Genomic DNA, 60,948 nt, shown 5'->3' on the forward strand with positions numbered 1-60,948 from the left:
TGATTCAACTTAGTGATAATGTATTCCATTTTCCCTTCCTTTCCAAAACCCTGTACAGTAAGTACTAAACTTTACGTAGAGCAAAAGAAACTATAATTACTTTTGTATTCGCGTGAATTGTACACCTCTTGAGATATTTTGTATTTTCTCCAACTAAACAATTGTGGTCGATTTGAAAAGCTACAAGTGGTAATGGCATTTTCATTTCATCATGTGTCCTAGTAATCTTGAAACACAAAATTTAAAGTCCATTTTCGTGTATTGAGGCTTCATATGGTTTATGTTATCGGGTCAAAACAATATTTGTAGAGTAGGCAAATTTGACTTATTTTATTTGAACTCATATAACATTAAAGAATGTCTAAGAATCTAGGTTGAGCATTAAATTGCAAACATTAATGTGGATTAAAATTGTGAACTGAGTGTGTACATACATGTTGGGGATTCCTACATGTAGCCTTAAAAGGAAAAAGAAGTTCTATTACATGATGTGGCCATTCTAACCTCTCACTTTTTTCGCGAACTTTGAGGTCATCACTTATCGATTCCATCAAGTTGTTTTAATTATTTCAATGAAAAGTGTCGAGAAGATGAACGTGATGCCCATTTTACGCACCATCATCTCAATCCTTCAAATATTTCTCTTTTCAAAATTGAAACAATATTGTCAAAAAACCATAAGACATACATACACCACACCTTATCTACAAAGGCTTAAGTTGTTCGCCTTGTCTTTTATTAGGCAACAACATCGTTGTCATCCCTTGGGTCGTGGAAAGTGAATGTAGAAAGCGGTTTTTTCAGGAGACAAAAGTGTTAGTTAATTATTGTGGTGCAATGATGTGAAAGTAAAAACTAGGAATTTTAGCATTAAAAAGAAATTCCCTATGGTAAAACTAAAATATTTCAATTTGAACCCACAACCTCAACTCAAGGCTATAAAACTCAAGAGTTACCAACAGACTAAGGATTATGACAATCTACACATTTTAACAATGAATAAAGAACATCTTATTTTGGACTACCTATATTCGATTTTCAGCCACCAAGTGTGAAACATGTTTATTCTCTCTAGGTTTGGTGGACTGACAAGTCTAAACTAGTATGCTAATTTTCTTAGTTTATACGGCCAAACAATCTTGAATAAGTGTTGGTTCTCTAGATATTAAACAAGCACCACGTGTGATGATGTGTATCAATTCTCTCTTTGCATTGGATGTGGCCAACACATGTGGAAACTAACTACTCTCTTTAAAAGCGAAAAATTGAGCAAGAGGTTGTTCTCTCGATATCATAGAAGCATCACAAGTGGCAATGGTGTGTCTTAAGTCATAAAATGAACAGAACCCAAGTATGATTCTCTCGCCATGGGGTACACTTGCCTCATAGATCACAATCATCCTCCATGGACATTAAAAAGCGTGCAAGCACTTGCGCGCACACACAGGGCCAATTTTGGCCTTAGAAGATGTTAATATATCTTTCTTTCTTTCTCTCTCTCTCTCTCTTGGTGAAAACACACAATTATATTAATAAATGTATGTAAAAAACATTACTTATAATGGGTGGCACAATGAAGTATGGTCACCAACTAACTACATAGGTTGTGGAACATGTTGAATTGGCAATAGGCAAGACGAACACTCTGCAAGGTCTCTCTCTCTCTCTCTCTCTCTCTCTCTCTCTCTCTCTCTCTCTCTCATATGTATATGTATATATCATATGTGACCATCAAGTGCGAAAAAGAACAATGTTTTCCCTTGTCCATCAGGCGAGCAAGTGTGAAGCCAAAGCATAGGCCAAGAACTCTTTGACTCCTAATATGAAGGATGTTAAAAATGAAGGGCTTTCAATTTAACACCTTGGGGGAGGCCTTGTATGATGGTTTTCGACTTCCCAAGTCAGAATTTCAAAGAAAGGAAAGAAAAAGGGGAGGCCCATCATGTTGGAGTACAAAAGATTGAACTATGTACATTGTAAACTAATACCAATGTAAACTACTACTATTACTACTACTACTACTACTACTACTAAACATATACCTATACATATAAATATCTATCAACACTTTTTTAAGTTGTAACATATCTCCTACTACCACCACTAACCTACCTTCACTTCACCACTAATCACACACTAATCACACACTAATCACCTCCACTTTAACCACTACACTACACTACTCCGGCTCGCCCACTAATTCCACCTCCATTTCACCCACTAATTGCACGCTAATCCGGGCTGCATTTCATTTCACCCGCTAATCGCGCACTAATCCGGCTGCATTTCAACCACTTATCACAACCTTATCCACCTCTACTTCCGACAACTAATCACACACTAAAATCCTATGAACCCCACTCTAATCCACCTCAAATTCATCACCAATCCATCTCTATGTCATCATTAATCCCAACCTAATCCACTTCCATTCCATCATCAGTCTACTAATCCCACTCTGATTTTCATTATTGATCTACTAATCCCACTCTTCATCAATCCATAGCATTCTTTTGAGCAAACCATGAGGTGCATGGAAGGAGCAGAGCAAGATGTGGCTTCTTCCTCTTTTTCTTCCTCTTCCTCTTCCTCTTCTTCTTCCCCATCTCTGAAATTAGACAACTCTCTCAAATCTCTCTTGTCTACCAAACAATCTAACAATACTTCATCATCTCCTCCTCCTCATAAACTAGTAAACAGAAAATTGGGTTTAAGTTTAGGGTTAGGGTTGGGATTAGGGTTAGGGCTAGGATTAGGGTGCGAAAGCAGAGCTACGGATGTTCAGAGAAAATCCCTAAAACATGGAAATCTTATAAGTCTAACACAAATCAGAAGCATTTCTTCTTCTTCTTCTTCTTCTACGACTTCTTCATTTTCGTCCTCTGCTTCGGCTTCTGCTTCTGCTTCTTCTTCCACCTCCTCCTCTTCTTCTTCTTCACTCTTTCCTTTACCCCTGCCTCCTGGGTATAAACCCATCCAAAACCCTAACCCTAATTGCAGATCTAGACTGATCCCTAACCATACCACTAATTCTGGAAGCTCCGAGAGACCACCCATTGTTTCCTCATCTTTCCCAGATTTATGCTTCTCCACGTCTTCATCGTCCTCAGCATCATCTTATAACTCCGACATATCTGTAATATCTTCATCTCATTCAGGAGCAGGAGGAGAGCAGGACATGGTCAATAAGATCAACATGCTGAGTATGGGATCTTCTTCCTCAGCGCCCATGGAATTCTCTCCCCATTTCCTGGCACAAGCATGTGGGAATTTCAGAGCCTCCCACAGGCTGAGGAATGGGGCCATGGGGCCTCTCTACAGGGGCTCCTTCCCCACCACCACAACACCTTCTTCTTCTTCTTCTTCAGCTCTCAACACAACAGTTGTGGTGAGGGTGGTCATTGAAAGGATAGAGATCACCATGGTTAGTTCCTCTTCTCTCATACATACATACATTCATTACATACATTCATTCATTCATTCATTACATACATACATACATTCATTCATTACATACATACATTCATTCATTCATTACATACATACAATACATACAATTTGCAAACAAAGCTTTGGAATGCCCATCCCACTCCTCCACATCTTGCCAACCAACAACATCCAAGAGTGAGAGTGTCTGTCGTCGGATGCGATGCATCTCGCACTCGCTCTCGTGATTGCTTGGCTTGGCATTGGGTTTCGGATTGCCATCACACCTCACACATTGGCCTACCAACATCCGTCCTGTTGGATCCCGATGCATCCCCACTCGGCCTCGTGATCGCCTGCATGGGCTTTGTCCCAAGCTTGGCAACCCCTCCTTCGGCACCCAGTGTTAGTCTCATTGTTCTTGTTCTTGTATGCAACATAACACTCTAGCTTGGAACTTTACACCCACAAAGGTGTGATGGGGAAGTATGTGGGTTATTAGCAGCACATGATACAATCCCTTGCCCCTCTGAGGTAGGTATGCACGTTCCATTATAGAATTGCATTGGATAAAGTGGAAGTGCTCGTCACTCCATGCTCCATGTGAAATGAGAATTCTCGTGTTATTGTGACACCAATAGGTGTGGTGCACGAGAGTAATTATGACATGGTGGAAAAATCACTATAAATGCAAAGAGAGATGCCTTCAACTTGGGAATGGCCATAAGCACTCTAGAGACAATCCAGATTGTGTCTTTTTAATCTTATAGGTGGCAAGGACCTAATAATACTAGGTAAGATAATATTGGTAGCATTCTTCTAAATGTCAGTTAATGATTTATTTGCAAATCCTAACTATGTGTTCGGTTTGTTTGTTTACTAACGTCAAACTCTATTGCATATGTTGTTGGCTATTGGATATAGCCTTTATCATCAAGCTACTTTTTCATTTCACTACTCAACGTTTTTCATCATTTCGATACTCTTGTTTCATGTTTTAAATCAAGCTTGTTTATTATCTTGTTTGGGCAATTTCAGATTCGCAAGCGATGGAAGGCTCAAATGCTATCTCTAGCAAGTATGACTCATACTAACTTGTGCAAAATAATAGGTTTCTCTTATGAGAGAGAGACAAAGGAGAAAGGAGAGTGTCTTCAACAATGCAAAGGCATTGGCTTCATAGTTTGGGACGATCCCCAAAATGGAAACCTCTACGAATTGTTGCACAATGGCATTTATCCCCATATAGATTGGCCCACAAGACTCAAGATTGCCATTGGCATCGCAGAGGGCGTCTCATTCTTGCTTGAAAATATGCCAAATCAGGTATTATATCCTATGCTTGTTTAACATAGTCTAGAGGAAGGGTTTGATCATAGTGAAACAAAAAAAAGTAACCCTTGCATTTAGCGTTAACTGTGATTGAAAAGGTTGACCCGATTATGTTTCCATCCTTTCACATGCATGCATTTTATCACATAAAGATTCCATGTGACTACCATTACCTTCTGTTTGTATCATATTTGGTATTCGTACACCAAATTGTCACGAGAATCTTGCTTGATCATTGTTGAACAATGTTAGTACAAAGATATTGATATTTGTAAAATCTAACTTTCGTGGGAATTCCAAAGGCTTGACACATTACTTTTGTAGTTTGTTATGTGCTGAATACATTGGTAAAAACAAAGTGTAATTTAAAGTAACATTGATTCTTATTTAGATTACTCAAATTTAATTTATGGAAAGCCGACATTTTTAACGTATAGATCCAAATATATATAAACAAATTATCTTCACGTGTCAATGCGATCACGTAAACTATATTATGAATATTTTAGTTTTGCGTGTACAACACCAAAGGAAGAAAATGAGACAAACCATTATAATAAAATTGAGACTCAACAATGTCTTCTTGAAAATTGAGGGGGCAGCAATATAAGACTAGACAAAAGTTACCATAGGTCCAACAACAAACATTATGGAATGCTAAATAGGCATGTTTGATGGACCCACTCAGCTTTAAGAAACAACATAAGTTTCATAGTATGCATGTATAGTTTGAATGGCTAAATGATAAATTTCATGTTATATTTACAAAATCCTACATACAGTAGTTTTTTTCAATCTTATAATGGGCCATGTCACATAGAATAGGAACAATTTGTATGCATAATGAAAATGTCATGTATAGTGTGAAGGTGACATAATTTACCTTGGTGAATAGATTTTGGTGAAATTGAAGATGAGAAACATAAAGCTAGATGCGTCTTTCAACCCAAAGATATTCGACTTTGTAAGTTTGATTGGTACCACTTCGACAATAAAGGTAAGTGGAGATTTTTATCCCAAGCAATTCTATAAAGATAGATAAATAGATACAAGCAACACATGCTTTGTTTAACCCATCTCAATTGGAAATGCTTGAAATGCATGCGTTACTCCATGTGTTTGACTTAAAGCATAATCTCATAACATTGGTTAACAATATCCAAACAATGTTCACCACAATTGCTTGAACTCAATCTACATCCAACTCAAGTGAGTCAACCTTTGCAAATTTTAAAAGGCAATATCACAATGCTAGTTTTTCTAAATGATTATCAATTATGAAACAATGTCTAGATTAGCATGCTATTGAATTTAGTGAATCTAACTAAACTTTGCCACCAATATTGAGTATTGTTGTAATTAATGTCAGAGATAATGTCATTGTCAAGTCCATAACATTAAATAAAAGTAACAACAAAACAAAATTAGATTAGATTCAAATCAATTACATCTAAAATTCGAGCCATTTTGTGACAACAGGGTGGTGATATGGTACGAGACTTCGGGATTATGTTGCTTGAATTGTTTAATTTTAGTTGCTATCCACAAGTAGAGGTGCCACATTCGGAGGAAAGAACACAAATAAGCATAGATTCCAAGGTAAATGATGCTAAGGTGGTGATAGATTTGGCTGCGAGTTGTTTGCTTCCTCATCCATCTCTAAGGCCTTCCATGCAATACGTGGCTCATGCTCTTCGTAGCCTCTATCAGCCGCGACGACTGTTTAGCCTTCCCACCTCCAAATTACAAATCTCTTCTAAATCTACCTCTATCATGAAACAACGGTGTCATAGCTTTGGCTAACCTCATTTCATCTTAGCTATATTTAGTGTCATTGCCTCTCAAAATGCCTTTTAATATGCTCTTAAGCTAATAACATGATGCCTCAAAATATCTATAGTTGAGAATGTTTAAAGTAGTTAGAGTTGCATTTGAAGTGCTTCCAATATTTTATAGACAAACCAATGGTCGGTTATGAAACAACTATATAAGGCACTGTTGCATACCTCTCCGGAATGATTTCACTCATGCTTTTTATACATGTGTTTGAAAATATCTCCTTCTATAGTATATACACATATTGCCTGTAGATCACTACACTTCCATGGGCGTTGCCTATCCATTAAAAGGATTACATTTGTGCTTCCAAATCTCATAAATTAGGTGCAAATTTGAACACCTCAATAGTGTTATTTAACACTTCTTATTGTTACCCCTAAAACCTACAACTGGTAGCTATAATGCCTAGCTACAAAAACTACTTTTGTACTTGAAATCTTGGCTACAAAGCTACATGTGTATATGAAATAGCATTATGTTTTGTACCTTATTAAAATGATAAGCTCCTGATGACAGGGGCAAAGCTATTAGTGTGGGGATATACATATTGTTGAAAAGACAAGCTAAAGTATTGAAATTGTTTGAAAGTGATTGTAAGTTTTCTCATGTTCATTTTGCTTTTGAGCATTAAATTTGTAACATTTTGTGATTATGAGTTGTTTGGACAAACTTTGAATAAAGATAATGTATCACTCCATCGTGATGGGTCCACAATGAGATAATAATGTAACTAACTTATGGGGCCATAAAAATTTGTCATTCTAGTTATCGAATCTACATTGATTAATTGTTTCTTTCAATTTATCTTATTTCCTTCTCATGCAAATTTAAGGTCTCCGAAGGTCCTTTGTACAAATTTAAAGAATTAATTGAAACAAGGACAATTCGTTGAAGTTAAATTAAAGTTCTGCACTCACAACTTCCATTATGTTTTGGGGGAATTTATTGAAGAGCTACCAATGGATGTATTGAAACCTTACAATAATAACCCTACGAAACTCATGCTGCATCCCCAAGAAATTAGGTGGATGTTATTCATGAAATATTGGAGCTACTGAGTTACTAGCCTTCCTCAAGTTTGTTCTATTCATGATGCGTCACCAAGAAAATAGATTGAATGTTTTTCATTAGACATTGGGCCTACCCTATATATTTATTTGAGAAAATGCTTTGGTTACTAGCCTTCTCAAGTTTTATTATTATTATGATGTGTCACTTAGAAATTAGATTGGATGTTATTCATGAAACGTTGGTTTTGTAGATTTGGTCAAGAAAATGTTTAGCTACTCACACTCCTCAAGTTTGTTTTGTGGATATTGTTAATACAAGAACATAAGGTGTCGATATCATCTATTGTGAAACACAAACATGAAAGAATGATGCCTCACAGAATCTAGTGGAAGTATCAATTATTTTCATTATTGCAATGGATTCCAATATTTTGATTATTCTCTTAAAGATTCTAGGAGTCATGATGCTAATTTTATTTATTGACTTATGACGAGAGATTTTCTATCAAGACATCCATAAGTTGCAAGTTAGGACGATGTTGTCAAAGTGATTGCTTCAAGTACTTATTTGTCTTCTTAGTCCATTCTCAAGATTCATCAATGATCTTGCATGGAGATAATTGTGTAACTGTTCTTCTTTATTTGGTTTTTGATTAAGTGTTACAATTTTGTGATGTCACTTAACAATGAGGTTTGTTTTCAACTTTGTAAAACTTTATTATATTAGAATAACAATTAAAATATTCAACTTGATTTTCTAGATCAAGAGTGTTTATATAATTTTGTTTCTAAATATAATTACAAATATCTAGGCAAATGATAGGCTTGACATTATTTGCTATTGCGACACATCCTTTGTTAGCAATGTTATCCACTCTTGTTATTGTGGAATTGCATCTTCCTTCTAGTGGAAAATTACTGGCACAAACCTTAGTTGAAGATTCTTTACGTTACTACATGTCTTAAAAGAAAATCTTGAAAGGAGTATGCAAGTTCAACATCGATTTGCCTTGGCTTCAGTGTTGCATATAGATTGGAGGAGGTCTTGCCTTATTTCTTGTACAGAGAGTGATTTGGAATGTTTGGGATAGCAAGGGTAAATGATTATGTGAGGATCAATATATCAACATTCGGGGTATCTGTTGGGTGTTGATGTTGCAAATATTCAATTGATTGACTGGATTGGTGTTACGTGCATAACCATAATTGATCATGAGATAGTTTTTCCTAAACTTATGATGAGTACGTGTGAGTTAGTTTTGAAAGGAACAACAGTATGAATTGTAATATTCAATTCTACAATGTGGGATAACTATTAAGTGTGTTATCACTTGACCACTTCAAATAAAGTAGTTAAGTGTAAACACACTAGGGCCTATGGTTTCTACCTATATAAGGAGGCCAACTACCTTATTATCAAGGGAGGCGTCACTTATGTTAAGACTATGATAGTGTGGCTATGGCTCTTGTTAGCTAAGCACATGTGATCCTCATAGGGCCCAAGGATCCAAGGTACGACTCACATCAACCCTTGATGATATGGGACATCGAGGAGGTTTAGGTTTATCTCACGTCGTTTCCGAGGGGTGGTCGGGTGGTTTGGCACCCCTCTTTCCTTTCTTTGGTCTATAATTATTTACGTTTTGCTTAATTAATTAGTTAGACTCCAATAATTGGTAGTAAATTAAAGGACAAGTTTATGCATTGGAAGTCTCAATTATGGGCATTTAATGTGCAACTCAAAGTGATGCAATGTATCATGAATCATGATACCCATGTAATCATATTTTTTACTATTGCTCCCTTGGACTTATAACACATTACAAACATTGTTGCAACCTTTTCTATTCATGTTATGGTGAAGGGGAGAAAATATGGGATTGACATGGACTAAATGGGATCATTTGGCTACTTGTAAACGTTTAGGTGGTGTCACAATATTGAATATGGAAATGCCTTCAATGGATTGGAGATTTGCATTATCACAAGATATGTATCAAGTAGATCAATCATGGATATATGATGCAATTTTTATTGAGTATATAGAATTGGTGCATAGGAAATGGTGCATGGGAAACTAACACTCAAACATCGTGGTGGCCATTGCTTAATGGATGTATTCCTCTAAAGATTCAACATTTTGTATGTGCTCAACAATTGGTAAGGTCTTGGAAAGATGCCTTATCTTTCTTGGAGTGGGCACCACGAAGCAACTTAAAGCTTTGTACTTCATTTCTTCTCTATTGTTGCATTGGCATGGAAAAGAGATGTTGGCATCTTAGTTCAATCATTTATTTTGATTGAGGGTTGTGGAATTGGGGGATGTGGTTAATATTGAATCTCAAAGGTTTTCAAATGTTGAAAATGTTGAATGATGGTTATGTATTCCCCCAAATATGGATTTATTTGGGAGAAATTACATATATACACCAAATTTGCCCCATGAGACAATTGATTGCAATAATGGGATGTGTGCCCAATCATTGAAAATAAAATGAAATAAAAATTAGAAGATAAATAAAAGAGTTTTAGTGTGTTACAAAATTGTATGCGATATAACATGTTCTATAAATAAATGACTATCTAAGATAGAATCATATCTTGAAATGCATATTTAGAGGAAGGGGAGAGATCTAATTTATTACACTTAAGATTCCTCTCTCTTCATATATTCAACACTTGGTTGTTTCATGGCATGACGCGGTGTGATGTCGTGTGAGAAGATTCTTCCTACCGGCTTGTGGATCTCATTGTGTACATTCCCTTTATATATAAATGGTGCACAAAGATCAAGGCAAGAGAATGCTTGAGGAGGCAAATGCTCGAAGGAGGCAAACGTTCCTGGGAGGCAAACACTCAAAGGGGGCAAACACTCAAAGGAGCAAATGCTCAACTTCCATCACTTCCCTTCTCTCTTAAATGAATATTTAGGATCGATTAGAACATGGGTTTAGGCTTAATACACTTGATTAATACAAGTACATGATATGAAGACTAAAATGACCTCATGTTAAGACCTAAATGATAAATTACACACAAAAAATATTTTATAAAGTAGGGTGTACAAAATCATCAAACTGATTACAAAGGTTAATAACGAGAAGTTGTTACAATGAATGATTACAAGAGAAATAGGCAAGGTAAGTTAGTTGCAAGGACCCAAACTATGTGGTCTTCAACGAGGCCCTACTTGTCACGGATACACCAAGCACGGACTAGGACGAAGCGCAGATGATGGGGCTATGAGCTACGGATGAACTTGGAGCTAGATGTGACAATGCTAGGAACTCTAGATGTTGTGAACGACACGAGGGCATGAAGATAGAAATAAAGATCAAGGAGATAAAGATGAGGCGAAACGAGAATACTAGATTGATGTGTCAATGACTGGTGTTGAATCCTTTGAAAGGGAAGAAGGAGGTTACAAGTATTTATACATGTTCCGAGATTGAATATCTCTAGAATATACTCGAGAAATATCTCTAAAATATACTCGTCGAGAATATGCCGTACAATATTTCTAGAATATACTATTGACTAGAATATTCTGATTTTGAAATGTATTATATGTTAGACTATAGAATACTAAACCATTATATACAAATGCATGCTCATATCAAAATGGTTGAGCATGACATATTGTAGTTGTGAGGTTGCAGGTTCAATCCTCACTAACTACATATTTAATAGATTCGTTGTGTCGTGACATTAGCCTCCCCTTTAGGATCGCCTTTTCGAAAGCGTGGTGTAGGGGTGGACGGGAATTGGAACATGAACAACAACATGCATGAGCGACCATGTCGGTCCTCGCCAGGATTCGGAACACGAACAATAGCTGGAGTGAGCGAGTATGTGCGGTCCTCGCCGGAGATTGGAACACGAATACCAACGGGCGTGAGTGATCATGTGTGGTCCTCACAGAGAACACGAACACCAACGAGCATGAGAGACCATGTTGGTCCTCGCCGATAGTTGGAACACAAACACCAACGAGCGTGAACGACCATGCGGCCCTCATTGAGAACTGGAATACGAACGGACGTGAGCGACCATGTGCGGTCCTCATCGAAAACACGAAAGGACATGAGCGACCATGCGGCCCTCACCCAGAACTGAACACGAACGGGCGTGAGAGATCATGAGGCCCTCACCGAGAACTGGAACACGAACGGACGTGAGTGACCATGCGACCCTCCCGAGAACTAGAACAACAACGGGCGTAGGAGCACAACTAAAGGGGTCGACTTGACTTCTTCTATTATGAGAGGGTAAATAGTCAAGGTTGACCCAAGACACGACACAAACCGTAGTGCTAGTGAGAAACCCACACGATCCCCACTAGGAAAGTGAGTAATTGTGATCCCCACCGAAACTAGAAGGTGAGCGATTGAAATCGGTCCTCACCAATAGAAAGTGGCGCGAGACTTGAACTATAACAAAAATGCAGTACAAGTGAGCAATGATCCGATCCCCACCAGGAAAGTGATGATGGGAACACACACTCCCGATGAACAACGCTCGGCCACAACCGAGCCTAGGATAAAACACAGAAAACGGATAATGAACGCATGACACAGTGAAGAGAAGGGTACACAGGATGTTAACGTGGAAAACCCAAACTAGGGAAAAAACCACGGCAGCCCACAGACTGCAAACTATCACTATATTAGAATGTACAATAGTAGAGCATCGAGGCAACGACCTCGAGCTTGCTATCTTCGCCACAGGCGGTGGTTACAACAGAGGCAACGACCTCTTCTTCTCTCTCTCTCACTGTACTCTGTTATGCGCTCTAATCTTGCGCCAACAAGAATGACAACAACATACTACAGTTCTCAGTTTGCCCTAAGTTATATTTATACTAATATGACTTTTCGGCTATTTACAAATATAGCCCCGATGGACTCTCAGAAAACATATTTACAAATATGTCCCTTCATCCGGTGAGCACTTCTCGCCGGGCCTTCACCATCCAACTCTTGCCGGGTATTCGTCATCCGGTTCTCACCGGGTCTTCCGTGGTTGGGTACTCGTCATCCAGTTCTCACCGGGTCTTCCGTAGCCGGGTACTCGTCATCCGGTTTTCACCGGGTCTTCCGTGGTTGGGTACTCCTCATCCGGTTCTCACCGGGTCTTCCGTTTCCGGGTACTCCTCATCCGGTTCTCATTGGGTCTTCCATTGCCGGGTACTCCACATACGGTTTTGGCCTCGACCGAGTTTGCTCATCAATACTGTTCTTCTCACTTCCCATCCGGAGGGACCTGTTTCCTAACAAACTCCCCCTTCACTCCGGCATGGGATGTCTTACTAGTCCGACCCGCTTCCGACATGCATCCTGCTTGTCGGGTATCAGTACTTTGGTCAACATATCTGACCCGTTCTCAGCCGTGTGGATCTTCGTCAGCGTGAACTCCTGGTCATCTACTCTTTCCCGGATCCAGTGATACCTTCGCTGGATATGCTTCGTCCGGGAATGGTAGGCCACATTCTTAGCAAGGTGGATGAAACTTTGACTATCGCAATAGAGTCGGTATTCATCTTGCCGGATACCGAGCTCTCCGATGAAGTCCTTCATCCATAATATTTCCTTGCTGGCTTCCACAACCGCCATGTACTCCGCCTCCGTGGTTGACAACGCAACTGTCTTCTGAAGCCTCGACTGTCACGAAACAACTCCCCCTGCATATGTCATTACATACCCGGATGTAGACCGAATGGTATCCACATCAGCCGACATGTCCGAATCGGTAAAACCGTCAAGTTAAGGTTTTCCGGAGCCGAATCGAAGACACATATTTGAAGTGCCCTTCAGGTACCAGAGTATCCATTTAACCGCGTTCCAGTGCTCCTTGCCGGGATTGCTCATAAACCGGCTCACCACTCCGACTGCGTATCCTATATCTGGTCGGGTATACACCATTGCGTACATTAAGCTCCCGAAGGCTGAGGCATATGGAACCTTCATCATATTAGCCTTCTCAGCTTTCTTCTTCGGGCTTTGCTTACCGGATAATCTACAGTTTGCCGGGAGTGTCGATCCGACCGGTTTCGCTTCTAACATGTTGAACCGTTGAAGCACCTTTGTCACGTATTTCTCCTGTGACAGCCACATTTGCTTCGTTGGCCGGTTCCAGATGATATGCATCCCCAACATCTATCTTGCCGGACCCAAGTCTTTCATTGAGAAGGTCCAGTTGAGAGCCTTCTTCAGCATCCGTATTTTGGCTTGGTCCCGTCTGACGATCAATATGTCGTCCACGTACAGAAGGAGTATCAGGAAGTCGCCTCCTTCGAACTTCTTCACAAACACACAGTGATCGGCCTACGTCTTGTGGTACCCTTGATCGGTCATGAAGGAGTCGAACTTCCAGTACCATTGTCGGGGAGCCTGCTTCAGTCCGTACATGCTCTTCTTCACCCGGCAAACCAATTGCTCCTTCCCTTTCTCCACGAATCCTTCCGGTTTTTGCATGTAGATCTCCTCTTCGAGGTCACTGTGAAGGAATGTCATCTTCACGTCCAACTGCTCTACCTCGAGGTCCATGCTTGCCGCTATACTCAACACCGTCCGGATGGAGGTCATCTTTACTACCGGGGCAAATATCTCTTCGAAGTCCACTCCCTTCTTCTGTTGGAACCCCTTCACCACGATCCTAGCTTTGTATCTCGGGGGGTTGCCGGCATCTCCCGGTTTCAACTTGTACACCCACTTGTTTCGGAGTGCCCGCTTTCCTTTCGGCAACTCCACCAATTCGTACGTATGGTTCTCATGCAGTGAATCCATCTCACCCTGCATGGCACTTAACCATTTTCGGTTGTGGGTGTCATCCTTCGCTTCTTCGAAGCTTTTTGGCTCCCCCTCATCGGTTAGCAACACATGCTCTGCATCCGGAAATCTCCGGGGGGCCCTTCTCTCTCTGAGAGGATATCTCCGTCTTTGGGCTTCGGTAACCGGCTCCTCCATTTGGTCTTCATCCGAATCCGATTCGGAGTCTTGGCCGGTTCCGGTTTCAGCTTCCTCTACTTCTTCTTCTGCCGGTTCGGTATCCTCACCGTAACCGGCTGGTTCCTCAAGTGCAAACCGGTCTCTTGCCGGTTGGGTCTGCTCATCGTAGAATCGATCCTTACTGGTCAACTCGGATTTCATTATCTTCTTCTCAGACTCCCAGTCGGTGAGCGTCTTGTCCTCCATGAAGATAATATCTCGACTCCGGAATACCTTCTTGTCGACCAGGTCCCACACTCGGTAGCCGAACTCATCGTCGTTGTAACCGAGGAATATGCATGGTCGGGTCTTCGGATCTAGTTTTCCTCTCCGGTCCTTAGCTACATGCACATACGCAAGACACCTGAATACCTTCAGATGCCGGTAGGACACTTCCTTACAGGTCCAGACTCTCTGTGGCGTGTCTCTGTCCAAGGGTACTGAGGGTGATCTGTTTATCACATATGTCGCCGTCGACAGTGCCTCAACCCAAAACTTCTTAGGTAGTTTTGCATGCGCCAACATACTCCGAACCCTCTCCATTATGGTCCGGTTCATCCTCTCGACTAGCCCGTTTACTTTCGGCGTCTTCGGCACGGTAAATTCGAGCCAGATTCCCTTCGAGTGACAATACTCCTCGAACTGCCCCCGGTATTCACCTCCGTTATCTGCTCGAACCGCCTTCAGCTTCTGGCCGGTTTCTCTTTCCACTCTCGCGTGGAGCTCTTTGAAGACGGATAACACCTGATCCTTCGTCTTCAACGGTGTGGCCCACAGCTTCCGGTTGTGATCATCTATGAACGTCACAAAGTACTGCGATCCGGCATGTGACTTCGTGTCCACTTGACATACATCAGTATGCACCAACTCCAGTGGTGCATTACGTCTCATCGGTGGCCTCGATCGGAAGGAGGTTCGGTTTTGTTTACTGGCCAGACAATCAGTGCACTTCTCCAAGTGCACGTTCTTCACTGGAATGAAGTTGTCGTCTGCAAGCCTCTTCATCCCCTTCTCGCTCATGTGACACAACCTCTTGTGCCACAGCTCACCGGCAGTGTTGGATGCAACGTTCACGTCTTCCGGGCATAACCGGGCATTCATTAGGTACAACGTGTTTACCTTCCGGGCCCGAGCCACAATCAGGCTCCCTTTGCTGAACTTCATAACACTGTTCCGGATGCTACCCGTGTAGCCTTCATCATCTAGCCGACTGGCTGATAACAGGTTCAGACAAACCTCCGGAACGTGTTGGACATCCTTCAGCAGCAACTTGCATCCGGTTGGTGTTGTCAACCACACGTCTCCTATGCCGAAAATCGGCATGTACCTTCATTCCCCATCCGGACACAGCCGTGATCACCGGCTGAGTAGGATGAGAAGCATTTCCGGTCTGGGGTAAGGTGGAACGACGCTCCGGAGTCGACCACCCAGGTCATCTCGTCGCCGGCAAGGTTTAGCTCACTCTCCTGAGTGATGAGCATGAACTCTTCTTCACTTGCCGCGATTGCCGTCGTTCCCTTCTGGTCCGGCCCCCTCCGGTCTTTACCGTTCCGGTTCGGTGTCCACTTCGAATCGGTACCGTTGGTTTCCTTGTCTTTTCAGAAGTGCTGACAGTTCTTCTGGAAGTTTCCCGGCTTGCCGCAATAGAAGCAAGTAGGCCTCCCCCTTGACTTTGACCGTGTCCCCGACTTTTCCCGGTTCTGGGGGCTACGGTTCCTTTGTCTTCCGCGTTCCAATTCGGTAAGGAGCGCTTTGGAGTCAGAGCTCGTATCCTTATCTTTCCGACGCGCCTCCTCATCTAGCAAGCTCGACTTCACTCTTGCTAGGGATAACTGTTTCCCTTCCGGCCCAGCGTTGCCCAAAGTGACAACCAACGTCTCCCAACTATCTGGGAGGGAACCGAGTAGGAGTAGTGCTAGTACCTCATCGGCGAGAGGTACTTCCAATGATGTTGCCTGGTGTATCAGCCCCTGGAAGGCTTTCATGTGCTCTGCCATGCTGGAGCCATCTTGGTACCGTAGTCTTACTAGCTTCCGGAATACCGAAACCTGGTTAACGACATTTTTGTTCTAAAACATAATGTTGATCTTCTCCCAGAGCTCATGAGCCTTGCTCTCTTCATTGAAGTTGTTGTATAGGCTCATGTCGATGAAGCACCGTATGTACGCCGTTGTCTTCATGTGCATCACCTCCCATATCGTGGCGTCGATTTTGTCTGGTCTCTTGTCCCCGAACTGAACTGACAACCAATGATCTTTAACCACGAGCATGTCCCTCATCTTCGACTTCCACACGGAATAGTTGGAGCCGGTGAGCTTGAACATGCCTCCCAACGATTCGTCCATTTTCTGAGTCGTTTCGCTCTGATACCACTTTGACAGGAACACACACTCCCGATGAACAACGCTCGGTCACATTCGAGCCTAGGATAAAACATAGAAAACGGATAATGAACGCACGACACAGTGAAGAGAAGGGTACACAGGATGTTAACGTGGAAAACCCAAACTAGGGAAAAAACCACGGCAGCCCACAGACTGCAAACTATCACTATATTAGAATGTACAATAGTAGAGCACCGAGGCAACGACCTCGAGCTTGCTATCTTCGCCACAGGCGGCGGTTACAACAGAGGCAACGACCTCTTCTTCTCTCTCTCTCACTGTACTCTGTTATGCGCTCTAATCTTGCGCCAACAAGAATGACAACAACATACTACAATTCTCAGTTTGCCCTAAGTCATATTTATACTAATATGACTTTTCGGCTATTTACAAATATAGCCCCGATGGACTCTCAGAAAACATATTTACAAATATGTCCCTTCATCCGGTGAGCACTTCTCGCCGGGCCTTCACCATCCAACTCTTGTCGGGTACTCGTCATCCGGTTCTCGCCGGGTCTTCCGTGGCTGGGTACTCGTCATCCGGTTCTCACCGGGTCTTCCGTAGTCGGGTACTCCTCATCCGGTTCTCACCGGGTCTTCCGTTGCCGAGTACTCCTCATCCGGTTCTCACCGGGTCTTCCGTTGTTGAGTACTCCACATCCGGTTTCGGCCTTGGCCGAGTTTGCTCATCAATACTGTTCTTCTCACTTCCCATCCGGAGGGACCTGTTTCCTAACAAGTGAGTGGTTGTGACCCCCACCGGAACTGGGAAGGTGAGCGATCGAAAGCACTCCTTACAAAAACCATGATGCAAAATGATACCTAAAAATGATGACAAGTAGTGTTGATGATGACGATGGTTGGGCGAAGAGGTGCTGAAAATGATGACGTCGAAGACAAGGATGTTGATGACGGTAACTCCGAAACCAAGGATGGTGATGATGGTAACTCTAGAAGCAAAGGCGATGACGAAGACGGGCAATGCTCCCAGTTGGAAGGGATTCAAATTGTCACGGACACACTAATCGCGGACTGGGATGGAGCACGGATGACGAGGCTACGAGTGATAAGTGGAACCGGAAGTGATGAGGCTAGGAACTCTAGAAGCTATGAGCAACAAGACTATTAACATAGGAAGCTAGGGTTAACTAGAGAGCATGCAAACAAATATGAAGATCAAGGAGACAATATGGCATGAAAGGAGAATGACAATGGGGCTACGAGCGTGGAACTCAAGACGCTGGGAAGGACACAATAGAATGAAGACAATGATAAAGATGAAGTAGACAAGATGGGAAGAAACAAGAACACTAGATTGATGTGTCAATGACTGGTGTTGAATCCCTTGAAAGGGACCAAGGAGGTTACAAGTATTTATACATGTTCCGAGATTGAATATCTCTAGAATATACTCGTCTAGAATATGTCGTACAATATTTCTAGAATATACTACTAACTAGAAAATTTTGATTCTAAAATGTATTATATGCTAGACTATAGAATACTAAATTATTATATACAAATACATGCTCATATCAAAATGGTTGTGCATGACATCTTGTAGTTGTGAGGTTGTAGGTTCAATCTTCACTAACTACGTATTTAACAGATTCGTTGTGTCGTGACATTGCCTACTATTAATGGCTATGCCACCTTCATTGTTGAGGTGGTGTCCTTGTGCCACTTTGAGCCTCCTTCCTTGTTACAATGAATGAATACAAGAGAAATAGGCAAGGTAAGTTAGTTGCAAGGACCCAAGCTATGTGGTCTTCGACGAGGCCTCGCCTACCATTAATGGTTATGCCACCTTTTGTTTAGGTAGTGTCCTTGTGCCACTTTGAACCTCCTTCCTTGTTTGACAAGCTAACTCCACATTTTTTACTCTTTCACCCCACCTCTCCAAATGAGATGAACCCAAAACACTCTCAACCAAACCCTAAACTCTCCGGTAGGAAAAATAAGAAGAAGACACCTAAACTCTCATAAGGACAATCAGAAATAAACCCTAAAATTCCAAGTAAGTGGAGAAGAAGAAGATGTGAAGAAAAAGAACCACCAAAAGAAACCTAACGATGCACTCTTGAAACCCACAATGAGCGACCCAAAATAAGCCCTCTTCTAAAAAAGAAGCGTCTATTTTCAGCAATAAATATTATCTTCCCTTTTTTCTTCAAAATGATAAAAAGGAATAATTCCTTAATGCAAATTGGCAGAGATTCAGACTCTACATGGCGAACCACACTTCTGGATGGATGTGTAGGATAGAGGGCTCATAACACTTGCCTACCTTGTGCTTCGGGAATTGTGTAAGCCTAGGGTTCTACTATTGTCACATAAGAGAAGGGAAGGAACCTAAATTGGCAAGCATACCTCAAGTCACATTTGCAGCATTCAAGAAGTTGGGGGATCCAAGTACTAAGAGACGAGTTGTTTGAGTGGAAATTTCTTTTCAAATTCATGTACAATAGGATTTCAAGAAAGTTATTTTTTCTTGCAAGGTGATATTACTAATAAGGGGTAGGAGGAGTTCTTTCTACCTTCAAGCATTATTAGTATGGAAACCATCACTTAATAGAAAGCGTTGTACTTCTTTGCAAAAAGAGTTATTTGTATCTTCTAGGTTTTTATGGTGCCCTAAAAATGGGAGATTGCATTCTCAATTTATTCAAACGTTTTGTTTGGAGGATAAAGAGGTGGTAGATATAGTTGAGGCTTGATTTAAGAGAATATTGGAGTTTGTTGAAGCATGGTAAAGATCCTGGACGAGAATGCTTAGATCCTTTAAGATTCTCTTCAGCCAAACAACTTCACATGTCGTGACAACCACGGGCCCCTGTATTCGGTTTCTGTGTTGGACAATGCAAATGTCAAATGCTTCTTATTGCTCCATGATATGGCTCCAATGCCGAGGGAGAAGACGAATCCCAATGTTGATTGTCTGTCAGCTTTGTAGCTGAGTACAACAAGAGGATTCAAGGCAACGACCTTGACCTCTTCTTCGTCGAGTGATGGCTACAGAGTTACACCCACTCACACACACTCTCTCACACAGTTACATAGGCAGCGACCTCGAGAGTAACTATACAACTATATGAGCTACACTAATGATTTCCCTACACCTTCATAAAGTTTTCCCTAGTTGTATTTATACTTATACAACTTTCTGGCTATTTACAAATATAGCCCACATGGGGCACATTTAGACTATTTAAAAATATAGTCTCCCGAATTGGTTACATAATCAATTTTCAATTTTCGATTTCAGCCTCAACTGAATTACCCATTGATTCCATCTGATTCGGTTCATTCTCTTCTTCCTATCCGGAGGGACCCGTTTCCCAACAAATTGTAGGGATCAAACATCATGACTTAAACAGGCTGAGAGGATACTAGAGAAGTATGAAACTAATAATGTGATAATGCATATTGTGGACGAGCTCCAATATTGGTTTACTATATTGAGCTTGACCAAACCCACTATATGGTATAATGTATCGCTCCAGTGCTCATATTGTGATTGCCAAGACCTTGTGAGTAAATGTACGCATCTACTCGGCATCCGAATGATTATTGAGAGGCAGATGCCACATCTATGTGGGTCTTTGCCTTTTATAGATCATGCGGCCCATATACGCAATGACCATTTCACAAAAATAGAAGTGGAGACAAACCCTAGTGCATTAGAAATGGAGAATGGGAGTCAGAATTACAAATGACCAAGACAATTATTGAATGTCTCAAGCAAGGGTTACGATCCCTCAACGGTGCAAAAGTTTTGGCATGTATGGTGTTCATTTCATAAATGAGACAGATGGTGGTGTATCATGTTGGTGCACCAAAACCAACCAATGAAGAAGACGGTGGATCCATAAGGTGGAAGCAAGCAATTGGTGTGAAGAGAGGAGCATCAATTGACATTTCACACGATCTTAACAACAGCTCCCCAAACACTTCCAAAACACACACCTGGAAAATGTAAAAAGGTGCAAGTCGAGGTAGGAGGTGGTTGCCAATATGTGTGACAGAGAAGATTCGATGCTTGCATTGCAATGCCTTGACCTTTAGATCAAGGGACTCGAATGTTGATTGTTGTAAGACTTATGGCCATATCTTGCCATTATCTCCAAATGAGCCATAAACATTGCATGCGTGGTTTTGCGAACCATTGCAATTGGGTTTACAAATCAAGTATGTTTAAAGTGGATTTATGTTAAAAGTATGTTTTAAGTTTTATGTTTGAAGTATGTTATAACTTGATTTATGTTTTATGTTTTAAGTTGAAGTATGTTATACGATGATTATTTGTTGTAAAGACTAAGTTTTAAGTATGGTGAAGTTCATTGATTTTGGAAATTTTAATACAATTGGATTTTGTGACTGTTTGCTCTGTTATTGTAAGTTTTTAAGTTTCAAAATCATACTTATTTGAAGATTTTGGTGGAAAGGATACATTTGGTTGGGCAACCTGCAACGGGCGGAGTTGGGTGACCAAATGTGGTTGGGCGATCGACGACTCAAAGTTGGGCGACCTCTAACAGATTTTTTTGCGCGCGTTCTTTTTTTATCCAAATCGGACCTTGCAGATTACACGCACGCCATGCTTCAAGCGACCTGCACCGTCCGTGGCCGCGATTTCATCGCCAACCCTATTTATGATTTGGTGTATAATAGACACGAGCCACACACACACACACACACACACACACACACACAAACATACATACATACATGATACATACATACATACATACACATACATACATGATAAAAATAGTAGATCAATCATGGATATATGATGCAATTTTTATTGAGTATATAGAATTGGTGCATAGGAAATGGTGCATGGGAAACTAACACTCAAACATCGTGGTGGCCATTGCTTAATGGATGTATTCCTCTAAAGGTTCAACATTTTGTATGTGCTCAACAATTGGTAAGGTCTTGGAAAGATACCTTATCTTTCTTGGAGTGGACACCATGAAGCAATTGAAAGCTTTGTACTCCATTTCTTCTCTATTGTTGCATTGGCATGGAAAAGGGATGTTGACATCTTAGTTCAATCATTTATTTTGATTGAGGGTTGTGGAATTGGGGGATGTGGTTAATATTGAATCTCAAAGGTTTTCAAATGTTGAAAATGTTGAATGATGGTTATGTATTCCCCCAAATATGGATTTATTTGGGAGAAATTACATATATACACCAAATTTGCCCCATGAGACAATTGATTGCAATAATGGGATGTGTGCCCAATCATTGAAAATAAAATGAAATAAAAATTAGAAGATAAATAAAAGAGTTTTAGTGTGTTACAAAATTGTATGCGATATAACATGTTCTATAAATAAATGACTATCTAAGATAGAATCATATCTTGAAATGCATATTTAGAGGAAGGGGAGAGATCTAATTTATTACACTTAAGATTCCTCTCTCTTCATATATTCAACACTTGGTTGTTTCATGGCATGACGCGGTGTGATGTCGTGTGAGAAGATTCTTCCTACCGGCTTGTGGATCTCATTGTGTACATTCCCTTTATATATAAATGGTGCACAAAGATCAAGGCAAGAGAATGCTTGAGGAGGCAAATGCTCGAAGGAGGCAAACGTTCCTGGGAGGCAAACACTCAAAGGGGGCAAACACTCAAAGGAGCAAATGCTCAACTTCCATCACTTCCCTTCTCTCTTAAATGAATATTTAGGATCGATTAGAACATGGGTTTAGGCTTAATACACTTGATTAATACAAGTACATGATATGAAGACTAAAATGACCTCATGTTAAGACCTAAATGATAAATTACACACAAAAAATATTTTATAAAGTAGGGTGTACAAAATCATCAAACTGATTACAAAGGTTAATAACGAGAAGTTGTTACAATGAATGATTACAAGAGAAATAGGCAAGGTAAGTTAGTTGCAAGGACCCAAACTATGTGGTCTTCAACGAGGCCCTACTTGTCACGGATACACCAAGCACGGACTAGGACGAAGCGCAGATGATGGGGCTATGAGCTACGGATGAACTTGGAGCTAGATGTGACAATGCTAGGAACTCTAGATGTTGTGAACGACACGAGGGCATGAAGATAGAAATAAAGATCAAGGAGATAAAGATGAGGCGAAACGAGAATACTAGATTGATGTGTCAATGACTGGTGTTGAATCCTTTGAAAGGGAAGAAGGAGGTTACAAGTATTTATACATGTTCCGAGATTGAATATCTCTAGAATATACTCGAGAAATATCTCTAAAATATACTCGTCGAGAATATGCCGTACAATATTTCTAGAATATACTATTGACTAGAATATTCTGATTTTGAAATGTATTATATGTTAGACTATAGAATACTAAACCATTATATACAAATGCATGCTCATATCAAAATGGTTGAGCATGACATATTGTAGTTGTGAGGTTGCAGGTTCAATCCTCGCTATCTACGTATTTAATAGATTCGTTGCGTCGTGATAGCAGCAGGCATGAGCGACCATGTCGGTCCTCGCCAAGATCCGGAACACGAACAATAGCTGGAGTGAGCGACCATGTGCGGTCCTCGCCGGAGACTGGAACACGAATACCAACGGGCGTGAGTGACCATGTGTGGTCCTCACAGAGAACACGAACACCAATGGGCATGAGAGACCATGTCGGTCCTAGCCGATAGTTGGAACACGAACACAAACGGGCGTGAGAGATCATGAGGCCTTCATTGAGAACTGGAACACGAACGGATGTGAGCGACCATGCGACCCTCCCAAGAACTAGAACAACAACGGGCGTAGGAGTGCCCCTAAAGGGGTCAACTTGACTTCTTCTATTATGAGAGGGTAAATAGTCAGGGTTGACCCAAGACACGACACAAACCATAGTGCTAGTGAGAAACCCACGCGATCCCCACTAGGACAGTGAGTAGTTGTGATACCCACTGAAACTAGAAGGTGAGCGATCGAAATCGGTCCTCACCAACAGAAAGTGGCGCGAGACTTGAACTATAATGAAAATGTAGTGCAAGTGAGCAATGATCCGATCCCCACCAGGAAAGTGAGTGGTTGTGACCCCCACAAGAACTGGGAAGGTGAGTGATCGAAAGCACTCCTTACAAAAACCATGATGCAAAATGATACCTAAAAATGATGACAAGTAGTGTTGATGATGATGATGATGGTTGGGCGAAGAGGTGCTGAAAATGATGACGCCGAAGACAAGGATGTTGATGACGGTAACTTCGGAAGCAAGGACGGTAACTCTGTGAGAGTGCAGAGACAGCCATGAGGTTTGCCTAGAAGCAGTTGCCTAATTCGGTACATTGATGTATAATTATTGTGCCAGGTAAATGTATGGCCCACAAAGGAATCCTTCCAGTGGTATTGGTCGTTTGTACCACCCCCTCCCCTTACCCTACTTCGTTTGGTTCCACCACTCGGTCACGACTTAAGACATGAATGGTCACGAATGATTAGGATTTTGATCTTCCTTCGCTCTTCTGCCTCTGGTTGTCTCACGATACCTTCGATCGCCTATCTCGCGGCGGTTCCTTGACCAATGCCAGGTTCGATGGAAGCGAGGCCTACAGTTGATCCAACAACAATAACAGAAGCAACAGAAATTATAGGGTTCGTATTAGTCTCCTCCTAATTCATTTACGTCAATCAATCTTATCGGGGTTTAATCAGTCTCGGTGTGACGGAATTTCTCTGCCGAACCTGTCTGCAACAAGCCAAAGTAAAGGCAGATGAAGTTCGCATAATTGGACTTGCACAATTGGACAAGGAACAACGAGATCTTGTTGATGCAGCTGATGAAGATCCAAAGAGATTAGAAGACAATAAAAACTATACAATTCGTTTTGAGAAACAACGACTTTGGAGGGTTTTGGTGTTTCTTACACGTTACAAGCGATGCTTACGATCAAATCAGATCATATTCAGGCTCGTTATAAGGTACCTAGTGCCATCGAGACTGGAAAGCCAGTCCATAAACCGGTAAATCCGTTCTTATCGACATCTAGTAAACGGTAATCCAAAAAGACCCACGTTTTCCAATCACGATGGCACTAGGTACCTTATAACGAGCCTGAATATGATCCGATTTGATCGTAAGCATCTCTTGTAACGTGTAAGGATGAGTATGTGCTTTTTCTCTGACTGATGCCTCGACGAATTACCTGCTACTAAGTTTTGCTCAAGAACCAGGAAGGAATGTTTTACCAACTACCAAACGTGACACAAAATCTCTCCGCCAACTTTTTTTCGTCTAGCTTCTCGGTCGGTCGCGTTTTACTTGTTTGTTGCAGATCTGAAATAATTATCGTTTGGGTGGAGACTTGGCAACAATCATAGATCTATCCGAAGAAGAATTACGAATAACTGGATGAAAAAATGGTTGGTTCTATCACTAGTAGTATCCATTGGTTTTGGTAAAGTGAGTTGTTCACCCACCTCAAACGCATATCCGATATTTGCACAACAGAATTATGAGAATCCGCGCGAAGCTACAGGGCGCATTGTATGTGCAAATTGCCACCTAGCAAAGAAACCGGTAGATGTGGAGGGTCCGCAATCTGTTCTTCCCGACGGAGGGTTTACTGCAAACACTAGCTTGGCTTTCTACTGCCGAGACAATGGGCTACTTCTTCACATTCACCGCGCAATGCATGCTGTCATCGATAGACAGAGAAATCATGCTATACATTTCCACGGTTTGCGTCGTTATGCTCAATGAATGGAATCAGAGAAGCTTCGATAGAGAAATGCGTCGTTGGGGGCATCCCCGAAGGGCTGGGGATTTTGTTCCACCGCCCAAAAAAAGCTCGAACGACTTTTGACAAGTGGGTACAGAACATATATCTTCCGTTTCTTGTTGATGCGAACTGGCAACTCTAGAAGCAAAGGCGATGATGAAGATGGGTGGTGCTCCTAGTTGGAAGGGATTCAAATTGTCACGGTCACACCAATCGCGAACTGGGACGGAGCATGGATGACGAGGCTACGAGTGATAAGTGGAACCGGAAGTGATGAGGCTAGGAACTCTAGAAGCTGTGAGCGACAAGACTATGAACATAGGAAGCTAGGGTTAACTAGAGAGCATGCAAACAAATATGAAGATCAGGGAGACAATATGGCATGAAAGGAGAATGACAATGGGGCTACGAGCGTGGAACTCAAGACGCTGGGAAGGACACAATAGAATGAAGACAATGATAAAGATGAAGAAGAAAAGATGGGGAGAAACAAGAACACTAGATTGATGTGTCAATGACAGGTGTAGAATCCCTTGAAAGGGACCAAGGAGGTTACAAGTATTTATACATGTTCCGAGATTGAATATCTCTAGAATATACTCGAGAAATATCTCTAGAATATACTCGTCTAGAATATGTCGTCTATGTGGGTCTTTGCCTTTTATAGATCATGCGGCCCATATACGCAATGACCATTTCACAAAAATAGAAGTGGAGACAAACCCTAGTGCATTAGATATGGAGGAATGGGAGTCGGAATTACAAATGACCGAGGCAGTTATTGCTCAGGCAAGGGTTACGATCCCTCAACGGTGCGAAAGTTTTGGCATGTATGGTGTCCATTTCATAGATGAGATAGATGGTGGTGTATCACGTTGGTGCACCGAAACCAACCAATGAAGAAGACGGTGGATCCATAAGGTGGAAGCAAGCAATTGGTGTGAAGAGAGGAGCATTAGTTGACATTTCACATGATCTTATTAGCAGCTCCCCAAACACTTCCAAAACACACACTAGAAAAATGCAAAAAGGTGCAAGTCGAGGTAGGAGGTGGTTGCCAATATGTGTGACAGAGAAGATTCGATGCTTGCATTGCAATGCCTTGACCTTTAGATCAAGGGACTCGAATGTTGATTGTTGCAAGACTTGTGGCCACATCTTGCCATCATCTCCAGATGAGCCATAAACATTGCCTGCGTGGTTTTGCAGACCATTGCAATTGGGTTTACGAATCAAGTATGTTTAAAGTGGATTTATGTTAAAAGTATGTTTTAAGTTTTATGTTTGAAGTATGTTATAACTTGATTTATGTTTTATGTTTTAAGTTGAAGTATGTTACATGATGGTTATTTGTTGTAAAGACTAAGTTTTAAGTATGGTGAAGTTCGTTGATTTTGGAATTTTTAATACAGTTGGATTTTGTGACTATTTGCTCTGTTATTGTAAGTTTTTAAGTTTCATAATCATACTTATTTGAAGATTTTGGTGGAAATGATACATTTGGTTGGGCAACTTGCAACGGGCTGAGTTGGGTGACCAAATGTGGTTGGGCGATCGACGACTCAGAGTTGGGAGACCTCTAAAATATTTTTTTGCGCGCGTTCTTTTTTTATCCAAATCGGACCTTGCGGATCGCACGCGCGCCATGCTTCAAGCGACCTGCACCGTCTGTGGCCGCGATTCCCTGGCCAACCCTATTTATGATTTGGTGTATAATAGACACAAGCCACACACACACACACACACATTATACATACACACACACATACATATGTACACACATACACACACACACACACACATACATACCGACGTGTCTATTATGACACAAATCATAAAGAGGGTTGGTGAGGGAATCGCGGCCACTGACGGTGCAGGTTGCTTAGAGAAGGCGCGTGCAATCTGCATCGTCAAATTTCGATAATGAAGAAGGTGCGAAAAATAAAGCTGTGCAGAGGTCGCCCAACCGTTGGGTGACCAGTTTAAGCAGGTTGCCCAACTGCTTTAGGGCTTATATTGAGTTGGTCACCCAACCAACTCAATAAAAGATGCAGGTCGCCCAACCGTTTATTTCGAAAGCGGTTGGGTGACCGGTTTAAGCAGGTTGCCCAACTGCTTTAGGGTTTATATTGAGTTGGTCACCCAACCAACCCAATAAAAGATGTAGGTCGCCCAACCGTTTATTTTTAAAGCGGTTGGGTGACCAGTTTAAGCAGGTTGCCCAACTGCTTTAGGGTTTATATTGAGTTGGTCACCCAACCAACCCAATAAAAGATGTAGGTTGCCCAACCGATGACTATAAAAGCCTAAAACATGTCATTATCTCTTATTTTTTCAAACAAGATTGACAGGTTTCTTTTGCCAGGAAAGAGTTGGGCGTCAAGCGGCCTGCAATCAACATACACAACAATCAATCTCCTCCATCACTATTCCCAAGTATGTACTAAACCCTATCACATCACTTTTTCTGTTTTTTTTACATGTGGTAGGAATAGTTGAGGGATTAGGGTTTGGAGTAGTTGAGGGATTTTGTTTCTTGTTGAGGGATTACAAGGATAAGTAGGTTGAGTTGGTCACCCAACCAACTCAATAAAAGATGCAACTCAATAAAAGTTTATTCAATCATCTCTCTTTTTCCATGTTGGGGTGTTTCACGAAGTTCACTTGTAGACTGCGTTTCATGGATGAAAGGACACTACAAAGTCTGGCTTCTTTGAGATCTGTTCAGATTACGTAGAGTGGAGCAATGCTGCCTTCATTTTGTCTAAGCTCCCTCATTATTTTGTGCTTTAGAAGTATATTTATTTAATAAAGCATGCTTTCCTATGAAATGTAACTGTAGTGTATAGCATATATTTACTATGAAGTGCAATAGTAGTGTAGGCAACTTCAATTCGAAATTGCATATCACAAAGCAGAATGTGGCATATTGCCATTTCTAGCCTGTTTTGTAAATGTTATAGCATGTTGCATATATAATAGGGTTGCTTGATGGGGTGGGTGGATGTTGTGAATCGTGATTAGTCGAGGCATGGCAACAAATAATCGATTACAACAAATATCAAATGTTGGTGTGATTAAGATCACAATTTGTGATATTTTGTGTATAAGATATGGCGAATGAGGTTAGTGAAGTGTGAAGATGGTAGACAAGGGTAATGTAAATGGGTTTTTCTTGATCAACATAGTAAGGTTTTGATTTTGGCTATGATGATGATTTTTGCTTGTTTTTTGGGATTCAGTTTGCATTGCTAGAAACTTAGGTTATAGCTGAAATTATAGAAAAATACTAGCCAGTTTTGGGGGGATTTTGGGTTTCATTCGACATTGTTACAACTTAGACAAACTTAATCATGTAAAAAGCACTCATTTTATAGGACATTGGGGTTTGAGTCTCATTCCTGCTTAATCTAATTATTGCAACATGATAAGTAGGATATAACATATGGGGAGATTTGGAAGTGAGGGATTAGGGTTTAATTATTTGCTTGCTTAAACTTAATATTGTGTGTGTTTGAGTATTAAAATTCAAAAAATGTTTGATTACTTGAATGGTGGTAGATGGCTTCCAAGTCCAAGTACAAAGATTGGTGGGATTTCGATAACAATGACATATATCCAACTCAAGAGAGGTATGTCACGAACCAATCTCCCCTAATACTGGTTTAGGGTTTGATGCATGTATGTTGACTCGTGATTTGTTAAAGGGTCTTTGTTAGAAGACATTGGCGAAGTTCGTCAGCTGACATGTGTACGAGTGGGGACAGAATGGTTCAGACACATACGCCTCAGATCGAGCCCATACAGGCCATGGCAACATTTGACCAAGATGCTCCTCCAAATGGTATGTGGATTTGGTGTCGTTTCAATATGTCAATCTTTATGCCAATCTTTATGTCAATCTTAAATATGTAACACATACAAAAGGAACAGATGATCCTCGCCCAGACTCGTTGTATAAGGTTGGAAGAGATGCAAATAGGAACAAGGCTTGTGCGTGTATCTATACTGAGTATTGTCGCCTCTCGCCAAGGTGGTATCGCAAAAAAAGTGACATGGAATCACATTTACGCAAGGAACATGGAATAGACATAGTCCTACCACGAGGGATGCGTATAGACGAGGAGGAGGGTATTCGGGGGGCATGCTTTAATAGCTATGAGCGTCAGAGATCACTCAGAAGATTCATGGACCCCGAAATCAAGTACAACAGAAATCGGCAAACATATATCCGGAAGTTGAAGGTTAGGGTTGTTTCGAGGTACAACTCTATTCCTGTTGAACTCCGTCTTGACATAGAGGCAGAGTTCGTGGCGCAATTTATGGACAATGAGATGGCCATATACGACTCCAAAAAGGATGAGCGTTTGGAAATGTTGACGAAGAAGATGGCATCTGGTTTGGATTCTTATGTAAGTATGAGCGAGGATTTCATTTCAGATATGTGTTGGAGGGTTTATTGGCAGACTTCAGATAATAACATGTGTCTTATTGTGGTGAAACAGTGTAAAAGGGCGGGGATATCCACCCAACCGCAGGGTGTGTCCACGGATGTGGATGAGGCTCTAAACCCATCTGAGGGTGGTGTGTCCACTCCACCGAGACGGAGACGACAAAAGATGCCAGTCCGACGGAAGGAGGTCGAGTCACACACTGATGTTTATTCCCTAACATCAGATTCAGATGACGCTGCACCGGATGTGGCCATAGTTCAAATTCAGCATGGCAAGGGCATAAGGTTATGGATCCAAACACCAAATAAACACTTCTCCAGGTAGGGTTTATGCGAAATATAAACTAGTATCCTACTAACTGACATGAGGTGTGATGTACCTACTCAAACTACATATTTCTATGCATTCAGGTACCAGCTGACCTGCCAACGTCTCGATTTGGCCCTTGATGTTACCGAGTCAGATCTTGAGACCATGTGCAAGTGTCGTGAAATGGCATCGACGTGGACTATGACCTTATTCACGTTGTGGATGGAGTATTCATTGCCACTCGAGGTGACAGAACGCTTCACCGTCGTCGACCCAGTGTGGGTGACGCTACACCAACAGACAATGAAGGGGCAAGCCATCCTTAGGAAGGTGGCTGAATGTGATTTTATGTTCATTCTGATCGTGCTTGACGGGCATTGGGTGTTGTGGACGAAGATGCGACAGAAAGTTTCTAAGCTAACTAGCAAAGTAGTCTTCTACGATCCATTGAACAACGCAGTGACTAACAACGTGCGGAGAATGGCAGAGTTGGCGATTCGGGAAAATTTCATCTGAACTGTCAGACCACACCATTGTGCCCGAGGGTCGACATCACGTATTGCACATCCCAACTCAGCCAAATTGTTGGGATTGTGGCTTTTACGTCATGAAGACTATCCAAATGTTGGTGGGGGAGTTCTTACAAGGATGGATATCTCCAACTTTTGTAAGTGTAATTGCAATGCCTTATTCATGTGGATTGTGTATAGATGTGTTCTTATACATATTTGGTGACAGGGCACAAAGATGTGGTTCACCAAACGCGAAGTAGATTCACTTCGGAATCATATGGACGAGTGGGCACGAAGGGTACTAGGATTTGCACCTGCGACCGGTGGCTCCATATTGTAAATTTTGTGAATGTTATTTTCAGCACAAATTTTGCTATAGAGCTGATGTTGTAACTATATTTTGGAATCCACACAAATTTTGTATAGTGAGAATCGACTCATTGTATATCGCGATTACTTATTAATGGAAATGTTGTTTACAACAAGTGTTTATCTCAAGTTGATTTGTTTTAAACCAATCACAAGTTGTGATGTAAAGTTGATTTGCTGTTTTCAACCAATCTAAGTTGTGATCTAAAGTTGATTTGTTGTTTTAAAAGTTTCTCAAGTTGTGATCTCCAATACATTTGATGATTCCACGTTTTAAAAAAACCAATTTGGCTTGCCATTATATGCAGTTGTGGCCCCAAATGCCATGGGAGTTGGTATCCCATTATAGTACATGATATGTAGTTCTGATAAGGGGTCTAACCATGAAACCATCTTTATAATCGGATGTGCCAACTCATGCAATGCATTACGAAATCCACATTCAATGCCCAATGTGAGGAGTTAAAGGTAGAATATGCAAACAAGCCAGGTGTTTGGCATACATAGAAGGAGGATGGTGTGGCTTGACATGTGTGTGGAGGAAATTGTGGCCCAAATTTGGTAGAATGTTCAACTACGGACATGTTGACACTACCAATCTCGTGGAGAGACATTGGTAGTTTATCAAATATACTGCCTTAAGAGGGAGGATAAACCGATCAATTACCGATCTTGTGCATGTTTTAATCGGGGACAATCAAACTGGCACTTGCATCGGGGGTACTGTTATTGAATGGTACAAGCAACGACAAGAAATATGTGAGAGTGGTAGATTTGCACCACGTGCAAATTGTAGGGATCAAACAACAAGACTTAAAGAGGCCGAAAGGCTACTAGAGAGGTATGAAACTAATGATGCGACAATGCATATTGTGGACGAGCCCCGATATTGGTTTAAAATATTGAGCTTGACAAAACCGAATGTATGGTATAATGTATCGCTCCATATTGTGATTGCCAAGACCCTACGAGTAAATGTAAGCATATACTCGGCATCAGGATGATTATTGAGAGGCACATGCCACATCTATGAGGGTCGTTGCCTTTTATAGATCATGCAACCCATATGCGCAATGACCATTTCACAGAGACAGAAGTGGAGACAAGGGTAGAACCAGTCGAGGAGACAAACCCTATAACATCACAAATGGAGGAATGGGAGTCGAAAATACAAACGGTTGAGGGGGCTATTCAATGTCTTAGGCAAAGGTTATGATCCCTCGACCGTGCAACAAATTTGGCATGTATGGAGTCCATTGAAGAAATAGGTCAGACGCTGGTGTATCATCTAGGTGCACCGAAACCAACCAATGAAGAAGACCGTGGATCCATAGGGCGTAAGCAAGCAATTGGTGCAAAAAGGGGAGCATCAATCAACATTTCACAAGATCTTATTGGCAGCTCCCCAAACACTTGCAAGGCACACACAGGAAAAATGCAAAGAGGCGCAAGTCGAGCTAGGAGGCGGTTGCCAATATGTGCAACAGAGAAGATGCGATGCTTGCATTGCAATGCCTTGTCCTTTAGATCAAGGGACTCAAATGTTGATTGTTGCAAGAATTGTGGTCGCATCTTGCCATCATCTTTGGATGAGCCATAAACATAGCTTGAGTGGTTTTGCGGACCGGTGCATTTGGGTTTACAATGTTTCAAGTGGATTTATGTTGATTTATGAGTGCATTTGGGAGTATGTCATATGTTGATTTATGTTTTAAGTTTCCTTATTCAAGTATGTCATCCTTTGATTTGGGTTTACGGTGTTTAAAGTGGATTTACGTTCTCTGTTTTAAGTTTTAAGTTTTTTAACTTTTAACTTTTATGTTTTAATATGATTATTTGTTTTAACATAAGTATGGTAAAGATCGTCGATTTTGAATAATTTAAGGTTGAATTTTGTGATTGTTTGATATGTTATTGTAAGTTTTAAGTGTAATGAACAAGCTTATTTGAAGATTTTGGTCGAAATGATACATTTGGTTGGGCGACCAATCAGTTGGGAAACCTGCAAATGTCAAGGTTGGGTGACCTAAAACGGTTGGGCGACTTGCAACAGTCAAAGTTGGGCGACCAACGACTCAGAGTTGGGCGACCTCTAACAGGGTTGGGCGACCATCGACTCAGAGTTGGGCGACCTCTGACAACTTTTTTTTTCGCGCGTTCTTCCTTATCGAAATCTAACGGTGCAGATCGCACGCGCCTTCCTCTAAGCGACCTACACCGTTTGTGGCCGCGATTCCCTCGCCATCCCTCTTTATTATTTGATGCAGAATAGACACGAGCCATACATACACATACATTTATGTACATACACACACACATATGTACATACATTTACATACATACACTGTACATTACATACATAGTGTGCTGCACTCTGTTTCTTCCTCTCTACTCCCTCCCTAAACCCTAACGATCGATCACCCACATCTCCTTCTCTTTCCTGCTCACATGGCCATTGCCACACCTTCCTCTCTCGACGACTTCGTTGCTTCTGCGTTGAAAGAGGAGCTTCGTATCGATGGTCGCAGGCCTTTCGATTCTCGACGCCTCAACATCAAATTCTCCAGGTATTTTCTTTCTTTTCTTCTTTCAATTCTACTACTACTCCTGTCTCCCTCCCTCTGTCCATAGTCAGTAGTCTGTTTTGTGCTTCACAAAAGACCTCTGTCTATTACTTTGTCTAAAGCTGCAAACTGAGTTTATGATTTCGAAGCACAATGCTTCAAGTTGAGGTGACATAATTTGAGGCTCGAAATATTTGGAGCATTGGGCCTTGAAGGATTAGCCTCACCGGATTAGACTTTGAAGGATTTGAAATTCAAAGGATTTTATCTTGGCATCCCAAAACCCATTGAAGGACTTGAAGGTCTTAAGTTTTTTGAATGTTTTGAAGCACAAATCTGTTGACGGATTTGAAGCTCAAATATAAGCCCTGGAAGTCTATAACCAACCCTTTTGAAGTCTTAACCCTTTTAAGGGATTGAATCTAGGATTTGATGCCGAGAACCTTTGAATGCTCAGACTTTTAAAGGATTTGCAGGTAGGGTTTGAAGCCCAAAATCTTTGAGGGATTTCTATCTCTAAACCAAATCATCAATTGATTTGGGTGTGAAATCAAAAGCCTTTAAGCTCAAACCTGAGCCTTTGAAGGATTCAGATAAAATAAAAGTCTTTTGAAAGATTCAGAGTTCATGAATCAATGGCTTTGAAGGATATGAAGCGCAAATTAGAGCCTTTGAGAGGAATCAGAAGCTCTAAATAGGAAAGGAATTACTTTAAATTGCAGAAATATGTTGGGAAAAATCCACGAAACTAATGAACATTTTATTCTCAATATCTTCCGCTTAATTCTGGAAATACTAATGCATATTTTTATGACCCAGTTTTTCCTCTTAAACTGCTCTGACTTAGCAGTCTTGTTATCACACAGGGAGGATGGAGCTGCAGAAGTACAGTTAGGCCAGACACATATAATGTGTGTGGTAAGCTGTCAGCTGGTACCACCCTTTCCGGATAGACCAAATGAGGGTAGCCTCTCAGTGTTCACTGAATTTTCACCCATGGCTGACCCATCCTTTGAACCTGGACGGCAAGGAGAGAATGCCGTGGAGCTAGGTCGAGTTGTTGATCGTGGATTAAGGCAAGTTTCTCTTGTACTCTACCCTTCTATATGCCAGTATTATTATTTTTAGGGTAAATCTCTGCAGCACCTCTTTCCTTGTTTCTGCAAAATGCCCTTTGTCAATCCCTCTCGAGCAGTAAAATGTGCTATCTGAGCATGTATATGATCAATTCATTCCCTTTTCCTTGCTTTCAAGGGCTGACCAGGGGCATTTGGGGACATAATGAAAACTTAGTTGCATTCAGCAAAATAAAGAAAAACACAGTAACATTTCAGAGTTTTCCATGACTTGGTTTCCCTGCCTCTTCAACTCCACAGTTAAGACAACTCAAATCATTGTTAAAAATAAATAAATTTGCCAGAAGGTAATAAAACTTCATTGAGATTGGTTGAGAATCATTTATTAAATGCATACAAAAGGTTTTATTTTAAAAGCATTCCAAGATTCCAAGGTATTTCTATCTTCAATTTCAAAATTAATGGTGATTTCCAATTTTTCATGTGAGAAATTACACTAAACTTGGATCCTTTTTGAAACACTACTTCAAATGCCCCACAGATTGGCTTTGATTTGGTAACTTATTTTTTTCGTATGTGATTACAGGGAGAGTCGTGCAGTAGACACGGAATCATTGTGTGTTATAGCCGGGAAGGCAGTGTGGGCATTGCGAATAGATATTTGTGTACTCGACAATGGAGGGCATGTTTCATTAACCAAGTGATAAGCAGTTGCTGATGTACTCCTTTTTTGGCTTGTAATGATCTCTTTTAATATGCAGAAATCTGACTGATGCAGCTAGTGTTGCTGCACTAGCAGCACTTCTTTCATTCCGTAGACCAGAGTGCAGTACTGAAACAGGGGAGATCATGATATACCCACCAGAGGTGTGGATCCTGCATCTCTTTCCCCCAATGAGTTTGGTCATTCTTCTATATAGAGATTACTCAAGCATGTATAATGCATGGTAGATTTCCTTTAGTGTTCTGGGGCTATGATTCTAATTTGTGCTACTAAGTACCAATTATTAAATACTGAATATTGCATGATTACGACTTTGGATTCATGATGCTGTATATTATATTTGTCTTACAGGTACGTGATGTAATTAAGTTGAGTGAAGTGGTATTGAATTCCTAAACATGCTAGAAATTGATCCTTTCATTCGTCCTTGATCGAGAAATTTACTCTCTCACCCGTGCTTTCTCTAGCAGCTAGTGATGTGGGTAGGTTTCCATGTACAATATCAAATATGTCTTCCCCCATGTTGTGTCACCTCTTCGAGCTCATGATATGATTCTCCCAAGAATTGGTTCACCATGATTGTGCAGGAAAATGAAACAACCAGTTTCCTGTTTTCCATAGATTCCTTTCATTTTTAATGAGTTTATTAAAATTCTTCTCTTCAATCCTTCCACCATGCCTGAAGATGTGCATTGACGGTACACAATTAAGTTTAACGATTTATGGGATATCAAGCTTGTATATGTTGAAGTTACTATAATTCAATATGTTTGTTGTGATTTAATATTCTTTGGTGGCATCCTTCATGAGCAAGCCGTTTCATGTCTCTCATGTATAAGCTGTGACCATTATATTATTTATGGAAACCTCAAGTGTAAGCTCTAAACTGAACTTACAAGCTTTCACTATCCAAGATATGGCACTTTCTCTGATAATCTCGTCATAGCTAAACCAACAAAGGAACATCCAATTACTACATCCATGCATTGCCAGCAGAATGGTATCTTGGTAAGTTCTACGGTATGTAACTCAAGAGTTTGACAGATTCTCCACAGGTTGTGATTACCCATAAGTATATTTGGTGCTTTCCGAATGGAATATTTATTCATGTGGATGGTTGGCGACGTTCAAATCATATAGCTCTCCAATCAAGTAAAACTCGGAAAGTTGAGACTTCAGTACCATTTCAGAACCCAAAGATAAGAACCAACAAAAAATTGTAAATTTGATATTGAATTCCGTGTCAAAAGGTAGGTTAACTTCTACCAGAGACCTTTTTTGGGGTTTCCTGGCAGACAGACTTCTAGATATACTACACAGGTTCTAGATATGTTACCTTGCTTCTATAGAGAGTGAGAGAGAGAGCTCGTCGTTGCATGCATCAGAGAAAGCAACTATGTATTGTAGGTAAGGGAGCCGCTTCCATTGATCCTTCATCATTTACCAGTCTCAGTCACATTTGCATTCTTTGGAGGTGGAGATCTTGTGGTATGGATTTTACAATTTTCATTGTTTTGCATGATATTTTCTAATTAATCAGAACTCATGTTTGAGTATCGTGTAGGATATTACAGGTCATGGACCCAAGCTATAGAGAAGAGCTAGTAATGAAAGGAAGACTCACTGTAACTATGAATGTGCATGGAGATATTTGCACAGTCCAGAAAGGTGGTGGAATTGGCATACGCTCAAGTGAGATAATGCGTTGTTTGAGGATCGCTTCCACGAAAGTACTCGAAATAACATCTTCATTAAAGAAGGCAGTAAGTATACATTTCTAATTTCAAAGGTTAATCATCCTGTCAGATGTGTTAATTTGTGAAAGGGTGCAATTACTCTTCATTGGAGCTTTGATATGTTGGCACTCTGGTGTAAATTAGGTTTTGTCAAATGTGTTTAGCTCTTCATCATACACTTCATCGCTAGAAAATTTTGAAGAGATTTTTTTTTTCATCATCTCCAAAGCCTCTTTTGAGAAAATTGCTGAAGGTTCTTTCCATAGTCACTTGTACACTCTTTTCCTGAATTTCTCTCTGAAACCTTTTTAAAAGGTCTCCTGACCTCCATTCAGGTTATCTATTGTCATGCCACTCTTTTCTGCCAGCGTTGTTTAGTAGCAATCTTTTATTCAATATTGAGCATGTGTATATCCTTCTTTAATCCGTGATTAGACTTGAATTGCAAATTATTTCTATAGGGCCCTGTGTCCTTGTCATAGTCGAATAGTAACAATCAAGAAATGTGAGAATAATCCGATGTTTCTTAATATTTGCATGGAGAATCTAAATTAATGATAGAATCTGTGCTGTAGGTTGAAGCATATGAAACAGAGAGAGCTCAAAGGAAAATCAAGAGGCACAGAAACGTTTTAGCACAGGGCAATGCATATGATATCAGTGAAAATTGTCAAAAGGACTCCGAAATGGTGGAGGCCATGCTTGAAAATGAAAAATCCAGTGCTGGAATAGGGGGAAATTCAGAAGGTTCTAGTGATAATGATTCAGATAGCCATTCAGATAATGCAAAGGAGGTCGGTGAAGACACCGCAGTTATAAGACCATCAGAGAATAAAATACAGAAACCTGCAGAACTTGACCAACCAAATGATTCTTTGTTTGAGGGTGGTGTTTCACAGTGGTATGACGTGTGACTGTTCTTATATTTCTTTTTAGGCTCAGGCATGACTCAAATATATAGTTTGCTGCAGGGAGGAAGCTGCAAATCCAATAAAAAGTGCAGATCTAACCAGTAATATTGGTGAGATTTTTATCTTCCTGGTGTCGTTGCCGAGGCCAAAAATAATTTTTAACATGAGTTTTCTTTATAAATCTAGTACAAGCTTTTGTTGATTTTGTCTCTCATTGTGCAGATGCGCAAGGGTTCTTAAACCAAGTTGCAGCAACAATTGCAGATATGGAAAACCCACAGAGTTTACATGACACAGTTAAGAAGAACAAGAGGAGGAAAAGGAGAAATAATGGGAACTAAAGAGACATCAGAACATCCAGATCATGCTGTGCTCTTTTGCCTTATTCTACCCTAATCAGCACTCTTGGCTTCCAAACCCAGGTATAAATCATAGATTATCTGACATTCAGGTTTGATGGCAAGCCTTTCAATCTTGCACTTTGCCCCTATTGAGTTAAAAAGATTTCTAATGCGGAAGAAGTGAAGATATAAAGCAGCACATTATTCACTGGTGATTGCAACATTCCTTCAAAAGCTCTAGAAGAGAAGCAAGCTTTTGCCTCATCCATAATTCAGAAAAACTGTTTTGGAAAGCTTAGTCTCTGTAGTATGGATACATTTTTTCTAATATCTGATCATTTTGAATTGAGGCTAACCTAAGTCTTATTCGACATCTCATCATACGTATGTCCTTGCTAATCTCATTGCAGATAGCTGTCGGTATTTCATTGCCAGGAAGGCTTTTGTTACGATCCATTGGTTTGGAAAAAAGTAGTGTGTACAATGTATTTTGAAGTAGTGGACTGTTTTTTTGAGGGAAAAACTTTAATACCCTAGTTTCTTGCTCCAAAATCCCAAGATTTTGTTATTTCGTGAATGCCGTTAGTTCAAACCTGAAATATTTTGTACAGGGTAATGAGCTTCATGAAACGACACATTAAGAATGCTAAGAAATTGGACTTTTACTTACATTTCTCTTCAGAAAAGCATTATGCACAGTAATGTTATGTGGACAATCGTTTCAATCTTGACCACAAAATATCAATCAAGCTCGGTCATCATTTTAATATTCATGTAGGAAGTAATAGTTAATTATCTAAGTTTCTTTGTTTGTTGGATTTGAAATGTGGGCATGTTTCTCATTATTGTGGTTGAAAAAGGATTTTATATCTCACTTTGCATGGTACATGCAATTTATATGTTGCAAGGATTAACCAAATGTCGAATCTCTAAATTCATTAACTGTCATTTGTCATATTTTATAGTTGTATACGATGTAATGCCTATTGCACATTTATGCCAAATTTGCCCTCCAAGTGTTGGAAGAAGATTGGCTTGACCTTGAAATTGAAGTGTTGGTGGCCATGATATAAACATTTGATGCTGAATTTTGACAAGGGCAACATGTTCTTGAGACATTTTTGGACATGTGTGATATAGGAATATGATTCCTCTTCATTTGGATTTAGAGACATGAGAAGTAACAAGGCAAAGTTACGAGAAGGAGAATGTGTAGTACATTAATAGAGCCGAAGCCTAAGCTTTCCAATAATTAAACATGTGAATTGTACTAAGCATTTGTTACACATTAAAAGTAACTTGCCATTATTTTGATGTTAAACTTCTAGGCTCTCGCTTTCTTTTGGGTACTAGAGCCTAAGATTATGTTATTGCCTGACTGGACTAACTGTTTTCAAATCTTCCCATATGAAAACACTTGGGCAATTTGGACTTCAAGCATTACTAACTAGTTTTATCATTTTCCCTTAGTTAGAGGGGTATTAGTCAAACGCTGTGTGCATTGGTTTCTGCCATAATTATGTTTTTTCTGGTGTAGCCTGTAGGGATGAGAGATACACTTGAAAGAGAAGGTCAGGTCAAAATCTGGATAGGGAGCACTATGTAACAAAACTTTGCCTGGGAAAGCAAGATGATGATTATTTTTGAAACACTGTTCATAGCATTTGACTGAAAATGATATAACATTGTTGGTCATTTTCAACCTATAAAATCGCTAATCCATGAGATCCAAAGTTCATCTTACAAGGGAGGGGCTCTTGAATACATCATTGAGCTTCTCAATGCGAGCCCATTAATAAAATAGTTAGGCTCTATGGAACTTTAATTATAATTCCAGTGAATGAAGAAAGAAAGAAAGAAAGAAAGATGTATTAACGTCTTCTAAGGCCAAATTTGGCCCATGAGACAATTGGTTTACAACAATAGAGTATTTATCCAATCATCATAACTAAAAATAAAATTAAGTAAAAAAAAAATAGAACTTAAACTAAAAGAGTTCTAGTAGTGTACAATATGTAGTATACTCGAAAGTGACTATACACTAAGCCTAAAAGAGAGATATGGCATTCATTTAAGGGGGAGTCTTGACCAAGTACGGAAATCCGATCCATTGCTAACTGCGACCCCGATCCCAGAATCACCAATCACATTGTCTTCATTCTTACTCAAACCCAAATAATACATCCTCAACGATTGGTCAGGCATGACCACCACATAAGGAGTTCCAACCACATAATTATCCCACACATCTTCACCTTTCCTGGGCTTCAAGATTGGTCCACCAGGCTCAGGTCCACACTGATCATCCCTTGTCCATACTATACCATCATTAGATTTAGCAAGACCAATACAGAAATCAAACTTGAAGTTGGAACCTTCATAGAACATCAAATATTGCCCATTGTATCGGATGATGTGGCGAACGGAGACGCCACCTTCATCCCACGCACCAGGCTTGCCACGCGAAAGCACCCTTCCTTGCTTAACCCAACTCATACCATCATGTGAGATTGCTAGGCCAGTGGAGAAGAACCCACCCGATTCTCGAGCGTGGTAACTCATGATCCACTTATCATCATACAGATTCATATTTGTGTTGGGTTTCGGATTGGGATTGGGCATGAGAATCCGAGGCCACGAGATGGCATTCTCATCCCATGAGTTTTTCTCACCGACGCCGAGGATGGGCCCTTTCGAGGCACGCTCGAAATGGATGCCATCCGCAGACACGGCTACACCGGTCTGGAGCCTGACTCCTCTGGCTACGCCAGGTAATCCGGCGAGAGGTAGCTCATCGAAGCTACCCCCGAAGTAGTACAAGTGCCACTTCTTGGAGATCTGATCAAACACAACATCACCAACGCCAATGTGGACACAATCAAAAGCAGACACATCATCCGACGGATCGAGGATCGAGCCATGGTCGGATCGAGCGAATGAGAAGCCACCATCTGTACTTGTGGCCACACCGATGCGTCCAGTAGGTAGTGTAGGGTTGAAAGGTGGGACTCCCATGTTCCACATGTCTGTGCCTCTACCATAGTAATACATGTTCCATGCGTTGTGGTCACTGGAGAGAGGGTTTTGTTGTATTACAACAGGGCCAGCGAACTTCTTCTTGTCCCAAGCAGTGGAAGATGGATCTGCAGGGCCTAATACCCTGCTTGAGCTCCATGACAGGGAGCATGGTAATGATGATGACGATGCCATAACGTCCTTTCCTTGAAGATATTTCTTCACATGATGCCCTAAGCTTATCTATCTGTCTGCAGGGAATTTATTTATTTAGTGCCCCTGAACTTTTCTTTATTTCCCCAAATACCCTTATCCTTAGCAGCATTAGATGAAGGGAACTCTTTTATTAATAGCCCTTTCCTTTGGTCAACCCTGACAAAATGAGAGAGGACAAATTTAACTGTATTATCGCCCAAATAGCCAAAACAATCGAGAAAAAAGGGTAAGAACAATTGCCCCATATGATTGATTACATGTACAAATTATAAGTGCATGTACGTTTGTAGTTATATGTGCATATTCATGGTTTTGGCCAATTTCAAAAAGTGCAATTAAAATCCCATAAATTTTGAAACAATAAGAAAAGTGTGTCTTCACCTACCAATGTGTGACATGGGACACTTGCAAGAATTTACAAAAGGGTAAGAACAATTGCCCCATGGGACACCTACCAATTGTAAGGAATCATGTATATAGATATTTGACATGCTTACTAATCTATCTACACATATGTAAGGAATCATGTATATAGATATTTGACATACTTACATAAGCCGCAGTATCCATTACATCTTCTAGGATTGCATGTTCAAAGGCATGCCTAGCAAGCTCCATGTTTCCCCATTTTTGGCAAGCTCCCAAAACTGAATGCCAAATTATAGAACTAGGCCTGAATGGCATTTTAGTGACAACTGCTAAAGCCATCTCAATGCAGCCTGCTCGGCCAAGAAGATCTATGATACAAGTGAAATGCTCAGGAACTGCTATCGAACAAGAATCATTGATTATGAAGGCAAAATACACTTTACCCCACTCAAGTAAACCCTCATGACTACACACATTGAGAATGCTAACAAATGTAATCATGTTCGGCGATACACCTTCTGCTACCATTCTACGAAATATGTCAAACACATATTTGCTTTGTCCAGTTTGTGAGTAACCTCCAATTAGAGCATTCCATGATATTAGATCTTGGACTTCAGCTTTATCAAATATTTCTTGTGCGTCTAGAAGTAAACCACATTTGGCATACATATCAAGCAAGGTATTTGTGCCAATAAGTTCATTATCCAACCCTTTCTTCACAATTGCGACGTGCATTTCCCTACCCTTGACACTGGCTCCAACAATTCCACATGCTCGTAAGCCACACACAAAGGTTACAGTACCTAATATGATGTTTTCTCGTTCCATTAGTTCAAAACAATTGAGAGCTTCCTCACAATATCCATACTCTACATATCCTACAATAAGCATAGTCCATGTAACCACATCTCGGGCCGGAATCTTATCGAACGTTGTTTCTGCTATAGCAAGTAAACCACATTTAATATACATATCGACTACTGTGTTCCCAACTATAGTTTCTATCTCTAACCCTTTCTTTACAATCTCTATATATACCTCATGGCCTTTCTCTATAGCTCCTATGCTTCCACACGCTTTTAAGCAGCAAGAGAGCGTGACCATATCAGGAGTCAAATCATCCTCATTGTCATGCATTCTTTCATAGCAGTTAATGGCTTCTTGGCTTTTACTAGCTTCAGCATATCCTGAGATCAATGTGTTCCATGATATTATTGTTCGAAACTGAAACTTATCGAAGACATCTCGAGCTTCAAATAACAACCCATGTTTTACATACATATCAACCAATGCATTGCCGAGAAGAACCGGTGTTTCCAGCCCTTTTTTCACTATTTCTGAGTGTATATCATACCCTTTCTGTATGGCTGGAATGCTCAAACAAACTTTTAGAATACTAGTAAATGTGGCACAACTTGGCGAAACACCGTCTAATTGCATTTGTTCAAAACAATCCAGCGCATGCATCGAATCACCATATTCATAATAACCAGCAATCATCACAGTCCATGAAACTACATCTTGCTCTTGAATCCTATCAAAAACTTTCAAAGATTCTTCAAGAAAACCAAATTTAGAGTACATTTCAAGCAATGCATTGCCAATAAGCACATTGCTTTCCAATCCCCTTTCAATAACCTCTCCATGTATTTTCCTTCCACTTTCGGCACAACAGTGGTTGTAGCAAGCTCTCAAGATACACACTAGTGTCATTGTACCTGGAGAGATACTCTCACGTTTCATTTGTTCGAAACAACGAAATGTTTCTTCAATTTCTCTTTGATCACTATAGCCTGATATTAGCGCCATCCACAATGCTTCATCTCGAACATAAAGCTTGTCAAAAACATCTTTCGCATCCAAAAGGTGACCACATTTCACATACATATCAACAAGGGTGCTCCCCCCCACAAAGGTTTCTGTTTCCAGTGCACCTATTTGAACGATGTTTACATGCATCTCTCGGCCTTTGTCTATGGCCTTTATGCTGCCACAAGCTTTCAAAATGATGCTGGTAGTGATTGCACCTTGTGAGATACCTTCACATTGCATTTGTTCACTGTAACCTAATACTTCTTCAATATGCCCATTCTCCATAGATCCTGACAACAATGCAGTCCATGACACTTCATCTTGCACAATGAGCTTCTCAAACATATATTGTGCTTCTAAGAACAAGTCACATTTCGCATACATATCGACCAAGGTACTGCCAATAAAAGAATCTCTATCTGGAAAACCAGCTTTAGTTATCATGGCATGGATTTCTTGCACTTTGGTTATGGCTCTTATACTTCCACAAGCTTTCAAGCCATTCACAATGGTCACATTATCCCATCCAGTGCCTTCTTCAAGCATTTCTTCAAAATTTCTTAATGCTTTTTCATTATGCCCATGTTCTGCGTATCCACCAATAAGTGCATTCCATGCCACAATTATGCTATCTGAACGGCTATCAAACACCTTATGTGCTTCTTCAAGTGACCCACATTTAGCATACATATCAATTAGTGTGCTTCCTACATAGATATCTCTATCAAACCCTTTCTTAACAATCTCACCATGCCTATCTCGACCATTGTACAAGTCTCCCAAGCTGCTGCAAGCTTTCAAGCTGCAAACAAAAGTCACAGAATCTGGATAAATACCTTTGGCTTTCATCCATCCAATACAAGAAAGTACTTCCTCATTATAGCCATTCTCAAGATACCCTGTGATAAGTACATTCCATGTAACGATATTCATGTAGGGAACCGTCTCAAAGACATAGAGAGCTGTTGTCAACAAACCACATCGTATGTACATATATATCAATGTACTACCAATGTAAGCATCAGTTTCCAAGAACCCTTTCCTCATGACATCACTATGTATTTCTTCACCTTTAGGCATGTTTCGTATACTTCCACATGCTTTCAGACCACAAACAAGGGTAACTGCATCCGGGGAAATACCCTCATCTTTCATTCGATCAAGAAAACTTAATGCTCTCTCACCATGACCATGTTCAGCATAACCGGAGATTAGTGCATTCCAAGAGACTATGTCTCGATCTGGAAGATTAGGAAACAATTCTTCAGCTTTTTCTAAATACCCACATTTTGCATACATATCAACCAATGTATTTCCAATGAAAATGTCCTTTTCCAAATAACGGTTGTGAATAACCTCTGCATATATCTCTTCTCCTTTAACAATAGATCCAATGCTACTACAAGCTTTCAAGCTACAGACTAATGTGATAGCATCTGGAAAGATACCTTCACCTCTCATTTGGTTGAGACATTGAAACACCTTCTCGCTGTAACCATATTCTACATATCCTGAAATAAGTGCATTCCATAAAACGACATTCCGAACAATAAGATGGTTAAACACTTCTTCTGCTTCTAACACCAAACCACATTTTGCATACATGTTGATCAATGTACTTCCAATGAACACATTTGATTGGATCAATCCTTTGTTACTAAGATCAAGGTGTATTTTCTGGCCTTTCTTCACATCTTTATGTATAGTGCAGGATTTAATCAATGTGACTAAACTATAAGCACAGGGAAATATACCACTTTCTTGCATCTTTTCGTATAGAAAAAAAGCTTGGTTCAAGTCACCATACCTGGCATAATCTGAGATGTTGAGAGAATTGCAAGAAGCTTCTTTCTTCTTCTTCTGCAAGAACTTCTGTGTGCTTGCCATGATTCTTAAGCTTATCAGAAGATCAAGAACTAGAGGAATGAGTGTGAATTGAGAACCATTTTCTCTGGAATGTGGAAGAATGCATCATGGAACTTGAAGAAAGGGGGGTGGAAGACTCTGTTCCCATCTGCGTCAGTGTAGAATCCGGTTACTTCTAATCCAATGAAGATTTATGTGGAATTCAATCAACCTCTCCATCAAATTCCTTCATACTCTGCTTTGCTGGTTTTCTTCACTGCTGTTGCAAATCAAATACATATGGGTGCACACATACATACACATACGTATACATGTATGTATGTACTCGAATGCATGGCACATGCATACATATATGTATACATACCGTATACATACACATACCATGTATCAAATATGTACATACATACGGTATGTATACCTTGCAAGTGTGTACATAATTGCAACCGTATGTATTAATTATCTCTTTCTTTATACCTTGCTCTTAAGGTATCCATTAGCTACCAACACGAGGTTGTGGGCTCGGATACTAACTTTCACACGCATCTTTCTTATATCATAAATCACTTTTTTAATCCCAAACTACATGCCATATTGGTGTCACATTAAATCGATCAAAAGGCAACGCAATTGTGTTTAGGGTCTTGCTTTTAAAGAGATTGCCTTATGTAAAAAAAAATATATGGCAAAATGCTCGAGGTTGTAGGGTAGAAAACCAGATATCCAAGAGAATTGTTGGTATTAACGTGCAAGGAACCAAAAAATTTACATGGTGATCATTGCTACGAAGCGAGACATTTGAGGCCTACCAATTGGTTGGGATGCCCATAGGTAGAGCCATCACCAAGCCTATTTATATTGCACACTAATACGAGGGCTCATATGTAATGGGGTTTCGAGGGAATTAGTGAACAATCTAGTCTAAAGGTCGAGTACATGAGGCAAGCTTTTGCCTATTGGACGAATGAGAGTTTCGTAGGCTTTTTACCCACACACGTTCTATAACCTCGTAGAGAACCATTGCAAAATTCCTTGTTTGTAATTGTCACAACCACCACGTAACAAAAGCAAATGCGCCATATAACAACATCCGGTACAAAACTCCTGAGAAAAAGATGTTCCTTGGAAGGCAATTAATGCACATGTCGCGCATCTTTTTTCTGGAGAATGTATCCGACGATCAATACCATGGTTCAAGGCAAAGGCCTCATTATCATCCACTTATGTATACATACATACATACATACATACATACATACATACATATTGATGGGCACAAAGAAGGCCATTGGGCCAAAAGTTTCTAGACCTTCCTAAAAGTCAACCAATGCTTTAGAATTTGGTCAAAGGGTCAAGGGTCAACATTCCACACCCACAACCCCCACACAACCTCCTCTCTCTCTCTCTCTCTCTCTCTCTCTCTCTCTATCCCCTGTCATTCCTTCTCCCTCAATTTGTCTTCTCTCTCTCTCTCTGTGCCTGTCTCTCTGTGTGTGAATCTGTGAATAAGGGCACGGTTCCTCTTGACCTTTACCATGAGTTCTGTTGGAATCCATCCACCGAAGAAATCCAAGCGCCCAAAAGGTTTGCATATATTTCTTCTTCTCGCTCAGTTTTTATATTTTTTCTATTTTGTTTTATTTTGTATCTATGATTCTGCTTATATGGCCAAAAACATTTCTGATGCCTTCAAATCTAGGAGAGGAAGACTTGCCTTAGGACAATGTTTAGAGAACTCATCTGATTCAAATGAGTTGGAGAAATTTTATGACGTGAATAACAAAGCAGATGAGTTCCAAACGAATGTTCTTTTCTCCTTTCATGTGTAAAACACCGGAATTTTTTGGGCATACTTGGATGAGGTTCAGAACTTAGTTTCTGTGAATAAAAAGAGACTTTTTTTTTGTCATAATCTGATGAGATTCAGAAAACACACTATATGTGATCTATACAAAAGGGAGACTTTTGTTGTTAAGTTTCAGTAAAAAGTTATAATGCGAAAAAGAAGAGGTTTTCTAATCTGATTGTGGAATGCTGGGTGTTTTTCATATGTGTCATTGATCCATGATTTGTAACACTAAAAAGGGTTCCTACTCTTTCTATAAAAGTGCTGAATTGTGTACAGAATCACGCATCCTACAACAGGATTTGCCGGCTTGCAAACCATTGTTGACACCGAAATGGGTAAAACTCACACTTCAAATCCATTTTAAATTTTGTTTCTCTGATAAATAAATCAAGAAATATCAAAATGTAGAAGTTATCAATCAACATAAACAATGACTGTTCGCGTTATTGAATGCAAGGTTATTGCAATCTCCATGCTGCTTGGAGTGATCTTTATTCCAATCGGAGTGATATCGCTAATGGCATCTAGAACAGTATGCTTTTGGAATTCTTGTTTGATGTTTCTGGCTTAATAGGAATTATCAAAGTTGGAAGAATAAGCGTTACATTGATTTGTTTGTATATGTATTAGGTGGTTGAAATAGTCCATCGATATGATGACACATGTCTACCAGTCAATCTTACTTCAAAATCAGAAAAGGTTCAGTTTATACAAAATGCCACAGAAAATTTGTGCCCAGCTACAATAACGGTATGTAGAGAGAGAGAGAGAGAGAGAGAGACACACACACACACACACACATATATATAGAGAGAGAGAGATTAATGTCTTCTAGAGGCTAAAATTAGCCTATTAGACCAATCGTGATTACAAACATGGGTGAATATTTGTCATCCATACTGAAATAAAAAGGAAAGCTCTAGATCTCCTAAACCTCCATGATCATGATCTCAATGCGCAGTGTATGATGATTCTGGGGATGGTTTACAAAGGATGAAGCACATAACTAATATGTATGAGAGTATTGGTGACTGGACGTCATATCCGAGATTGGTTGATGTGGGGAAACGAGGCTATGCTGAAGTTTAATAAGAGCACAATCTGTTTTCTCATGCGGGCCGGACATGACGAGCAATGATCTCCATGATCTGATGACAGTGTGGTTTATGTACCTTATATCTTGGTACTCATGGTCTACGCAATCATCGGCATTCCTCTGCACACTCTACGGCAACTAAAAACATTTTCAGTGGAGACGTGTGCCCATGGAAGAAGGCCCACATCTCCACTGTGCTTATATAATGATTGATTCCCTATGCATTTGAACCTCAAGCAAAATTTTGGCCAAATGTCAGTGGCCAAGCTTCTTTATCATTTATGAAATGGCAGTGAAGTTTGCATGGAAGGTGGCATACTTCTCTCTGATGTGCTTGTAAAGTTAGTGATGCAGAATTTCCTTTGCATCCTGTGTGCTAATATAAGCGTTGATTCTCTTTGCATTTGAAACTCGAGCAAGGTTTGGCCAAAGTGTCATGAGTCAGACTTCTATATCATTTGTCGAATGGTGATGAAATCTGCATTGAGGTGGCATACTTTTCTCTCAGTTGCGTGTAAGCTTGCACCTACACAAAATGTCCCTTCTTTATCTCCCTTTCACATAATTAGCAAGATATGTTGGCTTTAGGTATGCAAAGTACTTTTCCCACTTGGATCTCTAGCTGGTGGGGTATAATTCTGACTTGGAGCACTCTGGGTCATGTAATCGTCCATGTATCCTGTTCTCTGTATGAATCCATTGTGTTGAAAAGCTTATGAAATTATCTTTGTAGTAGGCCATTGTTGTTGGACCACTTCACATTATGAGGATCACGATCGTCTGTGTTTTGTTGTCACCATTTCCTTTGATACTTACAATGGTGATATTTTTTCCCATTCTCCAGGATTTGGTCAATGGGTTGCTTCCTCCTTGCTATACCTGAGATTGGTACAAAATGCCCTTCAATCTTGCGCAGGGTTGGCATTTAGAGCCTTGGGGATACCCATGAATTGGAGAGAGAGAGAGAGACCCAAAATCAGAGATGGAAATCGTTTTCCTATTTCTGAGGTATTGGGGATTGCATAATAATTAGGATATGCGCAATGCTTTGTATTTGATGGTAGGCATGGAGTCAAAGCATATCTACAAAAGTTGAAGGGAGTATTAATGTGGCAATTCTCTTTCTTGGGGGTAGTTGAAATTCTTTCCTAAGTGGAGTGTTCGTCTTGCCTATTGGCAATTCAACATGTTCCACTACCCATGTATTTAAGGTTAAAAGTTTTATCTCATGTTGAATTGCCAATTAAGAGTTACATATCTCATGTAGATGATGAATAATCACACGAATTTTGTGGTATGTGCCTTGTAAATACAGATCCATCTTAAGAGTTTTATCTCATGTAGACGATGAATAATCACATGAATTCTCTCCAAAATTCTGTAAGACCCAGAAATAGATTGATCCATTCACTTTCTTGGAGGGAAACTATGGCGTTATGGGGAAATGAATATGAGCAATATAATGTATATGGGTTTTTTGTGGGATTGGGAGAATTTTCTGATATGGGGGAGCTCTCTTACTATGAAGACTGCAATCACTCGGGTTGAATTTTGTGAAATAAGGGAGAGAATAGGATTCCTCTAAAATGACAAGGTTTCTTCGTTAAAAATGTGTGTCAAAAATTGAAAATTTGAACACCACCATTTGAATCTTGCAGGTACCAAAGCATATGAAGCGACCCATATATGTGTACTATGAGCTCGAAAATTTCTATCAAAATCATAGAAGGTAAGATTTTCACTCCTTCAACAGTGTTTGCTCAATTAACCACACGCCTCATGAAATGATCTTTTTATTCTATCTGTAAAAAGAAAATACATTGTTATGATGACAATTTCAGAGTGATGTGAGATGTGAATGCATCCTCTATCTTCCTTTCCTAAGCTTCCCAGGGAACACAATAGATTAGATGATCATAATGTAGATATGTGTTCTGTGTATGTGAAATCTTGATTAAGTGTTAGTATTAAGGTTAGATAGTAGATGGCTTTATTTGTCTAGCTACAATATTTGTAGGCGTAACCCACCATATCGATCACATTAACAATATATAAAGCACATGTGTTGCTGGGTTCTTAATTTTCTAATCCCTAATCAACCACCATTTATGTCTGATTGTCTTTGGGGTTCAACTTTCATTCTTGATTAATGGAAACATTCTTGATGAATACTTTTGCAATCATTTATCTTTCCGTAAATCCAAGAATTTCACTTCGTCAACATAAACATAATTTCCAATGCTTTTGCAGTAATCTGTCTTTTATAAATCCAAAAGTCTCACCTCTGACAATGAAATACAAATGTGTCCAACTGTCTCTATTAATCATGACTCCAATAATAAAGGCTAAACAATATAGAAATACAATCCTATCATGTTATTCATTGCAAATGTATTATAATAGCAAGGTGGTATGTGCAGGTATGTGAAAAGTAGGAGTGACAGTCAATTGTTGAATGGAGACTCGACTACAGGCACATCAAACTGCAAGCCAGAGCAATACCTGCTAAACAATGCTAGCCTCCCTATCATCCCATGTGGTCTCATTGCCTGGAGTTTGTTCAATGACACATATGCTTTTACAACAAATAGCACAACTGAGATTTTTGTAAACAAGACGGGAATCGCATGGAAAAGTGACCGAACAAATAGATTCGGTTCAGATGTGTACCCGAAAAACTTCCCTAACAATCGAAATCTAAGTGGTGTTTTGATTGGTGGTGCAGATCTTAATCCAAACAAATCTGTAAGTAATTGAAGGAATCAAATCAGATTTGCTCAAGCACAATACATTAAATGGTCCCTTTTTTTGTGCCTTATTTTGCACAGTTGAGTGAGGCTGAGGACCTTATAGTGTGGATGAGGCCTGCAGCTTTATCACATTTCCGCAAACTATATGGAAGGATCGAGCAAAATTTGGACGCCAACACTGTCTTGAATGTCACAATCAATAATGTTTATAATACTTACAGCTTTGATGGGAAGAAAAGACTAGTTCTTTCTACCACCAGTTGGCTAGGTGGCAAGAATGATTTTCTCGGAATTCTATACATTACAGTGGGAGCTGTCAGCATCTTTTATGCATTTGTATTCTTTGTGGGTCATTTATCACATCCAAGGTGAGTATTTTATCCATGCATATGCATATATATGCTTATATCAATATGATAGAACCTAGTTTGCACACTTTGTTGTTCTAAGTTAAAAAACACAAAAACATTGTTTCGTTACTAATCACAGAGAGTATGCAATCTCTATACAACCCTCCGTTACGTTGGTAACAGAATGCAAAGGAAAATGAATTGAGAGAAATGGTGTTGTGTCTTTTCTGAATTCAGAATAAACACTTTTGTGCACAAGCACACAGACTTATAGATCCGCAAAATTTAATGTGTATATTCAAACTTGTGTACAAGAGGATGACATTCTTTTTTTTCCTTGTTACTGACAGGGATCTTGGTGATACACAATATTTATCTTGGAATAGAAGAGGTTAAAGTGATGATAAGTCAAATCATAATCTTTTATGATTTGCGAGACATTGGAGAATTATCAACATTGGGCGATTTAACTTCCATGAATCACCCTCATTTTGTATGTACAGAATCGAGGTTGTGAGAGGGTGGCATCAAAGTTGATTGATTGATTGATCATTCCCTCTATGATCTCCTTTCTTACAATTTTATTTTGTCTTCCACGAATCACCCTTGTTATATAGCACACCTTCTCTTGATCCAACGTGACCATTTGGACTCTTCCCGAGAATCATGCTCTACTATTCAAAGTTACACTCGCTATTAAAACACGTAATGTAATAAATTAAAATATGTGACAATTTACCTATTGATTGTCAATCATGAGCATATAATAATGTAAGTTTAGAATGTTGAATATGTATTTACTTATATTTCAAGCTTGCTATGCTACTTTTGCTAAAACCTGAAAAAGATATTAATGAAAAAATTAAAAATTAAGGATTTCCGCAAGCCAAATGTCATTCATCTATTTTGGTTGAAATTTTAAAAGGTAACAAAAAAAATTGGGTTGAAATTCTTTTAACTAATTTTGGTTGAAAGTGGAATGTTTTCTTTAATTTTTTTTCTATGATTTGAAAACATAGGTTTTATCCCTCAAAAGTTCCCCTCTAACTTCATAACATTAATTTTGCTCTAATCTAACACTCACTTTCCTCTACGTATTGATTTTATCACGACCAAGTTTAAGTAGTGAGCTTCAGATGTTTTGGTCTACACATTAGGTCAAGGCATATCTAGATTCACATGAATGCCTGTTTTGTCCAAAACTTCCCTTTTGGTGCTCAATAAGATATATCTGAATATATCTATTTGGATAATAGCACTAAATGTTGATATCTAGTTAACGGCTTGGGAGTACTTGACAACCGTTCTCACCCGGCTCACCATCAATACGGTATACAACAAGCTAGACTCCCCATCAAATGATATCTGCACGGAGGCATCATTGTGCCTTTACAAAGACGTGTTTCTTTGCAAACACCTTGAGTCAACACATTGGAAAGTATATCAAAGGATTTTATGGTTAGTCTCCCTTAAACCCAAATAGCTAAGGATGTTATATGGGTTGTCGTGGATCGACTAACATAATTGGTCAAGTTTATCCCCACAAAAACCAAGGTAACAATTAAAGAATTGGCTTACCATTTTGTAGGAGAGTTATTTCTCTTTTATGGCTTACAAATGGATAGTGTAAATGATAGAAATTTTAAATTTACTAGAACATATTGGACACATGTCTTTTGGAAGTGAGGAACTAAACTAAGTTTGAGTTCTTTAGATTATCCTCAATCTAATAAACAGACTAAACAAGTTAATCAAATTGTGGAGGATATCCTTTGTGGTTATTTTACAAGAAAACCCTCTCATCTATAAAATTTTATATCCTTTACCCGACAATGGTCGTCCTCTCCTTTTCTTGAGTCAATGGGCATCCACATAAAATGGAACTATCGTGTCCCCTGCAGGGATTTGTATATAAAAACTCACTTTCCTACCTTTTCATTGCAAGGGGAGAGAATCAATCTTTAAGGGGGAATAATGTTTCCCGCACAACCTTGATGTATTATCTAAAGGTAAATTTCTAATAATTTTAAGAGTATATTAGGAATTGAGCAACTCAAATAAAGGTCACCACACATGGCAAGTAGCAGTAGACAATATTTAGTTTGGGCCAAACCAAATCACAAAAACCACATTTTAATGGTTTAAACAGTTCGGTTTGGTTTAGGTTTTGAAATTTGAAAGAAATTTAATTTGGGTTTGATTTGTTTGGGGGTTCAAGGGTTTACTTTAAGCTTAATAGCTTGCAATTTAAATAACATGAAACCATTGCTTAAACGGTGTAACAGTATAGGATTAGGACATTGTTAAAATTTTATTAAATATGAATTCACTTTATAAACGGTAAGAGCTATAACATATTCACATTGTAGTCATAACATTTGTATCAGGGGTTTTCTATGGGTTGGGAATAGGAAAGACAACATAGCATCTAAAGTATCATGGTCTACGTTGATTCTTCCCAAAAGTAAGGGGGGTTTAGGATTGATCAACACTAGAGTACAAAGTCAATCATTGCTATGTAAGGTATTGGTAAGGAGCTTGCTGCCCGGAAATGAGTTATGGAAAACATTGATTTTTAATAGGAGCATCCTTTGGAGTCCACGACTTGGTGGGCACTGGAAGCCACATAAATCATGGCTATTTTGTATGGACTTAAAGCTTAGGAGGTCTAATCGGTTGGCTGATCACACATGTATGTCAATGATGAAGGCATGGGATATGCTCCGTGGGCATCTTAGTCGTACAGGTCCAAGTACTAATGTTGAATGGATGCACCAACCCCTATTGGGGAACGAGACCTTAAAGTCGAACGAGGGGAAGATGCTTGGCCAGAGCAAGGGTATGTCGTGGGCTATATTGCATGGTGTTGAGATTCAGTCAATGGCAAATTGGATGCAGTTGTCCCCTAGTAATCAGGATAAATTATATGAAGATGCGAGAAAGTTCAAAAATGGTAGGAAGATGCTTGACCTAGTCGATAAAGTTGTTTACTCTGTTCCTATTAGTAATGGGGAAGAGGGTGAATGGTTCGGACAATGTGGTGATGCCGGAAAAGTTATCAATGCCAAGGGTATAGGAAAGAATGGGAAGATCATCCAGTTGGGATCTATAGTTGCAAGTGCTCGTTGGTCCCCGATTAGAATTGTTGCACGAGACGGTAAGAAATGGAAGGTGAATCCATCAATCGATGAGGTTGAGGAGGATTGGATCTTGTATGTAATTGAAGGCAAGTCACTCGAGTGTTTAGAATGGGATCTTGCAGAATATATGTGGAGGGACGAACAAGGTAAATCACGTGGTTTCTTTGACTACTCAACTCGCTTGGGGAGACATTTATGCTTACATCGTGAGAAGTGTTAGGAAATCGACGGTTTCAAAACCTTCACCTCTCGGCCACAACCGAGAAACACGAGTCAGTGCAGCAGTAAATCCAAAACACAAAGAGAGACTCAAATGCACAGGGTTTAGCGTGGAAAACCCTAAACGGGAAAAACCACGGGAGTGCAAGACTCCAACTATCACTATACGCAGGGAATGTACAATGGCGAGCTACAAGGCGACGACCTTGAGCTCGCTGTCCTCGCCACAGGCGGCGGTATTACACAGAGGCGTCAACCTCTTCCTTTCTCTCTCTCTCTCTCTCTCACTCTCGGCTGTTCTCACTTCGCTCCCTCTAAGTGGAAAACAGAAAAAATGAGCAACAACAACAAAACTATTTGCCCTAAGTCATATTTATACACATATGACTTTCGGGCTATTTACAAATATAGCCTCAAGGGCCCTTGGCAAACATATTCACAAATATGTCCCCGCATCCGGATCTCTCTCCGGGTACATTCGTCATCCGGCTCCGTAGCCGGGGTCTTCATCATCCGGCTCCGTAGCCGGGGTCTTCATCATCCGGATCCGGAACCGGGTCTTCATTCCCGATTCCCGGACATCCGACCATCCCATCCGGAGGGACCGTAATCCCAACAAACTCCCCCTTCACTTCGGCATGGGATGTCTTTCCAGTCTGACCCTCTTCCGGCACGCTTCCAGCTTGTCGGGTGTGAGCACTTTGGTCAGCATATCTGACCCGTTCTCGTTCGTGTGGATCTTCGTCAGCACGAACTCCTGGTCTTCTATCCTTTCCCGGATCCAGTGATATCTTCGCTGGATGTGCTTCGTCCGGGAGTGATAGGCCGCGTTCTTCGCAAGGTGGATGGCACTTTGACTATCGCAGTAGAGTCGGTACTCCTCCTGCCGGATACCGAGCTCTCTAATGAAGTCCTTCATCCATATTATTTCCTTGCCGGCTTCAACAGCCGCCATGTACTCCGCCTCCGTGGTTGACAGCGCAACCGTCTTCTGCAGCCTCGACTGCCACGAAACAGCTCCCCCTGCATACGTCATCACATACCCTGATGTGGACCGGCTGGTATCTGCATCAGCCGACATATCCGAATCGGTAAAGCTGTCGAGTTCGGGCTTACCGGAGCCGAATCGGAGGCACACGTTTGCCGTGCCCTTCAGGTATCGGAGTATCCACTTGGCCGCGTTCCAGTGCTCCTTGCCAGGATTGCTCATGTACCGGCTCACCACTCCGACTGCGTATCCTATGTCCGGTCTTGTACACACCATTGCGTACATCAAGCTTCCGACAGCAGAGGCATATGGTACTTTCATCATGTCCTCCTTCTCAGCCTTTGTCTTGGGGCTTTGCTTGCTGGACAACTTGCAGTTTGCCGGGAGGGTTGAACGGACCGGTCTTGCTTCCGACATGTTGAACCGGTGAAGTACCTTTGTCACGTACTTCTCCTGTGACAGCCACAACTGCTTCTTCTTCCGGTCCCGGATGATGTGCATCCCTAGTATTTGCCTCGCCGGACCCAGGTCCTTCATTGAGAAGGTTCGGTGAAGCGCTTTCTTCAGCATCCGTATCTTGACCTGGTCCCGTCCGACGATCAACATGTCGTCCACGTACAGGAGGAGTATTAGAAAGTCTCCTCCTTCGAACTTCTTCACAAACACGCAGTGATCGGATTGCGTTTTGTGGTACCCTTCGTCGGTCATGAAAGAGTCGAACTTCCGGTACCATTGCCGGGGAGCCTGCTTCAGTCCGTAAAGGCTCTTCTTCAACCGGCATACCAGGTGCTCCTTCCCTTTCTTCTCGAATCCTTCCGGTTGCTGCATGTAGATCTCTTCTTCGAGGTCACCGTGAAGGAATGCCGTCTTCACGTCCATCTGTTCTACCTCGAGGTCCATGCTTGCCGCTATGCTCAGCACCATCCGGATGGAGGTCATCTTCACTACCGGGGCAAATATCTCGTCGAAGTCGACGCCCTTCTTCTGCTGGAACCCCTTCACCACGATCCTGGCTTTGTATCTCGGGGGGTTTCCGGCATCTCTCGGTTTCAGCTTGAACACCCACTTGTTTCGAAGTGCCCGCTTTCCTTTCGGCAACTCCACAAGTTCATATGTGTGGTTCTCATGCAGGGAATCCATCTCCTCCTGCATGGCACTTAACCACCTGCGGCTATGGGTATCAAGCTTTGCTTCTTCAAAACTCTCCGGCTCCCCCTCGTCGGTTAGCAGCACGTGCTCTGGTTCCGGAAATCTCCGGGGGGCCCTTCTCTCTCTTAGAGGATATATCCGTTCCGGAGCTTCGGTAACCGGCTCCTCTGTTTCCTCTTCATCCGAATCCATTTCGGGATCGGGGCCGGTTCCGGTATCAGTTTCATCTTCCTCGGCTGGTTCTGTTTCTTCACCGTCTTCGGCCGGATCCTCGAATGCTAACCGGTCCCTTGCCGGTCGGGACTGCTCCTCGTAGAGTTGATCCTCACCGGTCGACTTGGAGCTCTTCATCTTCTTCTCCGACTCCCAGTCGGCGAGTGTCTTGTCCTCCATGAAGATGATATCTCGACTCCTGAATATCTTCTTGTCGACCGGGTCCCATACTCGGTAGCCGAACTCGTCGTCGCCGTAACCGAGGAATATGCATGGCCGGGTCTTTGGATCTAACTTCCCTCTCCGGTCCTTTGCCACATGCACGTATGCGAGACACCCGAACACCTTCAAATGCCGGTAGGGCACTTCCTTACCGGTCCACACTCTCTGTGGCGTGTCTCCATCCAGGGGTACTGAGGGTGATCTATTTATCACATATGTCGCCGTCGACATTGCCTCAGCCCAAAATCCCTTGGGTAATTTCGCATGTGCTAGCATACTCCAGACCCTCTCCATTATGGTCCGGTTCATCCTCTCGGCCAGCCCGTTCAGTTCTGGCGTCTTCGGCACAGTAAACTTGAGCCGGATTCCCATCGAACGGCAATACTCCTCAAATTGCCCTCAGTATTCTCCTCCGTTATCCACTCGTATCGCTTTCAGCTTCTTGCCGGATTCTCTTTCCACTCTCACGTGGAGTTCTTTGAAGACGGACAATACTTGGTCCTTTGTCTTCAACGGTGCCGTCCACAGCTTCCGGCTATGGTCATCTATGAATGTTACGAAGTACTGGGCTCCGCCATGTGACTTCGTTTCTACCTGACACACATCAGTGTGCACCAACTCCAATGGTGCGCTACGTCTCGTCGGTGGCCTTGAGTGGAAGGAGGTTCAGTTCTACTTACCGGCCAGGCAATCGGTGCACTTCTCCAGGTGCACATGCTTCACTGGAATGAGGTTGTCTTCTGCAAGCCTCTTCATCCCCTTCTCACTCATGTGGCACAGTCTCTTGTGCCACAGCTCACCGGCAGTGTCGACTGCCACGTTCAACTCTTCCGGACACAACCAGGCATTCATAAGGTACAGTGTGTTGACTTTCCGGGCCCGAGCCACTATCAGGCTCCCCTTGCTGAACTTCATTACGCCATTCCGGATGCTACCTGTGTAGTCTTCATCGTCTAGCCTCCCGGCCGAAATCAGGTTCAATCGAACCTCCGGAACGTGTCGGACATCCTTCAGCAACATTTTGCATCCGGTCGAGGTTGTCAACCACACGTCTCCTATGCCGGCAATCCGGCACGTACCTTCATTTCCCATCCGAACACAGCCATGCTCACCGGCTGTGTAGGATGAGAAGTATCTTCTTTCCGGGGTCAGGTGGAACGACGCTCCGGAATCGACCACCCAGGTGGTCTCATCGCCGGCAATGTTTAGTTCACCTTCTTCGGTGATGAGCATGATCTCCTCTTCACTTGCCGCGAGTGCCGTCGTTCCTTTCCGGTCCTGCCCTCGCCGATCCGAACCATTCCGGTCCGTGGCTCCCCGGTAAACACCGTTCCGTTCTGAAGACTTCTTCGAATCGGTGTCGTCGGCTCCGTTGTCTTTTCGGTAATGCCGACAATTCTTCCGGAAGTGCCCCGGCTTCCCACAGTGGAAGCATGTGGGCCTTCCTCTTGACTGCGAACAGGTCCCCGACTTCTCCCGTCTTTGCGGACTCCGGTTCCGTTGTCTTCCCCGATCCGATTCGGTAAGCAGCATCTTCGGATCGGAGGCCGGTTCTTTATCTCTCCGACGCGCTTCTTCGTTCAAAATACTTGTCTTTACCGTTTGTAGGGACAAGTTATCTTCGGTGCAGGAGGTGCTGAGAGTCACCACCAAGTTCTCCCAGCTTTCCGGCAATGTACACATCAGGATGATGGCTTGCATTGCATCCTCCAACGGGAATTTGATCGCCGCAAGCTGGTTCACGAATCCCATGAACGTGCTTACGTGTTCCACCATACTCTCGCCGTCCCGGTACTTGAGGTTCACTATCTTCCTCATCAGGGAGGTCCGGTTCAACGCATTCTTCCTCTCGTAGAGGCCCGACAGCTTCCGCCACATCTCATATGCGTTGGTGTCATTCGCCACATGTTGTAGAACGCTCACGTCGACGTATTGCCGAATGGTTGCAACGGCTTTCCGGTTCAGAAGCCTCCATTCCGTCTCAAGTACCCCCTTGGGTATTACCGACCTGTCGATCGGTTCATACAGGTCCCGAACAATGAGCAGATCCTCCATCTTTATCTTCCAGTCGGCGTAGTTCTGCGCATTCAGCACCATCATCCCCGGTTGCCCGCTGCTGCCGCCTTCCATTTTCTGCACTGCCGTCGCTCTGATACCAGATTGTTAGGAAATCGACGGTTTCAAAACCTTCACCTCTCGGCCACAACCGAGGAAACACGAGTCAGTGCAGCAGTAAATCCAAAACACAAAGAGAGACTCAAATGCACAGGGTTTAGCGTGGAAAACCCTAAACGGGAAAAACCACGGGAGTGCAAGACTCCAACTATCACTATACGCAGGGAATGTACAATGGCGAGCTGCAAGGCGACGACCTTTAGCTCGCTGTCCTCGCCACAGGCGGCGGTATTACACAGAGGCGTCAACCTCTTCCTTTCTCTCTCTCTCTCTCTCTCACTCTCGGCTGTTCTCACTTCGCTCCCTCTAAGTGGAAAACAGAAAAAATGAGCAACAACAACAAAACTATTTGCCCTAAGTCATATTTATACACATATGACTTTCGGGCTATTTACAAATATAGCCTCAAGGGCCCTTGGCAAACATATTCACAAATATGTCCCCGCATCCGGATCTCTCTCCGGGTACATTCGTCATCCGGCTCCGTAGCCGGGGTCTTCATCATCCGGATCCGGAACCGGGTCTTCATTCCCGATTCCCGGACATCCGACCATCCCATCCGGAGGGACCGTAATCCCAACAAGAAGTGTGTCAACAAATGAACCCATGTAGTTGTCGATTTAGTCTTTGTGGATAAAACCAAGATCAGGATATGGAACTCATCCCTCCCCGAGAGGGTGAAGGTGTGTTTTTGGCTAATCACCCATTGGGTTGTTCCAACCAGAGAGTGGTTGGGGAAAAGGGGTGGCATGAGTAATTGCAAGGCCTGTAGAGTGAGTTTGGAGGACATCGC

At 41.2% G+C, this 60,948-nt stretch overlaps 5 protein-coding genes across 6 annotated transcripts; 3 read left to right on the plus strand and 2 right to left on the minus strand.

The window, feature by feature from the left end:
- Positions 1-2,092: 2,092 nt before the first annotated feature.
- LOC147857802 (uncharacterized) lies at positions 2,093-7,296 on the plus strand. Its single transcript, XM_087327356.1, has 4 exons — positions 2,093-3,424; positions 4,465-4,752; positions 5,654-5,755; positions 6,238-7,296. Exons 1-4 carry the CDS (start codon positions 2,525-2,527, stop codon positions 6,559-6,561), a joined length of 1,614 nt encoding a protein of 537 aa, XP_087183482.1. The 5' UTR covers positions 2,093-2,524; the 3' UTR covers positions 6,562-7,296.
- A 26,505-nt stretch (positions 7,297-33,801) lies between these two features.
- On the plus strand, positions 33,802-39,079 carry LOC147857803 (exosome complex component RRP45A-like). Its single transcript, XM_087327473.1, has 9 exons — positions 33,802-33,941; positions 34,805-35,018; positions 35,605-35,696; positions 35,776-35,881; positions 37,146-37,226; positions 37,313-37,501; positions 38,050-38,375; positions 38,446-38,495; positions 38,608-39,079. Exons 1-9 carry the CDS (start codon positions 33,823-33,825, stop codon positions 38,724-38,726), a joined length of 1,296 nt encoding a protein of 431 aa, XP_087183599.1. The 5' UTR covers positions 33,802-33,822; the 3' UTR covers positions 38,727-39,079.
- Positions 39,080-40,579: 1,500 nt separating this feature from the next.
- LOC147857804 (uncharacterized) lies at positions 40,580-41,999 on the minus strand. The gene has a single exon (XM_087327940.1). It carries the CDS (start codon positions 41,934-41,936, stop codon positions 40,794-40,796), a length of 1,143 nt encoding a protein of 380 aa, XP_087184066.1. The 5' UTR covers positions 41,937-41,999; the 3' UTR covers positions 40,580-40,793.
- Positions 42,000-42,372: 373 nt separating this feature from the next.
- Positions 42,373-46,028, minus strand: LOC147857805 (pentatricopeptide repeat-containing protein At2g39620-like). The gene is made up of 2 exons (XM_087327562.1): positions 42,510-46,028; positions 42,373-42,408 (listed from the first exon to the last, which is right to left on the minus strand). The coding sequence occupies exons 1-2, from the start codon at positions 46,026-46,028 to the stop codon at positions 42,373-42,375; spliced, it is 3,555 nt and encodes a 1,184-aa protein (XP_087183688.1).
- Positions 46,029-47,444: 1,416 nt separating this feature from the next.
- Positions 47,445-52,922, plus strand: LOC147857806 (ALA-interacting subunit 5-like). Of its 2 annotated transcripts, XM_087327218.1 has the most exons (8): positions 47,445-47,588; positions 48,130-48,188; positions 48,311-48,385; positions 48,484-48,603; positions 50,608-50,678; positions 51,370-51,694; positions 51,778-52,067; positions 52,400-52,922. In XM_087327218.1, the coding sequence occupies exons 1-8, from the start codon at positions 47,540-47,542 to the stop codon at positions 52,443-52,445; spliced, it is 1,035 nt and encodes a 344-aa protein (XP_087183344.1). In that variant the 5' UTR covers positions 47,445-47,539; the 3' UTR covers positions 52,446-52,922. The 2 variants fall into 2 exon arrangements, with proteins under 2 accessions (XP_087183344.1, XP_087183345.1); XM_087327219.1 differs by lacking the exon at positions 52,400-52,922 and having other exon boundaries at positions 51,778-52,071.
- The last annotated feature ends 8,026 nt before the right edge of the window (positions 52,923-60,948 follow it).

Source organism: Azolla caroliniana, unplaced genomic scaffold (assembly GCF_043228905.1).
Source record: "Azolla caroliniana isolate FFs.n. ecotype wild unplaced genomic scaffold, voAzoCaro1.0.p SCAF_11, whole genome shotgun sequence".
Lineage (NCBI taxonomy): Eukaryota > Viridiplantae > Streptophyta > Polypodiopsida > Salviniales > Salviniaceae > Azolla > Azolla caroliniana.

What these genes read in the sequence shown, in the direction of transcription:
- LOC147857803 (XM_087327473.1), top strand. Translation starts at nt 33,823, where the DNA reads ATGGCCATTGCCACACCTTCCTCTCTCGACGACTTCGTTGCTTCTGCG. An exon ending in TGTGTACTCGACAATGGAGG is followed by an intron (nt 35,697 to 35,775) that starts GCATGTTTCATT and finishes TTTAATATGCAG; the next exon opens with AAATCTGACTGATGCAGCTA. An exon ending in TCATGATATACCCACCAGAG is followed by an intron (nt 35,882 to 37,145) that starts GTGTGGATCCTG and finishes TATGTATTGTAG; the next exon opens with GTAAGGGAGCCGCTTCCATT.
- LOC147857802 (XM_087327356.1), top strand. Translation starts at nt 2,525, where the DNA reads ATGAGGTGCATGGAAGGAGCAGAGCAAGATGTGGCTTCTTCCTCTTTT. An exon ending in TTGAAAATATGCCAAATCAG is followed by an intron (nt 4,753 to 5,653) that starts GTATTATATCCT and finishes CTTGGTGAATAG; the next exon opens with ATTTTGGTGAAATTGAAGAT. An exon ending in GTACCACTTCGACAATAAAG is followed by an intron (nt 5,756 to 6,237) that starts GTAAGTGGAGAT and finishes TTGTGACAACAG; the next exon opens with GGTGGTGATATGGTACGAGA.
- LOC147857804 (XM_087327940.1), bottom strand. Translation starts at nt 41,936, where the DNA reads ATGGCATCGTCATCATCATTACCATGCTCCCTGTCATGGAGCTCAAGC.
- LOC147857806 (XM_087327218.1), top strand. Translation starts at nt 47,540, where the DNA reads ATGAGTTCTGTTGGAATCCATCCACCGAAGAAATCCAAGCGCCCAAAA. An exon ending in GAAATCCAAGCGCCCAAAAG is followed by an intron (nt 47,589 to 48,129) that starts GTTTGCATATAT and finishes AATTGTGTACAG; the next exon opens with AATCACGCATCCTACAACAG. An exon ending in CGCTAATGGCATCTAGAACA is followed by an intron (nt 48,386 to 48,483) that starts GTATGCTTTTGG and finishes TATATGTATTAG; the next exon opens with GTGGTTGAAATAGTCCATCG.
- LOC147857805 (XM_087327562.1), bottom strand. Translation starts at nt 46,028, where the DNA reads ATGGCAAGCACACAGAAGTTCTTGCAGAAGAAGAAGAAAGAAGCTTCT. An exon ending in TAATGGATACTGCGGCTTAT is followed by an intron (nt 42,409 to 42,509) that starts GTAAGTATGTCA and finishes TACAATTGGTAG; the next exon opens with GTGTCCCATGGGGCAATTGT.